This window comes from Nymphaea colorata, chromosome 5, assembly GCF_008831285.2.
Source record: "Nymphaea colorata isolate Beijing-Zhang1983 chromosome 5, ASM883128v2, whole genome shotgun sequence".
In the NCBI taxonomy this organism is placed as follows: Eukaryota; Viridiplantae; Streptophyta; class Magnoliopsida; order Nymphaeales; family Nymphaeaceae; genus Nymphaea; species Nymphaea colorata.
Window position 1 is genome coordinate 25,907,607 of NC_045142.1, and position 66,059 is coordinate 25,973,665.

At 38.7% G+C, this 66,059-nt stretch overlaps 3 protein-coding genes across 3 annotated transcripts; 1 reads left to right on the forward strand and 2 right to left on the reverse strand.

Moving 5' to 3' along the window:
- The first annotated feature begins 38,958 nt into the window (after positions 1–38,958).
- LOC116254717 (pectinesterase-like) lies at positions 38,959–41,813 on the forward strand. Its single transcript, XM_031630262.2, has 2 exons — positions 38,959–40,599; positions 40,853–41,813. The coding sequence occupies exons 1-2, from the start codon at positions 39,528–39,530 to the stop codon at positions 41,548–41,550; spliced, it is 1,770 nt and encodes a 589-aa protein (XP_031486122.1). The 5' UTR covers positions 38,959–39,527; the 3' UTR covers positions 41,551–41,813.
- Positions 41,814–42,014: 201 nt separating this feature from the next.
- On the reverse strand, positions 42,015–45,268 carry LOC116254718 (pectinesterase-like). Its single transcript, XM_031630263.2, has 2 exons — positions 44,279–45,268; positions 42,015–42,839 (listed from the first exon to the last, which is right to left on the reverse strand). The coding sequence occupies exons 1-2, from the start codon at positions 45,204–45,206 to the stop codon at positions 42,148–42,150; spliced, it is 1,620 nt and encodes a 539-aa protein (XP_031486123.1). The 5' UTR covers positions 45,207–45,268; the 3' UTR covers positions 42,015–42,147.
- Positions 45,269–57,026: 11,758 nt separating this feature from the next.
- Positions 57,027–60,902, reverse strand: LOC116253944 (pectinesterase-like). The gene is made up of 2 exons (XM_031628947.2): positions 59,598–60,902; positions 57,027–57,922 (listed from the first exon to the last, which is right to left on the reverse strand). Exons 1-2 carry the CDS (start codon positions 60,553–60,555, stop codon positions 57,249–57,251), a joined length of 1,632 nt encoding a protein of 543 aa, XP_031484807.1. The 5' UTR covers positions 60,556–60,902; the 3' UTR covers positions 57,027–57,248.
- Between the last annotated feature and the right edge of the window lie 5,157 nt (positions 60,903–66,059).

Sequence of the window (66,059 nt, forward strand, 5' to 3'; positions counted from 1 at the left end):
GTGAGTGAGTGAGCTAGATGATTTTCTCTTGGTAAAGAATGGGTGAGGAGACGAGGCTTATTTATAAGGAAGTTAACAGAGCAACTACATGGAAAACCAATGATCGCTGTGGGAAAACCACCGGCTGGTACTACTGCACAGGCATCAACCGTCCTGGTTGAAAGCTTTGTGGTATGAAGACCAACCAGTTAGGCTTCGACTTTAAGGTCGGTCAAGATTGGCAGGTGGGTAGTGGGTTCCACATAAGTGCTTGCTTTAATAAATACATATTCATCTGCATGGAGAAGCTTTGATTAAACAATGTTGTGGATAACGTGTGTGATATATATGAAAAATGATGATAATAGATTTGCAGGTAAAAGTTCCTTTAGGTTGTGCTTGATTCCTCACTGATCTTAGACCTCAGGAGATCTGAAATCCACGAAAGCTAGAACCCACAGTTTTATCAAACTGTGGATTTCAGCTTCTGCCGCCAATGTGGATCTGAAATCCATGCTATAGTGTAAAAGAACGTGGATTTAAGATCCAAAGTGAGCGGCAGTTCAGATTCTTCTTTGTAAGGAAAACACCGTTGGATATTTCAATTCGAGAGACTTGGATGCAGGCCAATACGTAAACAAGTAACTTTTTTGTGGGTCTGTGTGGGCAACTGCCCACACAAGCCCCAAAATGCTGCTCCGCTACTGTCCCTTCACATTTCCAATCGAATTACTTGGATAGCATAGGGAGAGCAAATGCAAAATTACAAAACCCAAATCTGATGAAGGCAAATAAATTCTTAAACTATATCTGGTTCATTTACGGTCTTATGGCTACTGTATGCATGGCTACCATGCATATTTTGTTATCGTGATTCCAAAATCTTAAGTGTAAAACCCTAAGGACTGCTCTGATCTTTGTCCGCTATAAAAGTTGTCTGCGGCGAGGCCGGCATGTCCTGTTTACACCGTTTCCCAAACAAACTCATTCGCACTCTGTTTGTGATTTGAGAGCTGCCCTGCTTTCTTCTTTCTGTTTAACATAGAGGAACAAAAAGGGAAATTGAATTGACCCGCCGTGGATAATCTATTATCTTGTCTCTCAGTAATGGACATAGCCCACAAAACTAGTTAAAATTTAGAATTTTGCTATTAAAAAAATCAGTATTTGGGAATTAGCAACAATTTATAGTTAGTACGGTGATGACTTATGGTGGCTTTAGCGAGACAATGTATGGTTTTTCAATTTAGCAACTAACTTTTTTAAGATTTTAGCCCATCTAACAACCGGCAACAGTGAGTTTCCTTATATATACGTATATATACGCAGAGACACTTTTTTATGCTAACTATAACTGTAAGAAAGTTAAAATTGAGCTTAAAAAGTTAAAAGATGAATAATTCTCGAAAAGCGACAACATGTTTTGGTTCGTAAACTGTGTCCATGAGACATTTACGAACAAGTTATTCCACCCACAGCGACCGAATTTGACCTTTAAATTTCAGATATGAAATTCACCCCTCACGATTGGGGATTTGGGGAACTGAGATGCATGGGCAATTTTCAGAAATGAAATTATGCACTTGTCGTTTTAATATAAAGAAAGATATTTGTCGACCCCAAAATTAAACTCTTTTGTGGCCGGTCCTATGGCCGGTCAGAGCATCTATATATATAATATCAAAGAAAGGTGTTTAATTGGGCCGGCCCTTTTTCCGTTTGGAGTTACTTTTCAACACGTCCGGATTCGGTCAAAAACTGGAGCCAATCAAATCTAGGACCTGAAGCGATCTGCTTAACGGAGTTGAATTTATTTCGATATGTCAAGTAGTTGGAGTTAAGCATATTCCTACCAGTTTATGTGAATATTCAATTCAGCCATATTATGAAGCTTCTCTTCAAATGCAAACCTTTTAGGCAGGTGAACCAAGCTTCTGTTTGGCTTTATGGAATATATTCCAAGACTTGTTTCAGTCAATTATCAATGCTCGTAAGCTTCAATTAATAGCTTACAACGTACGCATATTAATTCTAGCTAAAAGTTATATTTTTTCTTAAAAGAAATAAATACGTATAATACAACGAAAGTGTTCACATGGCAAAAAGGATCTTTCTGTATTATTGTTGGTTTAAACTTCGCATTGGTGCCGATTTATCAGTAATTTAAAGCATCAATACGAAATAAAGTTTTTTTGGTGGAGCTGGTGAAGGTAACTGTCTGCACCTGCTGGCAAGTGCTCTGGCCCCCCCATTAGTTTTTTTTTTTTTAAATTTACATATAAATTTTTTATTTTTCTTATATACAAATTTTGAAAAATGATATTTTGATTATTGTCAAAATTTTGAAACCATATTTCGCCCTGCTCAAGAAAAATTCAGGGAGCCTGATCTATATCTTATAAGCTTCCCGAATTTCCTGCATTTGCCCTAATCTCCGTGTTTAACAGGGGGCAGTTATTTCTGTTTGTATTCTTGATCTTTCTATGGCGGTGAAATTTTTTATATTGGTTAAACTAAAATTTTTAAATTTTACATCTAAAATTTTGAATTTTAAAAAATCTGAGGAAGCGGCCATGGCTCCTGCCTGCCCCCCCTCCCCCTATGCTTCTACCGCTGATTCCTCCTACATACAGTATATATATGCATGGGCTAGCTGCTGTGGTTTTCTTACCATGTTTCATATATGAATGATCTAGTAATGGAATTCTAAATCACATTCATATGGTCAAATTTTAACAAAAAACCATATAAACAAGAAAAGCTCGAAACTAGACGGCCATATCCTCCTGTGTGATGATTTATACTGTGTGAACTCTTTAATCCGGTTTACATTAGAGCTCCAGTTTGCTGGTCCAATTCAAGAGGCGGATATCATGTATTATATATGTCACATAAATATATATATATACACACACACAGACACACACAACTATTACATTTTGGCACCTGGAAAATCCAACTTTTTTGCATGTTTCTTCATCGATTCGCCTATACAAAAAAATATCTTCATGTTGTTTGGAAACCTAACTGTGATGATTCTTATTGCCTAAAGGATATTTTGAAGATTTGATTACATTTTTGGAGTATCTATGGGCCCCAACTTGCTTTGGCATCCTCTTTTAGGCATTCTTGCACTTTTTGCTTTTTCATGTATAGCCACAGTGGGATTCTGCGGAATATTAAGTTCGCAAGCATAGCAGGGCAGGCTTCAAACTAATGCACTAGCTAGCGAGTGCAATTTTATTTTACCCTCACAATGATAAGAAACAAATGTTCTTAGATATCTGGAGTTGTTCTAGATAGACAAAGAGCTTGAGTAGAAAGCTGCCGTATATGGTGATCGAGAAGCATCTATTATAGCAGCAGGTGAGTATATATATACACACAAAAGTACCTTAAATAAACTTTTTTTGCTTGAATGAATGACTAAGAACTATTTACTTGAATGTAAAGGTAATAAGAATGATGATTAAAAGGTCAGTTTAAACATGTAACTCTCTAAAATAGCTAACCAACTAATTGCATAAATGAGAGAGAGGGTAAGGTTTACAAACTTATGGATTAAGTAATTATAAGACTATGTGGGAATATTTGATCATGTGCTAGTGGCAGTATGACGTTCATTTCTTCTACAAAACTGAGTCATGAGAGACTTCCAACAATTTGATTGGTAGGATTCTGCCTAATCCAAGCCTACCCAAAAAGAAAAAAGGTGGCAACAACACATTGGCAAAAAAATGTTCACTAGGATGATAAACTTTAAGATTGGTTATTGCCGCGTCTGCTTTTATTGTAAAACAACTCACCAAACTTACATAATTAGTATTAACTACTTTCATCCCCTATGACAACACTATATATTGGGAAGTACAACAGCACTTGGGGAGGCACCATATACGTAACCTTTCTTTCTTTCATATATACTATCTAAGATATAATGAATTTCAAAAGCTTTAGAATAAAAACAATTAATAATAGCGTGCTTGCATTCCCACTGCTCCCATTCTCGTGGTCTCATGCAAATTGCGATGTTGCGGAGGAGATAGGGATCTCCTCATCTCTCTATAATCAAGTTGGCAAGTTCTTATTTTTTCAAGCTCATACTTATGCCTTGTGTTAAGCAAATCAGAACGCATGTGTCGGCGAAAAAAAAAAAAAACTCCTTCACTAATTAGTTTTGCTACTGCAAACTGAAAAGGCTTTCCAGGCATATGAACCAGTTGAGCTCCGATATATACTTTTTTCGGTGCCATGAAACTAGCAAGGACAGTGAATCATTTGGTTAAAGAATGTTCAAGGATACTTCAGTTATGGAGTTTTAAGTTTTCAACTACCAAGATATGTGTCAAACTTGTGCCTCAAATTCCTTTGTGGACGATGAATAGTTAGTACAAAGGGAGAGTGAGAGAAAGACAGAAACAGAGAGAAAAGGAGCCCAACCCTCAATGCCACTCATCTGAATCAAACGGAAGAACCACTTAAATATGCGCGCTATCTGCCGAACCAGCTATGATACATACCATTTGGCGAGAATGATAGAAGGAAAATTAAAGGATACTTTATAACAAAAAAAGAAGACACATTTTTATAAGCACTAGCTTGTTAATACATACATAAACTCGAAGCAGACACTCTTGTTATCAACTTGTCCTACATGTTGCTATAAGAAGCGACAGTTACAATCTGCTCAAACCAGAAAGAGCAAAATATGAAACATGACACTTGTTTTTGTTACGACCGTCATCGTCGCCGGAGGCAGGTCTCAGGTACCCTTCTTGACTATGCACATGTAGAAGCCGCGGTAGGTCAGCGCGGCTTCTATGGCATCCATGACTGGCACATCCTGATTGTTCGTCCCAGCAGGGGCCGGGGCGGGGGAATTAATGGTGACGGCCTGGTGCATGGCCGGCATCATGGGTGGCCATGAGTCGGTCATCCTAGTGTGTGCTTTGCTATTCGGAGTTCTTGGTCCCGAGAACTTGTGCAGCTGACCCCGGTCAGCCGACGGATCCCGAACCCACTTGGTCTCTGAAGATTTCCTGCACTGAAACATGAGGGCCATTCCTCCTCCTCTTCTTCTTTTACTTTCTGAACCGACGTGTAATCTCTCTGGCAACGAGAGTCTGAGGGATCGAAATGCTACTGCTGTGAGTGAGCTAGCCAGATGGTTTTCTCTTGGTAAGAAAAGGGTGAGGCGTTGAGGCTTATTTATAGGGAAGTTAATAGAGCATCTACATGGAAAACCAGCGGTCGCTGTGGGAAAACCACCGGTTGGTGCTACTGTGTAGAAATCAACGGGGTTCCAAGCTTTGTTATATGAAGAGCAACAGGTTAGTTTTCGATTTGAAAGTCAGTCAAGATTGGTAAGTGGATAATGGGTTCCACATAAGTGCTAGCTTTAATAAATGCATGTTCATCTGCATGGAGAACCTTTGATTAAATAATATTGTGGATAATATATTAAGAAGGATGATGATAGATTTGTATGCCAGGAACAAAAACCTTTAAAAAGTTTCGAAAGTGTTTGTTTCCTCATGGGTCTTAGATGTAAGGGAATCTAAAATCCATGCTATAGTGTAAAAAACATGGATTTAGGTCGGACCTCGAAACCACGAGACCTCAGTGACCAAAGTGAGCGCCACTTCAGATTCTTTCTTATAAAAGAAAACACTGTTGGGTATCTCAACTCGGGTTTAGGGTTTAAGAGACTTGGTTGCATCGTCGGGGATGTTCCTAAGGATGTCCATACAGTCGATCTAGATTCGATATCCGACCGAACAAGATAAAAAAAATAAGTCATGAAACAAATTTTGAGGTCCAATTGAGAATTCAGATTTGACATTCGATCGGATTTGGAGTTAAGTAAATCTTGACCCGAGATATGAACAAACAAATGGTAGTTGGAGACGGCTAATATGTACACAGATAACCACTGTTGGTCTATGTGGGCAGTTGCCCACACAAGTTCGCAAATGCGGCTCCGCCACTGCCTCCGGACACCCTTCACAATTCCAATTGAACTACGTGGGTTGCAAAGCGGGCGAGCCAATACAAAATTACAAAACCAAATTCCAATAAAGGCAAAAAGAAAATCTTAAAGTAGTATATATGGTCCACTTATAATCTTACGACTGCTATATGCATGGGTACTATACTATAGTTGTGCTTCAAGTGTAAAACCCCAAGAACTCTCATCTTTACAAAAGTTCATTGCGGCGAGGCCGGCATGTCGTTTCATACCGTTTTCTAAACTTAGGACTCTGGTTGTGATTTGAGAGCTGCCCTGTTTCTGCTTTCAGACTAACTTAAAAGGAACAAAAAGGGAACATTGAATTGACCACCGTCAATTCTAACATCTACTATCTTGTTTCTTAGCAATGGACATTTTATATATATATATATATATATATATATATATATATATATGACAATTCAATTTTTCAAAATGTTGGATATCACCAGGTGGTTAAAATTTTAAAATTTGTTACTAAAAAAAATTACTATATTTTGCATTAGCGACAATTTATAGTGTGGGGATGGTTTTCAGTGATTTTAGGAACAATTTATGATTCTTTTCCCCAATGACAAAGCCAGAATTTTTTTTTTAATTTATTCTTCACAGATTTTTGAAGGACACTCAAATACATAACATAGCAAATATTTTAAAATATTCATTTGAAAATGAAGAAGCCTTAAAAGGGCCAACAAACACCAGCTATTATGCTTCTGCTTTTGGCAACAAACTTTTAGAGTCTGAGTCTCCAAATACAGCAACATGTTTTGGTTGGTAGACTGGGTCTATGAGACATCTACGGACAAGTTTTTCCACCCTTAAAGATCGAATTTGATGTTTAATTTTCAGATATGAAATTCAACCTTATGAGTGGGAATTGGGGAACTGAGGTGCATGCGGAAATGAAATTACGCAAGATATTGTCGATGTAGACCCCAAAATTGAACTCCTTTTGTGGCCGGTCCTATGGCCGAACGGAGCATCTGCATATGGCCGGCCTTTTCTTTTCCCTTTTGGGGTTGCTTTTCAACTGGTCCGGATTCGGTCGAAAACCGGAGCCAATCAAATCTAGCGCCTGAAGCGATCTGCTTAACGGAGTCGAATTTCTTTTTAAGTAGTTGGAGTTAGGCATATTCCTACCAGTTTATGTCAAAAGAAGCCATCCCCTGGATATTCAATTCAACCATATTATGAAACTTCTCTTCAAGTGCAAACCTTTCAGTCAGGTGAACCAAGCTTTTGTTTGGCTTTATGGAATATATTCCAAGACTTGCTTCATTCAATTATCAATGGTTGTAAGTTTCAATTAATAGCTTACAACGTACGCATATTAATTCTAGCTAAAAGTTATATTTTTTCTTGAAACAGATAAATACATATAATACAATGAAAATGTTCACATGTCCATTTGGTTACAAAATATGATCCAAACATTGAGCTTTTAAACTTAGGCATGCATGTCATTCGCCTTCCCAAGGACACAAAAACATAAGCTGTGAGAAGCAATTTTAAGCCAAGGCACCTAGGTCCCAATGCAGTCCTGAACTCCAAACGCAGGGAGAATTTGTTAGTGAAGGGGCCGTTGGGTCTCTTCCAAAAAGTGGATTAAGAAGTCTTAAGAATGTAGTGATCACTAGCGCGCATTTTTTTTTCATGGTTAATTAAGAATATTTATGGATATCCTATCGAGATTTGCAATAAAGTACTTGACCAAATCAAGGCTTTTGTCTTTTAAAGAGGCTACTATTTTTGTTAGTTATCCACACCCATATGGCCCGAACACAACACACAATCACACACACATGCACATGATAGTTTGTGAAATAAGTAAATCAGGTAAATGTAAATTGATTATGAGTTGTTTCGTTAGCTTGCATGTATAATAAAAATAGTGACTGGTATTTTGATTTTGCAAAAGTAATATCACGTATGCTTCTTTGTAAGCATTCAATCCAGTTGATTGAACTAGTCATTATTAGTAAATATAACTAACAAATACAAAAAGAAAAAAAAACTAAACTGCATAGTACTGGTAATCACACTTCTCTATCTCTTATTCGATGGCTGTTTTCCTATAAAACAAAGCACGATTACTTACTATCACGAACAAAACCAAACTCGTTACACATATTTATGATCACACTGGGATTGCTCCTACTTGGTGCAAAACTGACCCTCTTCACGCTCTAGTGCTTAGCAGAGACATGTAGATAAACCTAAACATGTACTATTCAGACTGTGCTTATAAGCCTAATGCTCATTTTGATGCACGCCATTAATCCTCACAGACAGCAGAAATGAGTCTCAGGTGCGGTTTCTAATGGCGCAGATGCGGCAGCCGCGACGTCCCAGCACCGTGTCGACGGCATCGATAACCGGCAGCTTGGCATGACGCCTACCAGGAGGTGGGGCGTGGCAGCCATGAGTGGAGCACTGTTGCCTGATCAGTGTGGCCAGTGGATGCGTCATAGTTTTGTTAGCGACGGGCTCGCAATTTGGAGTCAGAGACAGGAGCTGCTGAGCCCAGTCAACTGGTCGCCGTCGAACCCAGTTGGACTTGGTCTGGGAGGACTTCCTGCCCTCCGATCCAAATAGCATCCTGGTGGAATTTTGGAGCTATGAACAAACTGCAAGAGTTTGGTGAACTGAGATGCTTGAACTCGTTTATATAGATATGTCGTAGAGTTCATGCCTAAGGAGTGATAACTGATCATGACGACCGTCCATCTTGTGGAACGGACGGCCTCAATAAAAGTTGCACAATTTAACTGCAATTGAAGATCTAGACTTTTCTTCTACAATAGAATATTCCCCCCACCTTTGTTTACTTTTTAAAAGTTGAGCTATGATTTGTTACTTATCCAAATGTTAATTATGCACTATTATGTACATTTTTCTAATTCCTTTATTTAAAGAGCATCCAAGCTTGTTTAAACATAGTGTCTTTATTTAGATACTCAAAAATCAGTCCTGAAATGGCAGAGACCTGGATGCTTTTTTTGTTTTTTTAAACTTGAAAATGCATTTATAAGAGAATAAGGCTCCAAGGAGGCATTTGATAGTCTTGAATTTGAGATCTACAGAATTTGAGAACTGTGGATTTAAGATCCGACCCCCCAATTTTCAATGTGATCTTGTCTCTAAGCAAAGAAGTAAAATAAAAATTTTAAGTGTGGATTTAAGTCTGATTTTAAGGTCCTTACTTATAAACCTAATGCTCATTTTGTTCGTTCTTGTACATATTTGACTGTTTTTTTTTTGTGTATCAGCTTTAATAAATTTTGGAGTCATCTCCAGAGGTTTGATGCGGAAATAGACCAATGTCATCCGATTAGTGGTCTGATTTCGTACAGGTCTAATTCATTTTGTTTTTTCTCGTACCTGATATTTGAATTATGGTCACAAATAACTTTTTGGAGTTTTAAACGGTGAGGTTTTTCTCGGGTGTAACACGCGAACTTAAAAAATTGAGATAAAATGAAAAAAAATACGGCAAATTTTTAAAAATTTAAAAAACTAAAAATTTGGAAAAAATAAAATAGGTGAGAAAATAATAACACAAATATCAAAATATAAGAAAATTTGCAAAAAAAAAAATAGAAAATGAAAAAAAAAAACTATTTGGCATTAAAAAAATAAAAAAAGGCTCAAAAAACACACACGTTTTTTCATTTTTAATGTTTTTTAAAAAAAAAACATGTTTTTTTTTAAGTTTAAACGGCATTTAATTTACTCGTGTTTTTTTTCGAAAATAATTTTGTGACAATGATTTGAACCAATCCATAAACAAGTAAAGATTCAATCCAATTCAGTATACTTATTACTCTGGTCTTTGAAAAAGGTTTGCATTTGTGCATGAATTCGAATCTGGCTAAGATCCGGAAGAAGCTGAGCGGCTTGCATATCAAGGTCACCGACTCACCGCCCTTCTCGGCATCGTCTACAGATATGCTTACTCACTGTTGCTTATTCTCGCAAACCTTACATCAGAGCTACCATTAAACATTATCCTCGAGCTTATATATTATTGAAGTGTCAATATCTACGGCCCTGGCAATATACTGCGCAGATTTGCAAAACTTGATAAATCAAACATGAATTTGGAAATAAGTATATATATATATATATATATGACATAGAAAAATTGCAATCAGCGGCAACCTTTGTGGTTGGATGGTCTTTTTTTTTTAAAAAAAATAGATTACTAAAAAAAAGTTACAAAAGGTGCATTCCATCACTAAAAACTTTAGTCAAGCAAATATTGCTATACATGCAGCTTTTGTGATCATTTTTAGCAATACAAACTAAAAAAAAACACCCGACTTCAGAGATAGACGACGGTTTTCAATTTCTCTCTCTCTCTCTCTCTCTCTCTCTCTCTCTCTCTCTCTCTCTCTCTCTCTCTCTCTCTCTATATATATATATATATATATATATATATATATATATATATATATATATATATATATATATATATATATATATATATATTATAAAATCACTTTATCCACAAGCAAATCTGAGCTGATATTGTAAATCAGGTTCCGAAAGTGCATAAGATATTGCAATAAGATAGCCGGCATGAGATTCCCTGACTAGAAATTCGCACAGCCTTAGAAAGCTTAATAATGGAGGAACTTGAGGATGCTTGAACCGCTTTTTCTGTCTCCTAATAAATTAGCATAATCCCTTGTCTCCTTATTAGAAGCCCTTCTCTTAAATAGTTAAAGTAAGTGCTTTTAAGAATAAAAATATGTTAAAAAGAATTGTTTATTTTCCGGTCTCAAGTTCATATTTTTCCCATTTAATAGGCGGAAATTAGATGACAGAATTTAACATCATTAAATGGTTGAACAGTTTATTAGAAACGATATATTCAGTAGATCATTTTCTAGTGAGTTCTACTGTGGGGGAGATTGAATAGGCAAAAAATAGACTTGCTTTTTAACAATTAATCTCTTTCTCTAAAAAAGAAAAAGAAAAAAAATAAAGATGGTTGAATGTGACTTATGCCCACCAGTAGACCCATTTGGTCTTCTGCATTCTGATCATATCAATTCTTTGGAATAATTTTTTTAAGAAGATTCGCACCGCAAACCTTGATCAACTCTTGACTTCTTTAGTGAGAAGTTCTTAACTTGGGCTGGGCAGGTGGAGGGAATAACTCTGCTTGGTTGCTGAGACGCGATCTTTCTTTTTTGTAGGTTCTGTTGTATTTTCAGGGAACTAAAGACCACAAGAAGAAGGAAAGTTAAAACTAATCCTGCTTTTGATTAGAAAGACCAAAAAAAGTGTAGGCTGTGTAGCTTCATTAAATTTGGAAGAATTATTATAAACTATCCATGATATGTCACTGACTTCATTGACTTGGATTGGTTGACAGAGTTGGCAAACTCGCCAATTCGAATCATGAGCGGCGCTGCCGCGCCCGAGTCGATTAGGATCATCTATTTACTGGGTCACGGGTCAGGGCTCGCTGAGTTAGCTGAGATCCTCAATGAATTACATGTTCTTTTGGTCATGCGCTGCTGAATACTAAAGTTTTTTTTTTAATTTTTTTTTGAATTATGAAATACCACAAACTTTACTAAGGATACATGAGTACTCATACTACATGTCATTCGGTTTTGGTTCATGAAAAAATCAAATATGAAATCCGAACAGACTTACCTTTTTCATCTATTTATAAAAAAAAATGCATTATTAAAATTTATGATTTAACCCAATGGAGTCGCTGAATCAATTCACTGATCTGGTAACCCAGTCTTCAGTCGAATTGACTCTAAGTCATGAGTTTGCCAACTATGTTGCTGGATATTGACTCCTCAAGCCACTTTCTGATATAAATGTAAGATTTGGTCCACTGGATCATGAAAGTCGAACCTTGGACATCTGGATCTGATCTGAGCTGCTTGAATTCCATATTCATCATTCAACTCTGGGTTTTTAGTTACAGTTTTGATACATAAGAAACTATCAGATCCATCTTCATTCTACAAGTAGATTTAGAGCTTTGGTTTTTTGCTAATTAAACTAATTTCAGTGCCCGCCTTAAATGACCGTACAGATATGACCCGAAATTTCAAAAGCCCATATATAAGTTCACATATTTATTATTAATACTCTTCTTAATAAAAATTTATATACTAGTGCCCTCCTCAGCTCCTTCAGAACAGTTTGAAAGATTGAAACGGATTCATGAATTACTACAATTATATGTCTAAATTAGGGTAGATTTATAAAATACTCACAAAATATTCCATTTGTCGATAAAAAAACTCTCGGAGTATTTCATGAGTCTGCCTCCAAAATAATAGGGACACCAATTTTATTGTTTTATGAATCTACGTCATTTTTTTAGCACGATCAGCTGCCAAATGACGTCGAAGAGGATTTCTATTGTTTGGACCTCTCAATATGCATGACATGTTTGGAGCCCATCGAACATATAAGTGCTACGGCCCCAATAAATAAAATTTCTCCTACCACCAATGCTTTCATGTATGCAATGCTTTCTACACATATAATATACATATAAAAAACGCAATGTATTTATGACATTCATAAGCCTACATCTGGACATAGTGGACAGGCCACATTGATATTGCCTATCCATGGAAGACTAACTCACCAACTTAGCCACAAGTGCAGGAATACAAACAACTCTATCATCTCACTTACTTTTACTTAATACGTATAATACAAGCTAGCTCTCGATCTTTAAGGCACAGCAGGAAAGGAAGTCTCAAACGCGCTTCTTTTTGGTGCAAACATAGTAGCCGCAGTACCTCAGCGCCGCTTCCCGGGCATCCATGGCCGGCATTTCCGCACCAGGCGTAGCCGCGACCGGTGCCTGGAAGCTGCTGGTGCCGCCCTGTTGCCTCATGAGCATGGCTGGTGGGAACGCCTCCAGCCTTCTAATGGGAGGTTGGCCATAGGTAGCCGGAGTTGGTGCCACGAAATCATGCACCTGAGCCCAGTTTACCGATGGACCCTGAACCCACATGGTCTTGGCGGGCTTCCTACCTTGGAACAGAAACGCCATTCTCTCTGTTGGCTATGGAAACACTCTACAGATCTAATTGATATGTTCTGTAGGTTTGGTCTTGATGAGGAAGCTCGCCGGATTGAAGATTTATATAAGGAGGGATGTATGAGTGCACTGCCAAGAGTGATCAAGGCCGTCCATCATGAAAAATCAACGCTGCAGATTAAAAGTTCTTTAGTTTCGCCCTTTATCTTGGATGTCGCCGGAGCACTTGATGTGACAAAACGCAAGCCGCTTGCATCTTTAGGACCACCGTCCATATGGCTCCACCACCACCGGCTGTCCTGAAAAAAAAAAAAGAGAAGGGTCTACCTGCTTTATATGCTCGGCGGCTTTAATGGATGCTGTTCCATGTTATCAACATCCGTGCTTATCATGTTGAATTGATCTCTCATGGAAGTGACGGATCGATGTTAGCCTGTTAGGGTTTAGCTAAACGGTTCGGATTCACGATTTGCTTAAGTCTCATTGAAGATCCATCGCATCAAATTCTTTGTTATCAGATCTTATGAGTTCGAACTCGGGTTTAATATAAATATATTTTTTTCTAATGCCAAATTTAGATTCGAATAGTGTGACAAAAATTTAAAAATTTATACGTAATGGGGTTTGAGCTTTATTAGATCTCCATAACAAATTTGACTCGACTTCTGTTTAAATAGTCGTGAAACCATTAAGAAACTTTGTTTGATTTTGCAAACGCTTGCATGAAGCAGCAGATAATGAAAAAAGTTTGTCATGTTGATGTCCCTAGCTAAATGATGTTTCAATATAAAAGAAGTCTTCTATTATATTTGAGAACTTAATCTTCTTTACTTTGTCTTAAAAGGCCAATCCTCTATAGCAGCTTTTGTTAGTTACTGTTAGTAAAAAAAAGAAACTTTGAACAAAGTATTGGCGGTTTGCAACTCTTTATCCCTATTCTTGGAGGACCAAGATTGCTTTGGAATTTAGATGGTAGGCAGAAGCAGAAGCAGAATTTTTTATATATGAAACATTAAATATATATATGTATCAAATTTTCAATTGGCCTTAAAGCAGTGACTCGGGTTTCGTAGAGCTAATCCATATAATTAAACCCAAATCTATTCAAATCCAATTATTAAAAACAATGATTTTGAATGGGCTATATGAGGTATACCAGAGGCGAAGCCAAGATTTTCTTTAGGGGCTGGACGACAGTCCAACCTTTGAATCCGGGTAAGACCAAACTGAATTCAAATCCAAAAAATACATAGAACAATTAAAAAATTTTAATTTTTTTCAATGTATTTTTTTTTCATTAGCCGAGGTGAGGCCATGACCTAAACGGCCCCCCTCCCTCTGCCCCTACGGCACACACTTACTTTGCCCCTGGTAGTAAGGAGTATACCCTTCAAGCTTGGTCACATTCTTAATTACCAGTATCACACACTTTAGGGCGTTAGGCCCCACATAATTTGGTTTCTTATGGGCAGGGACCAGGGTGGAAGATATTTTTTGGAAAGTTTAGAAACTGAAGAATATAAGCTTTTGTACTAATATTATCATTTCCGAGGGGGCCTCTGAAACATAACGATTGTGGTAATCTATGTAGTCTGTGTTGGTTTAGAAAGTCTGTGTGCTTCGGCCACCCTCTTGATGGAATAAAGTGTGATGATAACTTCCCGCACCATTAAATCCAGATTATTATTTTTTGAAATTTTTAAAAGCTTTCTGGAAACATGTTGTGGGGACTTTCCTGAATGATTTTATGAGTTTTAAACTTTGCGTATTTTTCTTTTGTGTTTATCTCATAGTTTTGAAGTTTTAAATGGTGAAGTTTTTTTCGGGTATAATACAATGAGTTTAAAAAAATACCAAAAATATGAAAAAAGTAATTAAATGAAAAATTAATAATACAAACATCACAGTATAAGTAGATTTACAATAAATAAAAAATACAAAATAAAAAAATTGTTTGGCATTACAAAAATAGAAAAAAATGGAAAAAGTGAAAAAAAACACGTTGGTTTTTAACTTTTTTTTTCCAAAAAAAAAACTCGTTTTTTTTAGTTTTAAAAGGTCATTTAATTTATCACGTTTTTTTCGAGTTTCTTTAAAAAAAAAACAAGTTTTCTATGACTATCGTTAATCTACTTAAAAGAGAGATTATGTTTTATGTTTAGTTTGAGATGGTTTTGTTAATAGGAATTTAAGTTCAAAACTTGAGTCGCTTAAAAATGAGGACTGTTTTAAATTTATCTACTTACGACCGAGGAATACATCTGCAAAGGGGTTGGGGCAACAATCAGACCTGTGGCTGTTAGGCAGCCTATTTAGAAACATATAGATGTGAATTCTTTGTGTTGTAAATGGGCCTGTAAAGTATGATAAATATTCCTCCTGCTCACCAAAACTTACAATGAGAATCAACCAGAAAGCAGCTCTTCTCTTTGGTGAGGTAGAGGCCAAGCGATTAACACTTGGAAATGAATATTGTTGTATGTGAGCATCAATTGAAAAGGAAGCACAACACCCATTTGGATAAGTTTCAGAGATGCAATCTGACTCAATGCTAGGAAAAGATATTTTCTCTTCATTCTTTTCACAACATGACAAGGCAATACTCTCCAAAAGTAGAAGATTGAATCTAGGAGTCATGTCATTCTGGTTCTTTGAGTGAGTTGACGGGTGAACGACTTAAAAAGGAGTTGGAAGTGAGTTGACGGGTGAACGACTTAAAAAGGAGTTGGGTGAAGGCTTCAGCTCTCTACTAGGTGGTGGGTCTCTCTTGCTCGCCCAAAAATACTCAAAAATGAGTCCATGAGATACTTTCTACGTGAATTCAGTATAAAATATGAATCTGATCCATGATTTGGATCTCTTTTGATTATAGGAACAAATTAAAGAAAAATCTATCAGTGGGTCAGCCAAAATATTGATCTCTACAATGATTAATTTCCACCAAAACACAAGATCTGCCGAGCAGTAGGGAAATTTATTTCATTATTAGTAACATGAAGTAAAAAGCATCCTTTAACTTTTTTCGGAATAGAACTCGCTGGCTCTAGGACCTTGCCTTTTATTAATATAGGCAAAATAATGGCAAAGATTAATGGGCCTTATTCAAAAAGTTGGTGGCTGTAAGGAAAAAATTTCAGAAAATCACTTACATTTTTACAATGATACGACCTAATTATATTCACAACAGAACTTGAGAGGAGCATCATATCTCAGAACCAAGCTCGTGATCTGATTTCCGAACTCCTGTGAAATCCATTGTTTAAAACATTCAACCAGCAGTAAATTTTAGTATATAATGGATTTCATTAGGCATACAGTTGAACACAAAAAACGGTCCATTTGTGTGAAAACAACATAGTCTGAATCAAAATCTGATTAAATAGGGTCTGATCAAATCAAATTCAGAAAAGAGTGTATCCAAGCCGTTGACATCCCTATTTAAAGGTCCAGATTTGCCATTCCCTGTTTCAATTCTTTCTTGATAGTTAATATGAAGAAAATCCCCTCATTGCTTTAAACCATAAACTTAATTAAGAACTGTTCAGATTGGTCAATTCTTTTAGTTAAAGTGACCTTCTGAAGCAGCTCTTACTATGTCTAGAAAGGACCATATAAATATTTATTTTTTTGTCGTAAATAACAATAATGAACAAAACAATAATGATTCGTTCACTGCCAAGGGCAGTCTAGAAAATTCATATAGAAGTTATGGTTTTTTTCTGCTCGCTGTCCTGCCCTCTTCACTTCATTGAGAGTTTTCTTTGGCCTTACTTATGTAGATTAGCCACATCCAAAGGAACAGATTGTTTCATGTCTCCTTTACCATGCTCTTGGGGCATCTAATCTTCGACTTTATGTAAAAGTTACCTTTAATATACTGAAGAAAATCAAACACATGGCCTTCATATTCGAAGAACATGTTCTTACAAGTGAACTAGTCTTTGAACTTTGGTGTTACCGTTTTCAGGAACTGTTTTATTGTGTAAAGGTAAACCCAGCAGCTGGTATACAATCAGTCCCTGGTTCGATTCTCCTGGCATCAACTCTCTGCATAAGCACAGGCTCCTTGGGAGAGGGGTACTGCTCTCGACGACGTCTATCCTGCTGGTTAAGCGACAAAGTATTTCGATCAAGTGCGATTTCCTCGAGACCGGAACAAGAACAACAGCAATACAGCCATGTGCTGGTGAGCTTTCCTAGATGATGGGTGGCACTGGCACCAGCCTCCTTCTCGAGTTTCTGCAGAGAAAGAGTACCTGGGTACTTGACCTGACTAATGAATTCCTTCTCTTATCAAAGCCAGTGTTAGTTAGAGAGGCAACTGTACTTTCTCCGATTTTTTTTGATGAAAATATCTAGCCTAAGATGGCAAGATAAAAAATCAGCTGCAACTTCTCATATATATTAGAGGTAATCAAACACCCCTTCAAGGAATGAAATCCAAACCCAAGAAAAAAGGGAAGAGCCTTCATTACCTAAACCCTGTATATTTCTTTTCATTGGCTTATACATGATTATGCATGTGACATGTACATGTACATGTACATATACACATGTCTGTCTATACATATATGTATATATATATATATATGTATATATATATATATATATATATATATGCTTGAAGCTCCTGTCAACCCTTTGGACAATCCTCGGGGGACCCATTTATCATGGTTTAAAGGTTTTACCAAGAGCTAGTTATCGCATATCAGTAAAAAGCACTAGATAACAGCTTGATGATATACTGAAAACTCGGAAAAACTTAGCCAAATGAAAATATCACACACTTCTTATTCACAGCCATAAGCACCGTGCAGACACCTCGTCATGCTTGTTATACTGCCTGCACGCTTGTGATAACAAGCAGAAGGACATCAGCACACACACACACACAGCTATTTCTGGGCACAACCATCATGGATGATTATAACCATTACGCCTCATGAAACAGCTGACACACATGAACCCACATATAATTAGCATTATAGTTACACATAGACTCTTATACAAGCCGGTGATAGTCTAACAGAGAGCCTGAGAACCGGGCCAGTCTAACCGGTGCGGGAAATATAGATAGCCCCACGGTACCTTAGCGCAGCTTCCATGGCGTCGATGGCAGGCATGTCTGTGCCCGACCTGACAGGCCAAGGGACTTGGAAGTGGCCGGGAGCAGACTGTTGCTTGGCCAGCATGGTGGGTGGCCAAGTCTCCGCTTTCCTACTGAAAGGCTGGTTGTTTGCAGTTCCTGCCAAGAATTTGGCCACCTGGGCTCCGTCTACAGAGGAGCCCTGAATCCACATGGTCTGAGAAGATTTCCTGCCTTGGGACACAAATGCCATTCGCTCTTGGCAATGGAGCTCTAAGGAGTGAAGGAGCCTGGTGAATGAGAAGATCAGAAGGCTTTTGCTTGGTGTGTGATGCTAAGCAGCCAACATTTATATAGAAGGGGGGTGGCAGAGGGGAGTAGTAGTAGCTAACTGACTTGTATCCAATTGATCTACACCATCTGTTATGAAAGTGATGAATGGCCTAGATTAACTCAGCTTCTTCTTTGGCTGGGGCTTCACTACCAGTCAGGCAGGGTCCAATTCACAGTCAATCATGAAGGGAATGGATGACTTTTGTTTGTTCGTTTTTGTGTGTTTGCTACAGGAAAGGCCAGGCTCTCATTCACATGACATGTTCTGATGGTATTATTCCTTGGGATTTCTGATAACTATTGCCATTGCCAATGCCATTGAAAATGGATGGTTTTCCCTTTCGGCGACGGATCATTCACATGCATAGTTGCTGATCTTCCTTAGGAATCTTAAATTCCAGCGTGAGGATTGAGAAAGATTTGAGAGTCAATTTTCTTCCTTTTTTCTTTGAAAAAGAGAGAACCATGTTATGTGGTCAAGGTGGTTCCACATGCATTCTGCTGATAAGTTTAAGACTTCATGCATTTTAGCTGACAGTGTTGCAGATATTTCTGTTTTTTCTTCCAGGGCCCTAACTTCCTAGAGATATACCAAACATGTCTGCCTAGTTACGTATAGAATTGGGTGTTTATTTGTTTATGTCAGCCGCCTTAGATACTTAACACTTCAGCTTCTTCTGTAACATGTGAGAAAGGACTAGAGATTGGTCACATATTGAATACTTTTAGAAGGCTTTAGAACATTATACAGCTATGTATCATACTATCAGTTGTCTTAGTGGCTTTTCTGGGCATATGCCCAAGTCAACAATGAGACAGGTTAGGATTCAATCAGACCAGTGCTCACAGTCAGTTTGGACTGGGTCATTGCTTTGTGGATGCACTGTAAGGATCTGAATATGGTCCTACGAAGAAATATTTTGGGAAATTTTGGGGGATTTATATGTATGTGTGCCATATTAACTGGCAATCAGGTGAGTTAAATCCTGGTGAGTCTCAGTCTTCCTCTTAAACTGAGTGGACAAAAGATCATGTACGCAGAAAAGGGTTTAATGGTACCAGGAGTTGGAAGTGGACAATAATATGTTAACTGTAAGAGGCTTGAATGATCATTGTGGACCATATATTTCCCTTTTGTTGGCACTGATTGCAGAACGGAATATGTTCTTGCAATTTCGTGTCGAGTTTTGCAGAATATAGAAGAAGATGCGGGTATCTGGTGCAGTTTGACAATACAATTATTGCAGCGTAATCGCATTCAAAGGTCCTAGCACTTGGCAGACATGAAAGAGCTTGAGAGCCAAGTGTAACAATGTTACTCTGCAACTTTCACCTGCCCCTGTGGAAGATACTGGCCAACACAAACACATACAGAAAAAAGCAAAAATACGAAGTTGGAAAGAAGAAAAAAAGGAGGGAAAAGAACCTACAATACTTGAGATAAAAATGTTTCCCTTGTTTCCTTGTAAATTACCTTAGTAACTCTACATTGGGTATTAAAAAGGATCAAAATCCAACACTAAAAACATTTGATTGGTTGATGTCTCCCTTTTTCTTTGAGCACTGAGAAGAAGAAAAAGGAGGAAAAGAAGAAAGTGCACTTCCAATGAAAATCAAGTTCTTTATGTCTTAGTGGTCCCGTTCCAAATAAGAAGAATAAAATAAAGAAAAACATTCTTGTCTGCAACCAAATGCATTCCCAATAAAAATGAAGACTTACCAACAAAAAAGTGTAGGTAGAAGCGTCAAGGAGGAACAAGAAAAACTTTATCCACATAGAGAGAGATGGAGAGAGAAAGGAAAAAAGTCATGTCGGGACAATTGAGCTCTACCCTGTTGTCATTCCATTTATAGTGGAAAAGGAAGGGGAGAAAAGGCATTTGGGAAAGGCATCACGCATATGCAAAAGCTTAATGGGCCATCCACAAAAAGATGGGATTTCCAGGCAATTGAACTCACGATTCCGTATATATATATATACCCTTTGTGTGTACGATCTACGATGATGATCTACTATGATCCCTTAGATGGGATTTCCTAGCTTTTGGATCGCTTGCTGCATTAGGGCGTTTTTTTGGCGATGCAGTAATCAATGGCTTTTCATAAATCCAAATTTTTATCCTAAAGAAACTGATTTTCGCCTAAAAATGTAAATAAACGAATGACCTGTATGTTTTTTTATTATGTATCCGATTAAGTCAAAACTGCTTGAATAAGCTCCAACCTGTGTGGGCAATGTATTGAATATTTAATGGGTAGTTTGGTATCCGGTCCGTAATGAACCGGACTGATAATTTGGCACATAGGTCGGCCCGATTAAAAAAATTCGCTGGCCGAGCTAGCTGAGTCGGTTATTATTGGCCAATTCGGTCTACCAATGACTTAAAAACTGTTCATTTATTACTGACAACTAAGCTTGGCAGCCTCTACCACGAGCTTGTTAAGACCAACTATCCAGCCGTTGATGTTAATTATGCCAAGACCTGCTGTCCACCTGTTGCAAATCATCCAGCAGTTGACGAGACCTACTGTTCAGGAGTTGCAAATGAAATGCCAGCTCCATATCGACTGCCAGCCTTCTCAAAACGTAATCACATAGATACAATGTCTGCAGTTACATGACGGTCTTTCCAAATTGAATCATTTCCAATTTATACTCTCAAGTCTCATGTTACAATACTCCTTGCTCTCTCATGTTACAATCTTCTTCCTGCTGAGCCCCCCTTTCTCATCGGTTCACAGAGACAAAATGTAGGACTGGTGCCAACAGTTCATCACGGAAGAAAGGACTCACTGAGCCGGGATCACTAACTAATACTAAGATAATAGAAAAGAACTCTTTTCTGTATACTTTCCCCGGTTCCGTTGCTACCGCGGGCCTTGCGCAATCGATCGGATCATATAGATATCTTTTTCAGCATAGGTCATCGAAACCCACCAAAGCACAAAAGCCAGGATCTTTCAGAAAATTGATTCATATTCGAAGAGTGCATAACTGCATGGATAAGCTCACACCAACCCGTCAATTTGGGATCCAATTCGAGATTTTCCTTGGGTGGTATCGGGAAAGAATTAGAATGTAATAATATCGATTCATACAGAAGAAAATGGATTCAAACGCTGTACCTATGGGATAGAGATAGAGGGAGAGGAAAGAAACCGAAGATTTAACATAGTACTTTTGATCAAAAAATCAATCTAATTGATTTTGTACACTTCGTTCGATGAGAAAATGGATCAGATTCTACAGGATCAAACCCATGGGACTTAAGGAATGATGGAAGGGAATAAAAGAAAAAGGTAAATCCTTAACCCTTCCTCCTCTTACTAATACTACAGAATGTTCTTGTAAATTATGGTCAATACCAGGTATATAAGCAGTGATTTCAAATCCAGAGGTTAATCGTACTCTGGCAACTTTACGTAAGGCAGAGTTTGGTTTTTTGGGGGTGATTGTGGAAAAGTTGACAGATAAGTCTCCCTTACTATCACTCTACAGAACCGTACATGAGATTTTCACTTTATACGACTCATTCAATTCTTTTGAAGGAATTGGATCCTTTTCCTTGTTTCGATGAATGTATATACATCAAGTATATCTTTGTTACCATAACATACACTTGTAACATACAAATGATTGTTAATACAAATTGATACTAGCCCCACACGTTAAACGTGTGGAAAGAGGTTTATTTTCTCCATTTACTGAGTTCCTAATATGGTATCAGAGCCATTTCTTTAAGAGAGCCTGAGAAACAATCATTGGTTTTCTTCCTCTCTACAATTCCTCTTTGATTTAGTCTGGTTCATGATTGAAATCTGGCATATTGTTGCGAACTTCCAAAGTATGCCCGAGAAGTGTCCAAAATTGCTGAACAGAGCAAATATCGGTTGTCCAGGGGCTCTTTAATCCACTGGCGTTATCAAATCCAACCACAGGAGCCGTCGAACAAGAGCTCATCCAATTTCCAGGTGTCTGGAGATCATTTTGCCCATTTTTAGAATTTTTGAAGGTCGCTCAAGTGAGCGCTCGATTTTTGAAGGACTGTTTGTTGTTCTTAGGTCCTCTGTCTATCAATAGAGGAATTGCCATAGAAATATCGACTGTCCAACAGCTCTTCGATCCACCTTCATTATCAAATCCGACTACCAGAACCGTCAAGCAGGAGATCATTCTTGCCTATTTTCAAAATTTTTAAAGGTCACTCAAGTAAACACTTGATTTTTGAAGGTTTGCTTGCTGTTATGGAGGTTCTGCGACAGTTAGCAGAGGATCGCCATAACATCCTATTTTCTCCTTTTCTGATATAGAACTCTGGTTTCCAAAGTTTCCAGTAAATTGGTCTCCCTCTGATTTTCCATTTTGATATGCTATTCTCCTGCCTGCAAAAACCTGAAACAGAGGAGTGCGACTGAGACGTCGAACAACAATTTGCCTTTTGCTGAGTATTACCTTTCTCTTTCTATCACTCATCTATGGCCTCACCAACTACCTCCAGCTTGGTGTCTATGAAGCTAAACAAAGATAACTATCTTCTTTGGCGAGGTTGGATCCAAATGGGAATGTGCTCCCAAGGATTCATGAAATACGTCGATGGATTACTGTGAAGAAAATCCAGCATACGAATCTTGCCATCGCTCAGATCAGCTAGCCTTGAGTTGGATAATGGCGACGGTTTCTGAACATGTGCTTGGTCAAATTCTTCATGTTGAGACTGGTCACCAAGCTTGGGTCGAATTAGAATGATCTTATGGTACAGACACTCATCTCCGTATCATGATGCAAAAAAAGGAGTTGAATTTTATCAAAAAGGACGGTGGTGACATGGTTTCTTACTTGAATCTTGTAAAATCCCTTGCCAATACTCTTGTCGTTGTTGGTCATCCAATATCGACACTAGATTTAATAAAATTACGTTGAATGGGCTTCCAAAAGAATATGAGAGCCTAATCACATCTATAACCACCAGTGCCACCATTAACAAGCTCACTTTCAATGGTTTATACGATTTGCTGCTCAACCAAGAAAAGAAAATTCAGATTTTCAAGTAAAAAAGGTCCATATTCTCTACATCCGAAAGTACACATGTTGCTTTTATGTCCTACAGGGGACGAGGGAGAAGTACTTATTGTGGAAGAAGAGGAGGTCATTTCGCAAGACGATCAATCCATCCTCCGAATGTTGATCGCTTCCAAAACCAAGGACGATCAATCCAATTTATCCTCCTAATGTTGATTCCAATAATAATAGTGGACAAAACAAAACAAAATGAAGCGTTGAATGTCAATACTGTGGAAGAAAAGGACACAATGCAAGGAATTGCTGAGATATTCTTAAAGCGTTTTCCGCCATGATGCTTGAAGAAGCCAAAGACTAAGCATGGCATCTCGACACCAGAGCAACAAACCATGTCACCATGGATGACTCCCAGATGACTGAAAAACAAGTCTACCAAGGAGGCAAAGGTATAATTGTAGGAAATGGTTCCTCTATTCCAGTTTCTTATGTTGGGAATATGGTGATTCAATCTAATGGTCGAGATCTTAAACTCCGACGAGTCCTTCATCCACCTCATATTACCAAAAACTTACTATCAGTAAGTCAATTTACATTAGAAAACAACTGTACTTTTGAGTTCATTCTGTTTGGATTCTATGTGAAGGATCTTCAGACAGGCGATGTACTAGTTCAAGGGTTGAGGACACGGGCAGGACTATATGAGATTAAGCCACCAAGAAAGAAAGTGTTATTAGCCAACAAAAGCCAGCGACCCGCATCGTTTGACATATGGCACCAAAGACTAGGACACACAGACAAAGGATCAGTAGGAATTCTCCGTTCAAAGGGATTGATTTATTTTTCAAATAAGGAAGATGGAGTCTGTGAATGATGTGTTATTGGAAAAGCTCACAAGTTGCCTTTCAAACCAGCCTTGCACAAGTCAACTCGTCCTCTTGAGCTACTTCATGCTGACGTCTGGGTTCATCTTTATGTGAGTTAAGGGAAAACTTTAGTTATTTTTTGCTTTTGGTAGATGATTTCAAAATGTTTGTTGACTTCAAATCTATTGTTGAGAACCAGTTGCAAGAAAAAATCAAAATTCTCCAATCGGATAATTGAGGAGAATTCATTAGTACCCAATTTAAATCTTTTCTAACTGAACATGGTATTTTCCATCAATTTTCCTGCCCATACACACCCGAACAAAACATATTAGTCGAAAGGAAACATAGACATGTTGTGTAAATGAGACTTTGTATGCTTAACTGGTCCAAGATGTCATATCAGTTTTGGATAGATGCTTTCCAAACAACAATATTCATTATAAACAGGCTCCCCAAAAAACATGACAGTCAACAGACACAATAGGAAATCTTGTTCAAACACAGACCTGACTACTCTCTGTTTCAAATTTTTGGTGCTACATGCTACCCTGTGTTAACAGCTTATCCTCAAGACAAGTTGGAACCCAAGACTAAGGCATGCGCCCTAATTGGATATGGTATCAAACACAAGGGGTATATGTGTTTTGTTCCTAAAAAGAAGAAGACTTACATTAGTCGACATGTCATAGACCTACCAACATCAATTTATGACAACCTTTTTTCCATGAACCTAGACCACCAAAACCAAAATCCACCCAACATCACCCAATGATAATACCAAAATGAACTGGTCCCATTGCAGCAACTGAACACCTTAATCCAAGTGACCCATTGGTTCCAAGTGTTAACCACCCGTTAGAACTCACTTCACCTCACCTACGTCCCTTCCCTTCGTTACCACTGTCCACTATTCCATCTATTACAACCATCATCCCTTCAACCTCCCTCAATGAACAACCATCCCCAAGCTCTCCCAACTTACAACCCATTATACCATCTGTTCCCCTACCTTCTCACATACACCCCATGATCACCACATCAATGACAGGTCACCTCAAACCTAAAACCTATGTCACCATTCAGCGCCATACCACAAAAAGTCACTATGAATCTGCTACTTATACGGACGCCTCTCAATCTACTGCTTGACGATGTGCCGTGGATGCTGAATTTTTGTGCTTTGTAGCAAAATCACACATGAGAATTAGTACCTCGTCTAGATCATTTTCATGTTATTAGATCCAAGTGGGTTTATAAGCTGAAATATAATCCTGACAACACAATTGCTCGACATAAATGTAGGCTCGTGGCCAAGGGTTATCTTCAAGAAGCTGGTGTGGATTTTAATGAGACATTTAATCTAGTCATTAAGCTAACCTCTGTATGCATGCTTCTCTCTTTGGTAGCTCAATTCAAATGGGACATTCGGTAGCTCAACTTTGATAATGCCTTCTTGAATGACATTCTCACAGAGGAAGTTTATATATTGCAGTCTCAAGGCTATGAAGACCCCAAGAAACCCAATCATGTGTGTCGACTTAAAAAGGCCCTATATGGCCTAAAACAAGCACCACGTGCCTGGTACATGCGCCTCAATAACTTTCTCCAAGAGCTGGAATTTCATATTTCCAACTCGGATCCCTCTCTAGTCTCTATTCATTTCTCAAGGATGCCAAGCCTTCGTTCTTGGATAATTTAAGAGCTCAAACAACACTTTTCCATAAAGATATGGGTCGACTGTCATATTTTTTAGGCATTGAGGTTTTCCATCAAGATGATTGTATTTATCTATTATCTAATTAATATCCTTAAACAAACCCACATGGAAAAACCCAAGGCATCTACTACACCCATGAGTACCACTCACAAGCTACACAAGGTTGGAATTCCAAATGACAATGATACAATCTACCAAAGCATTGTTGGTGCAGTTCAATATGCCTGCTTGACCATACCCGATCTTTCATTTTCAGTCAACAAAGTATGCCAATACATGCATCAGCCTACCATTGATCATTGGAAAGCAGTAAAAAGAATCTTGTGATATGTTCAAGGTACTCTCAACTATGACTTGTGTTTCAAATCGACCACATATCCACTCACTTTTCAAGCCAATGTCGATGCCGACTAGAGAGGTTGTTTGGATGACCAGAAGTCAACCGGAGGATGCATGATATTTCTTGGAGGAAATGTCATCTCGTTCTCAAGAAAACAACAGACAGTAACACTATCTAGCACTGAGGTTGAATATAAGTCTCTAGGAGGAGGCATTGCAGAATTACTTTGGAATCAGTCCTTACTACAAGAATTCAGCTTCAAACCAATCATGGCCCCCATACTATGGTGTGATAATATTCGAGTGCTTTATTTGGCCACCAATCCAATCTTTCATGCTCGTACCAAACATGTGGAAATCGACTTTCATTTTGTTCGATATCATGTCAACAAAGGTCACATCAATGTTCAATTCCTGCGATCAAAAGAACAAGTTGCTGATGGTTTAACAAAACCATTGAATGTTACTCTACATCATCAATTTACAAACAATTTGAATGTGGTTGATTACATGCTCAAATTGAGGGGGCATGTTAAGACTAACTATCCAGCCGTTGATGTTAATTATGCCAAGACCTGCTATCCAACCATTGCAAATCATCCAGCCATTGACGAAACCTGTTGTTCAGGCGTTGCAAATGAAACATCAGCTCCAGTTCGACAGCTAGCCTTCTCAAAACGTAATCACATGGATACAACGTCTGCAGTTACACGATAGTCTTTTTAGATTGAATAATTTTCAATTTATACTCTTGAATGTATATACAACAAGTATATTCTTGTTACCATAACATACACTTGTAACATACAAATGATTGTTAATATAAATTGGTACCCACACGTAGGTGTGGAAAGAGGTTTATTTCCTCCATTTACTAATTTCCTAATAGTGCTTTGGGTTAGCCCAAGCCTAACTTTGTCGAGCTTTGGGCCAGCCCAACTCGACCTCATGCCTAGCCTTAACATAGATCATGTGCACAAACAGTTGGAGCAATTATATATCGTCTCTCTATATGCATGTGCATATTTTTGTACGTGTAAGAACATACGTATAAGTGTAATAACATGTTACATGTATTCATCACACATCTCTCGTGTCACAAACTCTATGTGGTGGCGCACTTGGGAATCTCTAACAGTCAAGAGCGCACCACAGTTGGTGTGGTGGGCTAGGAAGGGCTTCAATATGAATTTTTGACGTATTTGCCGCACATTGTCGCTGATGTCGCATTAGTTCTATGATATAACATGTCAAAGTAGACACAAGACACAATCTTAGTCGTTTATGAAGATAATGTTATTAGTTGTTTATGAAGATAATGTTACAAAGTCCTTCTCTAACGCAATTCTACTTTGTGTTACTAAAAGTACCTCTTCCTTACCATAAAGTTAAGTAGTGCTACCTATAACAATTTTATAGCTAAAACACTTGCGCACCTCTCTTGTATTAAGAGAAGCGAAGACTCTGCTTTCTTCCGTCTCGAGGGTCTCAAGTTGCTTCAAGGCTTGCGTGATCCTTTTATCTTACCATCATTTGCAGGTCTTAAGAGAAAGACACTAGAGCGTGACAGGATACATCTTGAAACATATATATTAAGTCTGAAAATTAGACATTGACGTCTACTACATGCAAAATGCATACAAAATACATACTATAAGCACTCATGCAACATAAACAAAGATACACTTGCAAAGGCTTACTCCGAACTTGGTAACATCATGAGTTTCTATAGAGTCAGACTTGGCAAAGCCTTGGTCTGAACCTCGTCTGAGCAGTTCACATCCCCAGCCCGACTGCTGTATGCTAAAATTACATAGTAGCTTTACGGTCACACACAACACACAAGCAACACAACCCAACCAACTTTAATGACGGCCCTTGTTGCCGCCTTTGCGAATTAATATGAACCCATTAAATCTAAATGCGGCTTCCATCGCATCCATGACCGGCGGTTCAGGACCAGCGCTAGCTGGTGGCTGAGCTTGGAACCCAGCAGCGTCGTGTTGCTTAGCCAGCGCATCAACTTTCTGACCATCTGGAGGCACCGCCGGCAGGTTAATTGGTGCTGCCAAGAACTTCCTTGCCTGAGAACAGTCAGCATATGCCATTCTATCTCTTAGAGCTGAAGCACCGGTTTGCTTCTACTGGGTGAGTTAGAAACTTAGAAGAGAAGGTCTTTGTGGCTTGGTAAGAAATGATGAGGAACTAGTCGGCTTATATAGTGGGGGTGGCACGGTGCACTCTGCCTGTGTGACCATCGAGTTACAATTGCATGAAGCTGAGTGGTTCAGGCCGTCCACTTGTTGGAAACCAATTGCATGATCTGATTGGTTATGAATCCCTTTCGAATTCTTGAGTTCTTGAGCTTGTTTGACTTGAAGATCTTAAGTCCAATTCCTTGCCAAGTGGGCAGAGTTTCTTACTAGAAATATTGAACATATTTTCGTTTGCTTGAGAATGATGTTGAGTCTCAAATCTTCCTTAAACAGTACATACCGATTTGCATGATTAGGGGCACATATTATAAACAAGATATACAGTTCCTTATATAGTAATGTTGGGTTGGGTCCAGCCTCAAGGGACCCGACCCGATCCGACCCGTCACTTAAGTGACGGGCGGAGGAAAAGGGAGGGCACCCGATGGTGCCCCTCCCTCTCATGTTTCTCTCTCTCGTGTTTTTTTTTGGGAAAAAGAAGAGGGTATCCCTCTTGTGGCTGCACACGGTAAGAGAAGGAGAAGGAGAAGGAGAAGAGGAAGGCAAGGAAGAGAAGAAGGAGAAATCGCAACAAGGTGCGTGGGTTGATCGGCACGCCAAGAATAGAGAGGAAAGACAAAGAAGAAAGAAAAAATGAAGGGAGTCTTCATTAGGTGATTTCTTTCTTGAATCTTTGGGGCTCTTTCTTTCATTCGTATAAGAGAGTCTTATTGTTCTCTTGAGTTCACTGTTTTTCTTAAAACAGTAGGGATATTGCTGCTCCTGTATTTGGCTCCCTTTCTTGATATATAGAAAGTCTCTCTTGCCCGTGGTTTTTTACCTCATTATTGGGGGGTTTTCTACGTAAATTGGTGTCTCATATTTTTCTGCATTTTTAGCATATACCTTGACGTATATTGCTGCAATAGTGGTGTTGGAAACTCGTTCTTATGCTCGCAGCCCTGTGATTCCGTTTTTAGCAGTTTTGTGGTGGTTTGCCCTCTTTTATTGTTGTTGAAGCATTCTTTTGGGGGAATACGACTATAACAAGTAGCTCATAATTTTCCATGCATTTCAGAATACGCGGTTCTATCCAGATAGCTGTTGGGTAGTGGCCCTGTGCCCTATCCCTTTCACTCTGTAACAGCAAAGAAGATCCTGTAGTTATGGAATTAAAACAGGAAATAAATCACAATATTATGTTTTCGTTTTATTTCTTACCTTACCTTGCCATAACCGTAGTTGGGTAATTGGGGAAATCCTGAGAGGCGCTCTATAAAACCCAGCGTCTATACCTTAATAGAGCATGGTTGAGAAATCAACTGTGCGCCTCTTAAAAGCAAACCCCAAAAATCAATTTACCTCTTGCTTCTTCCTTTTTCTCTTCTATTTTGTCGCAGGTGCTGTTGCTGCATTGTGGCTGAAGAATCACTGAAAGCTTCCACTGCTTTAGTTCTTCTCTGTTTCCATCAGTGGTATCAGAGCCAGGTTTTGTCGAATTCCAAGTAAGTGAACTCGACCGTAGTAATGCCTGTGATATAGAGATATATATATGTTGCATGATATAATGATGGATGTATGTGTGTGCACGCCTAAATCTGAATCCCTGCGTGAAAAGTTATATGCTAGAATGGTGATACAGTATTCTTATTACTGGGCCCTTTTTGATTTCATAGAAAGAGGAAATGAAGCATGTTAGTCTTGGGTTTTGAATCTCTCTGATGTTCGTACTATGTTGTTTCTCCTTGTTGTCTTTTGTTATTCCATTCGTAAGAAACTGAGAGTGGAGTCGACTTTAGAACAGAGTATGCATATCTGCTATCCAAAACAACATCGATAGAGGACAAGGCCTGCTCTGCTCGACTATGGGTAGACCCAAAAACAGTAAACAAGAAAAAAGAACCTCATGCTCTAAGGACTAATAGAACATTCGTCCGACTGACTGAAATTCTGCCGCCTTCCTTGCAGTGATAGCAGAGGGGATTTGGGAAAATGGGGGACACGGCAGGGGAGTGCAGGCTTCCTCCTGTCATTCCTCTGTGAATGCCAATTCACCCCCATCGCTCTTCCTTGCTGTCGGTTCATTATCCTCGCAAGGAAGGGGGAGCAGAGAGAGACACCTGGTTTGGGGAGATCGTCTCCCTCACGGTGGCAAAGCGAAGAAAAAAAAAAGGAGCAATAGAGGAGGCAGTGGTGGCTGCGGCTGTGAGTGTCAGTCGCTCGGTCGGGGCTCCTTCTGTTCGCCTTGCTGCACGCAGAGGAAAGACCACAGAGGAAGACGGGTCCCTCTCTGGTTCAGTCCTCCTTTGGAGATCGATGGATGCTCCATCGTCAAACGTGAAGAAGAGGAGGCGCTCTCGAGAAGAGAGAGAAAGCCCAATGAGAAAATGAGAAAGGGGTTTGGGCTCGAAGGATTTGTGTTATTTTTGAAATTTTCAAAACCAGTCCATCATTTTCGTTAGTTTTTCAAAAAGGCTGTTATACTTCTTGAAAATTAAAGCCGCAACACTTTTGCTGAGAAGTTTTTCAGAAAGAGGCTTGCGAAAGATATTTTCAATAAAAACCAGAAGCTTCATACGAAATTGCGATTTGGTACCCTCTAAGTTATTCAAAATTTACGAAAGAGGGTTTTTCGTATATTTGTCGGCAATTTCATTGGAAAAACGCAACGTTATGCATTATTGCTTTATGGTACCCTTAGTTTTATTTAAATTTCAGAAAAAGGGTGCCGACTCACTTGTTTCTAAATGGTGATTATTGCGTTAATATGAGATGTTATTTGCCTATTGGTGCTTTTAGTCATGTTTAGAATTGCAGTTAAATTTATTGAATATAAACTCAAAAATACAAGAGGAAATTCACATTGTGTTGCTTCCTAATATGCCTTAGACTTCTACTGGGAATTTTCTAACATGATATTTCATTGTTTGCTTCATATTTATTGTACAATTGTACTTTGCTTGCCATTACAAATTAATTTAGAAATGACTTCAAGAGTGGGAGCCTCTGAACTGGCCAAGACTGAAAAACTCAGTGGAAATAATTTTTATGCATGGAAACGTAGGATCATGTTGGCTCTAACTCTAGAAAGACTGATTTATGTGATCAACAAGTCCTTTCCCACTTTAAGAGACAAAATCAGAGTGTTTGAAGATTGTTCAATAGCAAAAGATATGTTAGATAGTATTTCATCCAAATTCAACACCACTACTACTATGCATGTTTAATTATTGCTAGAACAGTATACCTCGTATAAAATGAAGGAATCAGATAGAGTTGTTGACCATGTTAACAAAATGTTGGTCATGGCTAAAGACCTAGCAGTAGTGGGAAATGTAATATCTGATAATATGCAAATATGCACCACTCTGAATAGTCTACCACCTTCTTGGGATATGACTGTCACAGCGTTGAGTCTTCAGTTTGACACTTTGACTCTAGAGAAACTCCCCACACAATTAGCTATTCAACAAGAACGTTTGATCAAGAAAAATGATGCAGAACTTATGAATGTTCAAGAAAAACCAACAAATCTAGCGCCTATAAGGTCTAAAGATTTTAAAAAGAAAAGCGATGGCAAGTTCAAAGGCAATTTTTGCAGGAACTCCAAGAACTCAATGAACTGTAGTGAAATGCTACAGATGTGGGAAGCTTGGACATATAAAAAAGAACTGCAGGACAAAATTCTCGAACAAGAAGGACAACAAGAGTCAGAACAACAAAAACAAAGGAAAAGATCATGAGGACTACAATGAAGAAGTCATTTGTGTTGTGTCAGAGTGCTTGTTTGTAGATGGAGATCTATCTGGTTGGTGGGTTGATTCGGGGGCTACTCGTCACATTGCAAAGACAAAAGAAGGCATTATTTGTATGGAAAACCTGAGTCCAGGAATGCAAAAAGTTTATACGGGTAACAACTCATACTGTGATGTAATGGGTGTTGGGACATATCGACTGAATGTTGGATGTACAAGTGTCATTTTTACTGAAGTCTTGCATGTTCCCTCCACGCGGAGGAACTTAGTGTCAGTCCCGGCTTTGACTGAAAAAGGTTTTGAAGTTCGTTTTGTTCCAGGGAAAGTTACAGTGGAAAAACATGGGAGGACCATGTTCGATGGAAAATATGTTAAGGAACATGGTATGTTCAAACTCAATGAAATGAATAAATCTTCCAGTTCTGCTTATATTAATTGTGCAATGAAAGTGAGTACAAATATATGACATGAAAGATTAGGTCATGTAAGCATCAATAAGATGAAGACTCTAGCACAACAAGGTATTATACCTGACATTAAAGCAAATGATTTCATGAAATGTGAGGTGTGTTTATATGAAAAGATGACAAGAAAACTCTTTCTATCTGAAGTAATTCGGGCCACTGATCTATTGGAAATAATCCACACTGACATTTGTAGACCTTTTTAGAGTCCAAACACATAGTGGAAAGTTATACTTTATAACTTTTATTGATGACTTCTCAAGATTTGGTTATATTTACCTTATTAAATATAAGTCAGAAGCACTTGAAAAATTCAATGAATATAAATCTGAAGTCGAGAGACAACTTGAGAAAAACATCAAGGTTATAAGGTCTGATCAAGGAGGTGAATATACATCAAATGAATTCCTCGAACACTGCAAAGACCTTGGAATTAATAGGCAAAGAATAATGCCTAAGACACCACAGCAAAATGGTGTCGCTGAGAGGTCTAACAGAACCCTTTTGAACATGGTGAGATCCTTGTTGGCAGATGCACAATTACCCAAAGTTTTTGAGGGAGAAGCTGTGTTAACAACCATGTATACTATAAATTGAGTGCTCTACAAGACGGTCCCAACTACTCCTTATGAAAGATGGACTGGTGTGAAACCAAACTTATACATCTTAAGAGATGGGGATCTGTAGCACATGTAAAAGTTTTTGATCCAAAAATGGATAAACTGGATAGCATATCAGTAAGATGTGTATTTATTGGATATCCAAAAGGATCCAAAGGCTACAGATTATATCACTCTACTATGGGGCTCATAGAAAGTAGAGATGTAGAGTTCCTTGAAGAACTCAATAACATTGATAATAATCCAGTGAAAGATCATAATGATCTATTGGAGGATCTAATTTATTCAGATGATCAGTCTAGCAAAGAACCGACTGGAGTACAGTCTGGTAATGAATCGACTGTGGATCAGTCTGACAATGAACCGACTGGGGATCAGTTTGGTAACGAATCAACTGAGCATGAAATTTCTGGAATACAGTCTGGTAATGAACCGACTAGAGATCAGTTTGGTAATGAACTAACTGAGCATGAAATGTCTAGTATACAGTCTGGTAAGGAACCGACTGGAAAACTGTTAGGCAATGAACCAACTGATCCAAATACCTTATAAAAGGAACTAAAGGACTGAAATTGTCTTATCAAGCGAATGAGCTTACTGTAGTTGGCTATACCGATGCAGATTTTGCTGGTTGTAAAGATGACAGTAAATCCACATCTGGATATGTATTTCTCTTTGGAGGTGGAGCAATAGCCTGGTCCTGTAAGAAACAAAGATGTGTTGTTCAACACACACAAGAAGCAGAACATGTAGCATGTAATGTTGTCACCACATTTGCTGTCTGAATAAATCGGTTCTTGAAAGACTTGAAATTAGATCTTGATCATGAACCAGCTCAACTATATTGTGATAATCAGGCAGCGATATCACTTATGAAAAATGGAGCTATGAGCTCAAAGAGTAAACATATAATGGTGAAATACCATTATATTCAAGAAATGATTGAGAAAAATGAAATCTCAGTCGAATACATGCCTACCAATGACATGGTAGCAGATCCCCTTACCAAGGGAATCAGAAGACTTGTTTACCAAGCATGTAGCCCATATGGGGCTGAGATATATTTGAAAGGTTGCGATGGAATAACCTTGAATGGAAAACCTCGCTACAAACCTTGAAAGAAAATTCAAGTTACAAAGGTCAAACCAATGATGGAAAACTTCGTAACTCAGAAACAGGAAACCCACATAAAGTGGAAACAAACCGACGGTCTCATGGCCAAGTGGGAGATGTTGGGTAGTGGCCTTGAGCCCTATCCCTTTCACTCTGTAACTACAAAGAAGATCCTGCAGTTATGGAATTAAAATAGGAAATAAATCACAATATTATGTTTCCGTTTTATTTCTTACCTTGAATCTCCTTGCCACAACCATAGCTGGGTAATTGGGGAAATCCTGAGAGGCGGTCTATAAAACCCAACGTCTATACCTTAATAGAGCATGGTTGAGAAATCAATTGTGCACCTCTCAGAAGCAAACCCCAAAAATCAATTTACCTCTTGCTTCTTCCTTTTTCTCTTCTATTTTGTCGCTGAATCGTGGCTGAAGAATCACCGAAAGCTTTCGCTGCTTTAGTTCTTCTCTGTTTCCATCAATAGCAACACCTCTTGAAGTGAATTTTGTAAGTATATAATGATACTCTTGTTTGACATTTGAATGGGGTTTAAATGTTCGGCCCCATGCACTCCTTCATGTGCGCCACCCGTTTCGTAAATTTCAGTCTCTTCTCTGGTAGACTTGCTTCACTTAAACATACCTAACAGAGGGGTAGATACCCAAAAATGCCTAATCTCTCTTCCTTTCCCACTACTTCTAGGGTTCAGGGAAATGGAGAGTGATATACTCATCATCTAAGTATCACATATTCACTGTCTACGGTTCACAAGAATAATGCCCATGAAAATAGAACTCATACACTACGCCCCCTCCTGCTCTCTCTTTCTCTCTCTCAATAAGTGTTTTACTGTTCCAGCCGTGAACATAAGATCTGCTAATAGATTTTTGGGGCCACCCCGTACGTATATACTTCGCCTTTTAGTGACAGGTCGAATTGAAGAAATGACATCCTCTTCGGAATCGATACACTTTGGAATTTCCAGCAATTCTTTAAGAATCCTGCTGCAACTTGTCTGAGCATCTGTTGTAAGTTGTAACAGTTACTAAAGCTACTTCAAATTCCTTACAGACAGTTAGGCTGCTACAATTTCCTCCAGTTTTGTGGAAGGTGACAGATCTTGATGACGGCATGGAGTTATGGGTGGACTTTGGAGATTGAACTCAAGAGATTAATTAAGTTTGGAATCGGTTCTGATCTGTGGCAGATCTTTTAGCGAATCTTTTTGAGGGAGGACTAGTACATGACGACATTGATGAACCTGCTATGATGGTTATAAGCTCTGATAGCATCATAGGAAAAGGAAAACTGATGGTGCAAAAAAGAGGGAAGTGGAATTTTACCACGCCAATGGCAAGTTGAATGCTATATGCTCATGGCTCGGTACATATTTATGTAAGAATGGCATTCACCACTGTTCTGTTTCACAGATTCACGATGACCCGATCTCTTGTCCTTATCGATTGGCCAACTTGGACTGAGTTACAGAAGTGTAGTCTGAATTGGAGTATGAATAATAACCTTATTTATTTTCTTAATGAGATCTGACTATAATTCAAGCCTAAGTTATGAGACCTGTTGACAACCCTAAACTCATGCCACCGACTCTGCAAGCATCCTCTGTTCATGTCTACATGAGGAACAAATTAACACTATGTGTTAGGATGCGAACGATTTGGATTTGGATTTCTCTGATACTGATATTCAAATTAGAGACTGTTTAGCTGGTTTTACAATTTAGATTCAGATTCAGTAGATAATTTCAGAACAGAATCTAAATTGAAGTCTAATGAAATATTAACCAAATTATGTATAAGTGTTGGATCTTATGCTAATACCAACCAAATTCACTTCGAAAAATTAAAATATGTAATTAAGTCTGAATAAAATTACGTAGTCATATCATGTCAAAATTTTCAAAAGCAAGACCGCGACTCAAATTCAAAACATTTACATCCCAACTGCTGATATGGCGTCCCCTCGTTATAAAATCAAAACATCTCTGGCATTCCAGTGGTATTGGAGGTGAAAGTACTTAAACTACCCGGTTATCCAAGTCTAGAAAGATGAGGTAGGAGGATCCTTGGGATGATCAATGATGCCAAAACTTTAGTTGATTTCACATCAAGGGGAGCAGAAGGAATTGGAGAGCCTTGTTGGATGATTTTCCTCCGCATATAAACAAACATATTCTTGGAAGAAAGTTGACCATATTGATATACATTTCCAGATTGTCCAAGACAAGCTGAAGTGATGTTTTTAATTAACATCTATGATGAAACGGTGGACAAGATTGTCGGAATTCTGGCTTTAATTATTGAGGTTTTTCAAAAAAAAGTCCTCACCTCACCTTGTTAGATTTTTCTAAATTTAGTCTTTTTCTTTTCCAGTTTGCCTAATACAATCAGTAGTTTTCGAATTGTCGGCACCTTCATCTTTCAGTCTCCTAAGTACTACCATTCGAGTGACGTATCATTATAAACTTAACTTATGATAGCTAATGGGAAAAAAGATCAATTTACACTGAAGTCCACTCTAATACATGAACAATGATAAATTTTTAGTATTTACACGCAATTATCGAGAAGCTAGATGTAATTTTCATGCCCAAAAACCTTTAAAATGATATAAAAACAACTTTTTATAGGTAATCAGGATTGTAAACTTAAAAATGTGGACCGTTGATTTTAAAATGTGGACCGTTGATTTTAAATTTCCAATAACATGTTACGTATTCATTAGGAAAACATGATTCTTGTTGATTGTTAGCTTGTTTTAACATAAATATCATATTTGTGTACTTAAAAGACATTCATAAAATTCTTTTATTGTTTAGTTTTCAAAACCATCCGTCGTTTTTCATTTTATATGTAAAATCATTCCCAAGTCGTAAGCAAAACAATCTTTTTAGCATGATTGGCAGTTTCCGTTTGTCACTTCATCAGTTCATAAACCTTAGACGATGGATAGGTCTTCTCAAAAGAAGAATTTCCAAAACCTGGAAAGTGATTATCGAAGCAGAATTCCTGCGGCTGGGTTTTGCCAAGCAATCCTCCAGCCTCTCACAGCACGTCCTTTGATGCACGTATTGAGGTGTGCGTGTGATTAAAGGCCGGAATTTGCTTGCCTCAAGCGGCTTTGATGCGAGTAGAATCAGTAACTTATATATATATATATATATATATATATATATATATATATGTATATATATATATATCCAGACACTTAGGTTAGAGATGAAAATCAGACACTTTCATTTTTTGTTAAAAAATTATTGTAAATAAAATATAAATATCTTAAAATATGTATGAAAACTATTTTAATATAAAACATGCTTTGATTCAAATTGTTTTTATGAAAAATTTAGATTTTTTTATTATCAAAATATTGATGCTATGGGGGCCATTCATTTTTTCTTATTATAAAAACACTATTAAAGTGTAACAAATAATCAACTTAATATAGGTTTTGCATCAACCCATTCTTAAGATCATATCAATATAAGGTTAAATTGCAAAAAAAGTCATTTTAAACATGAATACCAAAGCATCTAGCTTTTTTTCCTGACCTAGGCGTAAGATTTCTACTATATATATATATATATATATATATATATATATATATATATATATATATATATATATGTTGAGAGAGAGAGAGAGATTCCTTTCCAAAGTCCTATGTTTGATAGATGTGTGTGTGTCTATATATAAGAACACATCAGACCCCTTAAAATTATCAAAACTACTTTTTTGTGAAATAAAATCTTATAGGCACGATCTTAATATTGACTTCATAATAAACATAGATTTATGTTAGTATTTTTTAGCTTAAATGTACTTTTTGACAGTAAAGAAAATTAATGGCTGTCAGTATGAAGATTTTAATAGTAGAAAAGAAAAAAATTTTTATCAAATAAACTTGAATAAAAATTTTGTTTATATTGAATATTTAGGGTTCATCAATACATTAGGATCTTCATATTCAGTCTAATTTTTTCTTTTTCAAACAAAAAGTTGGAAAAATCCGGTACAAATAGGCACTCTAGGAGTTTATGCCGTGTGCATTTAAGTCTATTTCCTAAATTATATAATAAAAATTAATTGATTTCAGCGTAAAAATGCCATTTTACATTTTACAAAGAGGCCAAGTAAGGCTCAGTAACCATGCATTATATATATAGTCATGAAATTAAGAAGATTAATTGCTTTTACAAACCGATTCATTGAAGTCATATAATCTGCTCACTTGCAATATACTGAGCTGATCAATCAGTTGAATCACTTGTAAATCAATAAAAATTTATTATTTCATTCAATCTGGAGAATGAAAACCAGTAGAAAAACACATTAAAAAATGAAAACCTTTTAAATTGTTTAAAACAATAATAGAACAGCAACTTACGCGCTTCCGCGTAGCCCACAATTAAAACAGTCAGTCTGGAGCCTTTCGATATGAATGCCGTCGAACCAGAAGCCGGGAGTTACGGCAGCGGCGGACGGCTCTCCTCCATTGCCGGAGATGCCGCTGTAACAGCACTTTTTCACCGCCTTCTCTGCACATCCCAACTGATCTAAACGCGTATCTCTGAATCATCTTCTCTACTCATTTCGGGAATGCCGTCACTAGACATTCCTGTCAAAGTCTATCTATCTCTCGTCTTTTAGACCATCCATGTCACGTAATATCTCCAACCACACAGGGCGGGCGTGCTTCGACCGTGTCATTACCAGAGAGAGAAAGCGAGAGAGGATTCTCCTTCTACTGAAAAGAAACAGAACTTCCTTCTTGTTTTGCTTAGTTCACGCGAAGCAAGAAGCCAAGCACCGGAATTACTCGGTCATGTGATTGGATCAACTTTCGTTCACTCTGTAATTCCAGTTGTAGCTCAAGAAGAAGAGGCGTAAGAGAGAGATTCAGATTGGGGATTCGAAATCACCGAGTTTTTTTCATCGTATCTGCTATTACTTCAGGCAAAACCAGGACGCAATAGCATGGAGGAAATGGACATTGCGTTCAAGAGGAAGACAAAGTGGAAGAGAATTTTTTTTGGTTGCTTCTCCGTTATATTCATCATGGCAGCCGGAATTGGTATTTTCTCGGCAGTCGTGCATGCAAACAGAAGCGGCAACGACGAATTCGACGGAGAGGTAGACAGCCTTTCATCAGTGAGCTCCATTTCTGCAATATGTGGGCGGACAGATTACAGAGATGTATGCGTCTCCGGTCTATCTTCTGCAACAGGTCCTGAGCCTGCTGGCAGCCGCACAAAACAGTTGATCAGGAAGGCGATCGTGCTCACCATTGTTGAAGTCGCCAGGGTTTTGAATCTCACAGCTAACATTGCTTCAGCCCATCAGAATTTCTCTGATTTCAGGCAGTTTGAAGCTCTTGCTGATTGCCAAGAGCTCCTGCAGAATGAAATCGACGAGCTAAGTAATTGTCTGTCTGATGTTTCTGGCAATAGCTTGAGGGAACTTCCAAACAGAGTTGATGAACTGAGAAATCGGTTGGGAGCTGCTATGTCATATCAAAGCTCATGTATCGACGGCCTGACCGATACCCAAGTAAGATCAATGATGGAGAATGAACTGGTGAATGCAACCAAATTGACAAGCAACGCTCTCGCTATAGTTACAGGGGTTGCCTCCATTCTCACTGATCTTCAAGTCGATGCCAAATCCAGTCGCTTACTTGCAGAGGAAGCCATAGAAAAACTCCAATATGATGGCAAGAAGGCAAGTACAGAATACCCATGTTGGTTTGAGTTGAAGGACAGGAAACTCTTGAGCCTTCATGATTCTGGAAAAGTGACACCAAATGCAATTGTAGCCAAGGATGGCAGTGGGCAATTCAAGGCGATATCTGCAGCACTAGCAGCAATGCCTGCGGATTACAATGGCAGATATGTCATATATGTCAAAGAGGGCATATATGAAGAGCAAGTCATTGTGACAAAGAAGATGAAAAACGTCTTGATGTATGGTGATGGGCCAAGAAAGACGATAGTCACAGGTCGAAAAAATTACGTCGACGGGACGACGACTTACAGAACGGCAACTTTTGGTGAGTATTAAGAATTAATTTTGGTCATGATTATAGAAGCAATGCTGACGTGCTATGAATTCAAAACCAATTTAATAAACAACCTTTGATGAGTATCTAAAGATTTTCAGTAGCATATCAACTAGGATCTCCGATTAATTGGAAGTACCACATTGAATTGCCAAGCAACTTTAAGTGTTTTACTAGGTTGGATTGAATCAATAAGTCCTTAAAAAGGAACTGAACAACAACTAACTCTTGAACCTGTTTACAGCCGTGAATGGCGACGGCTTTCTCGCGAAATCGATGGGATTCCAGAACACAGCAGGAGCTGCAAAGAACCAGGCAGTTGCGCTCAGGGTGCAATCAGACCGGTCTGCCTTCTTGAATTGCCAAGTAGAAGGATTCCAAAACACCCTCTATGTGCAAGCACATCGCCAATTTTACAGAGACTGTGTCATCTCTGGTACCATCGACTTCATCTTTGGAGACGCTGCTGTAGTCCTGCAGAACTGCTCCATGTTTGTAAGAAGACCACTTGACCATCAACACAACACAGTCACTGCCCAGGGAAGAACTGACAAGAGGAGTCCAACAGGGATAGTTATTCAGAATTGCCAAATCATGCCGGATGCGGAGCTCTCCCCTGTTATGTGGAGGATCCGGAGCTATCTCGGACGGCCTTTAAAGAAGTACGCGAGGACTGTGATCATGGAGTCTACAATTGGGAAGGTGATCCGGCCACAGGGATGGACTCCCTTGGATGGTAGCTTTGCTTTGGCTACTCTGTTGTTTGCAGAGTATGAGAACAGGGGACCTGGTGCAAACACTACTGGGAGGGTGAAATGGAAAGGGCACAGACTGATCACTAGCAGAACAGAAGCACTTAAATACACAGCCATTAATTTCATTCAAGGTAGGCTCTGGCTCAGGAGAACTCACATTCCTTATGCACTCGGCTTACTGAACTGAGATTGATTCAGACTGTAAAATATGTCGGTTGTTTCTCATAAAACTAGGACATGTTCCAATATGGTAGAATACATCATGTTAAATTGAGGCAGATTTATGCAATATAGAGGTCCCGTTTGCAAATATCCACATCATAAGAGAGAGACAGAGAGAGAATTGAATGGGAATTCGTTGACAAAATTAGGCATTGAGGTGCTCTCAGTAATTAGAATAGAGCAACTTGATCTTAGATCACTGAGATAGCGAGGTTCTAAGATCCATGAATTTAAGGTTGGAACCCCCCGACATACAATCTAGCCTTAAACCAATGGTTTTTTTTACATGAAATGTGGATTTAAGATCCACTTATTGAGATCCTCAATTTGTTTAAAAATGAGGATCATACAATACACCTTTTGATGCAGCTTAGAACCTTAGATTTGAAGCTATCAAACACAACCTTAACTAATTTTCATGACAAAAAATGCTTAAAATCATATAACATTTGCTTTGATCTTAAACATCTCATCATTGAGAGTTTCTTATTTCAAATAGCAACATGATGCATCTTAGAATAAAAAGCCACGAATTTATATACCCACACACATAGTAGCGTGCTCACAGCCCAGCCGAAAATGGTACACCGGTTGCACCTAGCCAAGCACTCCCAACAATGAAGTTCTGGACCGTGAATTGGCTAGCGACGGATGCGCTGGTAATGACCCTATATCCAGGCCAAGTTACCCGCTTCGCCGTACCTGCACCCGCACCCCGGTTCAAGTACTCCCCGTAAAACAAGGTGCTGAGCGCGAAACTTCCAGACCATGGAAGCCACCCGGCTGGGTCCACTAAGCCGTCGATCTCGGACTGCATGACCACGGTCCGGGAGTATGCCTGCCATGGCCGGCCAAGGTAGGTCTTGAAGTTCGACTGGACCTGGGCCAGGTCCGACGCAGCTGCCAACTTACAGTTTTGGATCGAGATCCCGGTGTTCTGGTTCGGGTCCTGCCTCCCTTGAGCGGTGAACGTGTTGCTTTGGCTCGGGTTCGGTCTCCGGGCATAGATGCTGCATCCCTGGAAGACGACGGCCGCGTTGCCGAAGATGAAGTCGACGGTCCCGTAGATCTCACATTCCCGGTAGAATTGCCGGAGAGAGTGCACGTAGAGCGTGTCTTGGTAGCCGACGAAGCTGCAGCGGTAGAAGGCCGAGAGATCGGACCCGACCCGGAGGGCCACGGCCTGGTGCTTGCTCGGACCTGCTGTGTTTTGGAATGTGATGTCCCTCGCAACGAACCCGTTCCCCGCAACACCTGCGTTTGATATGAGAAGCAACTAGTTCAGGTCTACCCTTTACCAAATTCGACTTGATCAAATCAAGACTTGAATTCAAAAGATCAGATTAGAATCCGAATAGAATAAGGCCTGGCGAACGTGAAAGATTTGGAATGCAATGGAACTACAAACGAATTTCGGATTCAATTATTAATACGATTCGAACTCTTTGCAAGGTTCGATAAATCGGTTCAAATTGGAGACATAATTATGTAACATTGGATCAAAAACCACAAACAGACGCAAGTTCTTTCAATAGAGACAAGAAACGGTGAATGACAAATTATTGCACTTTGAAAGGAACCCGAATTTCTAGAGTTATTTTTCTTTAATTACAAGGAAAATTAAATTAAATTCTTGACAAAGGCCCCTTTTTCATCCAGCATTTCATGTCGGGCTTTACTTTTTCTTTGTAAATTTCTTAATCAACTCACAAGTTGCAATTACCAAGTGTAGATCTAGAGCTGATAAAGCACCGAAAGGCCAAAAAAGTGGGTGATATCATTAATGTGTTGAAAAGCAACGTTTACGCGACTTTATGTCGTGAAGTTGTACTAAAAAGAAAAAAGAATCACTTAAAAACTTGTCATTAGTTGTTTTAGAAAATGTTATAAAAATGCAGAAAAACTTACGCGATGGAGATGTGATGGGACGATACAGAAATAAAGTACATGTGGAAATGTCAAACAAAAAAATGGGTAATATCATTAATGGTTGAAAAGCAACCTTCGGCAACTTGATATCGTGAAGTTGTACTAAAAAGAAAGAAAAACTTGTTATTAGTTGTTTTTTTGAGAAAATGTTATAGGGTGTAGAAAAGTAAGCAATGGAGATGTGATGGGATGATACAAAAAATAAAGTATACGTGGAAATGTCAGTGAAATCGATGAGAAACCAAGAAAAGGCTCATGTTATATGTAGAAATACCATTGAACTTAAACAGTCTTAGTTGCATTAGTTAAATTTAATAAGAATTAACATGGAAATACTGTTTTTATATAAAAACGCATTTTATAGAAGAATATATTTTCTCAAATAATGAAATTTTGACTTTTTTCTTTATCAGTAGCAACTTTTGAATTGCCAACTATACAAATCCTTTATATATCTGTGGTTTCAATCTTATTAAATATATTGAAGCACAGAATTTCATATAGGGGTGTTAAAAAAGAACAAAAATTTCTTCACTGAAGATTAAAAAACAAATTATTAATAACGGTAGGGCTACCTCCCCAGCATCCGTTCATGAGAAGGTAAAAAAATAAAACTATTTCGTTAAAGACACATTAGTAAAGACAAAAAGAACATACAAACATCATCCTCATCAAACAAGAACAGTTTGTCGGGCATAGTCCCCGAATTATTCAAGTCCAACGTACAGAGAGAGAGAGAGAGAGAGAGAGAGAGAGAGACTCACCGACAGTGGCTGACCTAAAGGTGGTCCAGCCGTCCTGGACATTCCGGCTGCCGGTGATCACGGTCTGTCCGATGCCGTCCCCTACGAACATCAGGTTCGTCTTCCCCCTAGGCACGTTCACGGCTTCCTGGTACGTCCCGGCCTTGATGTATATCACATACTTGCCCTTACTCCCACTGGGCGCCGCCGCAACGGCGGCCGACACCGTCGTGAACTGCCCGCTCCCATCCTTAGCCACCACCACATTGGCCTTGATCCCACCGGCCGACGCCTGCAACAACTTCCGGTCGCCGGCCGACAACCAGCTGGGGAACCCATCCTTGTCCTGGGTATAGACCGACGTGGTAGCACCTGGCTGGCCGGGTTTGACCTTGGTGGTCAGAGAGAGAGAGTTGCTTACCAACTTCGTGACGTTATACAGCTTGTTCTGTATGGCATTTCTGACGGAGCCACTGCTGTAATCGAACCCCTCAAGACAAGTGTACTGGTTGGTCATGGCCGCACTCAGGAGGGCCATGGTTTCCTCGGACCGGTTCGAGCTCAGAGCCGAGCGCAGGTCGGCGACGCTCAGGGTCAGCTGGCTGAGTGTGTCCGAGAAGAGCTCTTGACAGTCTTGGAGGGCGGTCTTCTGCCGGAAGTCGAGGCCGGATTTAGCCTTGAAGATGGAGGCGCAGTTGGAGGAAGAGTCCTCGACGTCCTTCTCGGCGTGCTCGATGATATGGCAGATCATATCCTGGAGGGACCTCTTGGAGAGGCCGGGGAGGGTGGAGAGGGTGGACAGGCAGAGGTCGGGGTAGAGGGTGCCGTCGCAGGCGGAGCTCGCAGCCTTAACGTCTTCCTCCTCCAGGTGCAAGGACCTGGCAGGGAGGAAGAGCCAGACTGAGGCCGCCATTAGAACCAAGAAGAGAAGGTTGGTGGTTCTGACCATCGTTGTATAGCTTTCTTCTGTGTCGTGTGTGTGGTTAACCACTGGGTGTGCTCTAGCGAAGTTTGGCTGGCCCCTTTATATAGGGAAGTCGAAGGCAGTGTTTTCATAATTTATCGATGGAAAAACTTTTCTAAATTTTCATTTTTAAATGATTTTTTTTTGTAAAATTTTATTGATTTTAATGACTTTTTAACATTTTTGACTAAGTTGCATGTGGAATCACTAGACTTACCCAACCGACAGCCTCGCTGATTTGCTTTAGAAACTCATTTTCATGACATTGGTTGAATGTTATCATAACTTTAGAAACTCATTTTCACAAATCAACCTAACATAAGGTTGACGATGGTTGAAGCTCAATATATCAATATAAAGGTGTAACAGGCGAAATGAAAGTGAGTCGAGAGTGCACATATCATGCACATGCACGTAACTATCATATGCACAAAAAATGGATAAAATCTTCAAACATTTGGATCACTAGTGATCTTAATTAATTAATGGCGTCCATCAACACCTTTTGAAGATTTAAAGTCGTCGTCGGGATCGGTGGGTCCCACAAAGACTTTACCCACCGTCAGATCTATACGGTCTTTAGATGAAAGGCATCTAACCTTTTAAAGATGGACGGCTGAAGACCATTCCTCCAAATTTGCTTTTGCCTTTTTAGATGTTTGGCGCAGCCGGCTGAAAAAAGATGCCTTGGATGGTCTTCCATCTAAGGCACCATTGAATCGCGTCGCTCAAGTGGCACCGACAATATATATATATATATATATATATATATATATATATATATATGTGTTCAATGACGTGTTTCATGGCACATAAAATTCAAATTGAGCAATGATAACACCTAATTACAATTGGGACTAGACATTACATATGTCAAGGGGCGGAGCCAAGGAGAGCGGACAGGGCGGAGCGAAGCCAAGGAGGGCGGACAGGGCGGAGCCAAGTTGGGCTGACCGGGGCCACCAAGATTGTTGTGTATCATCTTCATATAGTGCATAGGAATCCCACTACCATAAATACTATGTGCGCCTGCCACCTGCCACGCTAAGGGAGAGCCCATGATAGGGCAGCATAGAGGTGGGTTTGGGCAATCGCCCTCACCAGCTCCCTAAAATCTCTTTATTTTCATATAGATATTATAAAAAATATGCTTATTTATATATACCACTATGTTTGGAGACTGTTTGGAAATAGTAACATTATATTATTGTCACACACATATATATATATATATATATATATATATATATATATATATATATATATATATATATATAACTCAATAATTGATAGATTTATAATTATTTTTTTAAAAATATTTTATGAATCTGCTCCACTTTTTTGGGGCATATGCATGAACCAGTAACAGCCCAAAGAACCCCTTAAAGTGTGAAGGCCTTATAATTAGTGCCCTTTCAACTCAAAATTCTTGGTTCTCTGGCGGAACTCAGCCAACTTGAGGATGCCAGTTGGGCAGGTACCAAACAAGAATTGAAGGAAATCAGAACCACTATGGAGAGTTAGGGCCCAATTCCCTTTTATTTTTAGATTGGGACCAAAAAGATGGGCGAAGTTTCAACAACTATTGCGACTGGAATCTACTTCCATTAAAGTACATCTACCCAAGCTCGACGATAATGTGAAGCAGATGTGAGTGGCTGATGTATAAGATTGCTAACCACTTAAACTCGAATTCAAGTCATTATACTATGCAAATCGAGCTCGAGCCTAAGAGTGAAATCGCCGTCTAGTTAAACAAACAGTGCTCGAGATAAAATAAGTTTGGCTCCCTTAAGTTTAAGTAAGCTCATTGGATGTTAGTGTTGCCAAAACAGCCAGACAATTTGGTCGTGGCCATCTACCACATTGTCGGTCACATAAATTGGCTTGGCCAAGATTTGACTCCCAAAGTGTTCTAACGAGTGCTTGCTTTTAATGCATTTTGGACTTAACTGGACTTGATAAGACTCATAATATCCAAAAGTAGGGCCCCTTATGGGCTAGGCATGGACTTAATACTTTTTTTTTAACATGTAAACAAATATATCATTATTATTATACATTTTTTTGACAATATAACTAGTTCATCGAAATTGATAGGGACATCAATGGATTGGATTCGGATTGAACTGCCAACTGAAGTGTTTTAAATAAGTTGAATATAAAAACAATTTAACATCCAATTAAAAATTGGAAGTGGATTAGAATTTAAGACATGTCATTTGATCTGATGTTAGATCGGATATATTTTTGAATAAATGTTTGATTGGATAATAAGCATCAACTTTAGTCAGTTAAATTTTGAAATGAAGAATATCTATACATTTTGTTGTGTGAGTTGGAGGAGAGTTTTATGCTACCCTCCAACAAGAGGGCCAAAGCTCTCATCCTTTCCTTCATCTCCACATGATACCAAGTGTACTTTCATTGCATTCGGTGGTACCCCGCTATGATTCAACTTATATATATGTGGCACCTTTTGCAGCACAAGAAGTTTATGCTTCAAAACCTTGAAATGAAAACTAGCCGCCTACCAGCCCTTGCCCTTCACAGTCTCTGCCTTTTTTATTCGGGGATAATATCTAATACATATATTTTAAAAGTCGATCCTTAACATATCACAATGCAAATTATATACAGTTGTAAATTTATAATTTAGATTCGGATATTGTAAGTTTAAAGTTCGCACCCGATTATGATATAGACTTTCATTGTCTACACCTTAAATGTGAAAGTCCAATAAAGAAGAAACGCTAAAAGGAACGTCTAATTTGTCCGTTATGATACAGTTTTCATTGTCTATGCCCAAAATATGAAAATCCAATAAATTAGGTATGGTAAAAAAAAAAAAAAGAATCCAATGGAACATCCCCATGAATTTGGTTTGATCGAACAGGTTAGGAGTTATAAATGGATCTTGTTGTTTAGCCCGGGTTCGATCGTAGACATTTGACGTGTTTGTGTCTTAATTTTTATATAAGGAGATTCAAGGGTGGAGTCAGAAATTTTTCACGAGGACGCTTGAATTAAAGTTTTTAAAATTTGGATTATGACCCAAATATCGTTTTCAAAATTTTCATATACAACAAATGAAATTTTCTAAAATTTAAATGTAATTTTTTTTAGAATTTTTTTTGATGTGGGTTAGGGCCCATGTGGGCCCTACTTTGGATTCGCCTCTAAGGAGATCAGGTGAGGTAGTGATGGTCCTGATGGATACATCCCAACCCAAGGCTCACAACAACTTTAGCAAAAGTGCAATAATTGAAAAAAAAAAAACTTCTTTTCAACATGTTAATGTGATTTATGAACCGACACTAATAAGGTAGAAATAAGGTAGAGTTTGAATGATACATTGAAAAAATGATTTTTCATAAAACTTGGTTTTGTAAAAAATATTTTTCTAATAAGTTTTGAAAAACATGTTTTTCATGTTTGGGTGAGCAGGCAGAAACTGGTTTTTAAAAGAATAACATGAGGCGGGTAGTTTTTTCACTCTATTCTGAAAATGTTGTTTTCAGAATCTGCAAACTTTGATTTGAAACCATCCAAACAAATCAAAAAAGGCATTTTGGAAGCAAAACAGTGTTTTGCCTCCAAAGCGCCGCCTTTTCGGGTGTATGTCTATGCATGCCCTAAGATGTTTGCTTTTTAAATTCTTGTGAAAATTTAACTTTGAGAAACAATAATAACATGTTTTACTCTCACAGTTTTGGGTATATAACATCATTTTCAAAATAAATAATTTAGCCTCGAGGGGCATAAAATAGTGGTCAGATTGGTGTGCTGATAAAAGTCTAGTCGTCAGTTTGCTTTCTATGAGTGTTACTCCTTTGAGCTATAAATAGTGGATGCCACAACACTAATTGACGTGTCGGGCTCCCTACCCAAGTTCTCAAGTTTTCCTGCACTCTTAGGGCAGAGAAAAAAAAAAAAAAAAGGGAAAAGGGACTTCAGTCTCTCCGGGTTACCTGCATGCCTCCATCTACAAAAATAATTTATGAAAATTATATTTATACAATTTAACTTATATTAATCAGGCTATACAAAATTGGCTGAGAGAGCTGGTTCATAGGTCTGCTCTACTAATCTAAAACCGTCAATTATTTGCCTGTCCTAATTAAGGATTTGGAGATATACACAACTTTCTTGAACTCTATAGATATACCTCTTATTTCCCTAAACCATGGGTGGAGCCAAGGTAGGCCCCGCATGGGCTCAAATCCCACCTCAATTTTTTTGAAATTTACATGTAAATTTTAAAAAATATCACTTGTTTTCTATAAAAATTTTGAAAAAATGGTATTTCAGCCCTAATCAAAATTTAAAAACTTTAATTTGGCTCTCTTCATGAAAAATTGCTCCTGCCCTAAACCAAACTTCAACCTCACCGACGAAAGGTGACAGGTACAATCAACAGTTAGTGCATTGTCTGGAGCTTTTTCTTGAGTCAAGTTCTTGTTTTCCCCTTGCTTTTTCCTTTTTGGATCTTCACTTTATGGTACAATAGCAGATCCAATAAATCATTATCAATGTGTCCAAATTTTTGGCGGGGGTCTGCTGCCTTTCTTTATATTGTACTTTTTATCCAAAGAAATATACAACCAAAATGCCTGATTATAACCGACTCGGTGAGAAAATTAAGCATCAATATGTGACCTTTTAGTTGAGAAGCGACACTATTAAGGTACATACATGCTGTTGTTATAGCACAAGATGTGGACACTAATAAGAAAATATATGCCTTGTTACATCATATCTAATTACATCTAGTAAGATTGGTCGTCGGAATCAAGATTTCTTTTTCAGGCGGCATCACATCTAACTACATCCTTATGAAAAAGGACAATCAGTACCATTAGAAGATTTATTCATCCAATATGAATGCTCCGGCATGGGCATTTGTTAGGGTTTGACAAAGCAGCAAAAACCCCACATGTTAGAAGCCACTGTTTTTGGACTCTTTTTTTTTTTTTTCAATTTTTAGATGTCCAGGCAAAGAGCTTTCGGGGTCATGCCATTAACATGGAAAGACATGTTTCCACGTTTTACCAGAGCATTTTGATAATTGTACAGAGTATATATATATATATATATATTCATTTAACTCAAAAAAGGAAGCTGCTTTTGATCACCTTCGATTTAAGATTCAAGATAACGTGATATTTTTTCCAATTTAAGAACAGTGGATTTCAGATCAGACCCTCCTCTGTTTGACAGTAGTGTGCGGTTGTTTACATGAGAGCAAGCAGTCATTTTGAGTAGTTGAACTTGCAGGTGGAGATTTGAGATTGGAGGCTATTAAACACTCATTTAACTTGAAAAAACGAGAATCTAAGCCTAACGTTCAAAGAAAAATTGTAACTGTAAAGTACTTTTTATTTGTTTGGTGAACAAAATTGAATTTAAGGGTTTTTTTTTTTTTATATCCGAGAAACAAATATAACATAAAACTCTCCCTCTCTCTCTCTCTCTCTCTCTCTCTCTCTCTTCAGTATAAGAGTGCAAGCAGTAGCAGAGTTATATTTGTATATATAACTCAAAAAGAAGGCTGCTTTGATCACCTTCGATTCAAGATTCAAGATAACGCAAATTTTTTTCCAATTTAAGAACAGTGGATTTCAGATCAGACCCTCCTCTATTGGATGGTTGTTTACCTGGTAGCAAACACTCAATTTGAATAGTTGAACTTGCAGGTGGAGATTTGAGATTGGAGGCTATCAAACACTCGTTTAAATTGAAAAAACAAGAATCTAAGCCTAACATTCAAAGAAAAATTGTATCTGTAAAGTATTTTTTATTTGTTTGGTGAACAAAATTGAATCTAAGGGGTTTTTTTCTTTTATATCCGAGAAACAAATATAACATAAAACTCTCTCTCTCTCTCTCTCTCTCTCTCTCTCTTTCTTGCAAGCTGTAGCAGAGTTATATATATATATATATATATATATATTGATCACCTTCTATTTAAGATTGAAGATAACGTAATATTTTTTCAAATTTAAGAACAGTGGATTTCAGATCAGACCCTCTTCTATCGGATTTTAGTGTATGGTTGTTTACCTGGGAGCAAACATTAAATTTGAGTAGTTGAACTTGCAGGTGGAGATTTGAGATTGGAGGCTATGAAACAGTCAATTAAGTTGAAAAGACAAGAATCTAAGCCTAACATTCAAAGAAAAATTGTGTTTGTATAGTAGGCCTGGGCAATGGGCCGGGCTGCCGCCGGACCTGCCCGATTGGGCCCGGGCTTGGGCCGGGAATTTCCTGGCCCGAGCCCGATAGGTCGGCCCGGCGGCAGCCCGGCCCGGTGGCGGCCGGCTCGGCCCGTTTACATTAAAAATTTATCATTTATTTTTTTTTAAATTTTTTTTGTTTTAAAAATATATATTTAGTATTACTAAATACATTTTACATTTTAAAAAAATATTTTATAATTAAAAAAATTAATTTTTAATTTCAAATAGGCCGGGCCGGGCCCGGGCCAGGCTCACCGGCCCGATGCCCACCCTTACTGTATAGTATGTTTATTTGTTTGATGAACAAAATTGAATCAAATGTTTCTTTTAAGATCTGAGAAATAGCAGAATATATATATATATATATATATATATATATATATATATATATATAAAACTCAAAACGGAAGCTGCTTTTGATCACCTTCGATTTAAGATTCAAGATAACGTAATATTTTTTCCAATTTAAGAACAGTGGCTTTCAGATCAGACCCTCCTCTATTGGTTTTTAGTGTACCGTTGTTTACTTGGAAGCAAACACTCATTTTGAGTAGTTGAACTTTCAGGTGGAGATTTGAGATTTAAGGCTATCAAACACTCCTTTAACTTGAAAAGCCTAACATTCAAAGAAAAATTGTGTCTGTGACGTATTTTTATTTGTTTGATGAAGAAAATTGAATCTAAGGACTTTTTTAGATCGGAAAAACAAATATAACATAAAACACACTCTCTCTCTCTTTAGTATAAGAGTGCAAGCAGTAGCAGAGTTATATATATATATATATATACATATATATATATATCTCAAAAAGAAAGCTTCTTTTGATCACCTTCGATTTAAGATTAAAGATAACGTAATATTTTTTCCAATTTAAGAACAGTGGATTTCAGATCAGAGTCATCAGACCCTTCTCCATCGGATTTTAGTGTACGGTTTTTTACTTGGGAGCAAACACTCAATTTGAGTAGTTGACCTTGCAGGTGGAAATTCAGATTTGAGATTGGAGGCAATCAAACACTCATTTAAGTTGAAAAAACAAGAATCTAAGCCTAACGTTCAAAGAAAATTTGTATCTGCAACGTATTTTTTATTTGTTTGATGAAGAAAATTGAATCTAAGGTTTTTTTTTAGATCTGGGAAACAAATATAACATAGAACTCTCTCTCTCTCTCTCTCTCTCTCTCTCTCTCTTGAGTTTAACTTTGATAACAACAACCCAACCTACGTTACTTTGCACGTCGAAGAAGATTTTATAGATTGCCCATTAAAGTTCCGGTCATATTTTACTAATTCTGAGAACTTGTTTTCGTCGTCTGTGCTGGTTGAGCTTTACTGTTAACTGGTATATATTAAATCGATAATCATTCTTCCTTTGTTATAATACTATTGCACTGAAAACGATGGCGGCTATAAAGAAACCATACGCATGCATCTTTCTGATAGAAATGGTACCCAATAATGTGACATCAAGTTATTAATTTGTGGCATATATAAATCAGTTAAAAGCCACCAAAATTTCCACATGATGACATGTCCTGACCAAATAAAGGTATCAAGAGCCCATTTGATTATAATGTTTTGGAAAACCTGCAGTCTTTTTCTAACAAAGCCTGGTGGTTTCAACTATGACTCATACATTGGAATAAAATAACGAACACTGATGACAAATGAGTGCGAACAAATGAGAGGACAAGTCTACTCCACGATGGAAAAGATGAGCACTGCAGGAAGTAAACGAAATGGGAATCTTGAGAGAGTTTAAGTAAAATATAGACCTTAGAAGACGCTTGATGTGAACATTATATTCTCGGAGTGCATGTTCTTAAAACACATGGTGCATGAAAACTACATTTTTTATGAATACCAAAGTTGGTGTGATTATGCATCTCAATTTTCAGTCGAACAATCAAATGCTCCACCATGTTTTCTGGAATATTAGTTCTACGAATATAATATTTTTCTTACGAAATGCTGTCGGATAGAGCTGCTGGCGCGGCAGAGATCGCAGGCCCTTACGAGCATTGACAGGAACAGAAAATTGCATGGAGTCAGCGTTATATATATATATATATATATAATATAAACTTCATGCATGTAAGTTTAGATTAAGGCGAAAATCGTGTATTATTGCAGAACTTGTCTATTTTGATTCAGACATTTTGCCAATAATATCGGGGAATGAAAAGCCTAATCTTTCGGAACGATGTGGAATAAAGACGACGACAATTGCACCCTTGTCTTTCATCGTTGGCATCCTCATCCATGAAGCAAGGGATAGCGATGAAGTGAGGGAAAGAGATCAAGGAATATTACTAATGAAAAACATGTATCTTAATTTCCCCTCTTTTTTAATTAAATTCATGGTGCTTGCATGCTTTTTGCATTTGTCTGCGGTGATTTGTCAATATCTGCGTCTTATTTGATTTCTAAAAGTTTTCAACCTTATTCTTTTTAAAGGAAAAAGTAATTAGCTTCCATTAAAACTTATAGAAAATTAATATGAACAATTAATTTCCCTCTACATTAGTACAAAAATAAGTAGGCCTTACCCTTTCAACCTCGTCATATATATATATATATATAATTCCAAAACTACTGAATAGATAGGTTTAGAGATATAAGAAGGGACACCCTAAAGCTGGTGAGATGTTTGTCTCCAATAACTGGGCAATAGGCAAAGCTGTCAGTGGGTAGTACCCGATACCCAACCCAACTAGGGTCCAGGCCCAAAAAAAGGGCTTTGCTGGCCCAAAATGTTATCGGGCTGGTTCAGGTTGGCCTGATAAACCAGAGTGAAAAACTGATAACAGTTTTTTAGTATATATTTTATTATATATATATCTAATTATAATATTTTATTATAATTATTAATATATATATTATTTTATATAAATTAATAATTTAATTAGGCGGACCCGGGGCTAGAGCCCCAGTTTTGGGTATCAGGCGGCGGTTTGGGCCGGTCCAATGCCCTGGCTTAAAAAAGTACCCTAAAAAATAATTAAAAAACCTTCTTGAAAAAACAAAATTGTAAAAAAAAAAGGCTGTTTTAATAAATATGGTGCCCTCTCAACACGCACCACACATAAAGGAATGCCTTATTCTAAGACCAACATTGCTAAAGGTAACTCAAACTTCATGCACAAATATGTATTGATGGGAATAAAAAGGGGAGTTGGGATATTTTCAAAATTTTTTATAAAAAATATATATTTTTTGGACTTTTTAATTGTTTCGATAACCACTTTTTGCCTTTTAATAATTTTTTTTTTAAATTCCACATAACCCAACCGATTTTGATCGAGAGAGAAAAATAGCATATAATATGGAAATTTATTAACAAAATTGGGTGACTAATAATGACCAAGAAAACACAAAGTCAGCAAAAAAAAAAAAAAAGAGAAAAGAAAAATGTGAACAAAGAAGCCACCGCAAAAGAAGAAGTTGCAGAGAAAAAGATAAATATAGAGAAAGAAAAAGAGTTGTGGAGCATAAAGCTGGCGTGCCCATGCAGATTAAGGAGACGCATTACACGTTGTTCTTCCTTGGCCACTCCCAACAATGAGAAAGACTCCAAATCCACCAATTTCTTGACCCAACTGACCAATCTAAGCCACAAGAAACTGGCGTTTCCTCCCTATTTAAGCAAACAAGACTACTTGGACTTCCACTACCCATCACAAAAGAGGAGGCGATTAAGGAAAAAGCTGAACTCTTGAAGAAAAAAGGCACAAAGAAATTCAAACAGAAATGGAGGCAAAGCTCTACGGCACGCTGGGAATCAGGCCATGCTTCTTCTTCTTCCTGTGTCTCTCCATCATCTTCACGTTCTTTACTCCGGCCATCTCCGGCGCGAGAGCGCGCTCCGCATATAATCAAAACGCCACCGGTCCGAACGATAAGCTCATCGCCCATGTCTGCAAACCGGCTCCATACTACAAGCTCTGTGTGGACGTCCTGAAGGCTGGAGCTCCGCACGAAATCGTCGACGAGGCGGGGCTGGTGCGGATAGCCATTGGGTCTACTGTCCGGATGGCCATGCAAACGTCGCTCTACGTTGGTAGGCTCTCTAAGAACACCAACAACGAACCCAGGTACCAAACGGCCTATACTGCCTGCCGGATTCGATACGCCGATGTGGTGGGGAAGCTCGCCGACTGGCTTCATCATGTTGGCAAGGGCTCCAACGTCTTGGCCAAGAGATGGGTCGAGTCCGCCATAGATGACATTATCACCTGTGACAAGCTCTTTAACCAGAGGGGTATGGTCAACACGCTCTCGGCTGGAAACATCCAGCTCCTGCAGATGTGCAGGAATGATGTGGAGATCTTGGAGCACCTCAGTTCCCACAATCATTAATTAAAGCCAAATTTTGTGCTTATTGTAAGAGAGAGAGAGAGAGAGAGAGAGGTTTTGGTGGAGCAATGCAGACTCTTAGGATGTGAAAGAAGAGTGTGAATGAATATTTTATTGGCAATAAATTATTAAAGAAGCTTTTACATTGAAATGCAGTCGATTCTTGTCAAAATGGATTATAGTTATTTCCAGCGATCATGAAATTCGAGAACGCCCCGTATTAGGCGAGAAAAATCTTAAAAGAGCGCCTTTCTAAAAATGGAGGAAAAAAGAACGGATCTAAAAGTTTGCATGGCCGGAGGATTGCACCGTCCGTGATTGGATTGGTATGCATGGCCGGAGGATTGCACCGTCCGTGATTGGATTGGTATGCATGGCCGGAGGATTGCAGCAACTGCGTTAACGTTATTTTTTTAGGAAACCTTTTATTTTAGGGCACATCTTTTGCTTATAATCTAAAGATAAAAGAAACAAAGCATATTTTTTATTTTGATAAGAAGGGTTGCAGAAAATTGTAACTAAGGGTTTTAAGGGCGAAACTGGTTGTATGTAAAGCACTTGTACACGATGTAAAGGTGTAGAGAACTATGTGTATGACAGGTATGTATAACGCCTTGTTTGGTTGGAGGGAAAGAGAATGATTGAGCACTTCTTTGTTTAGTTGACTAATTAGAAAGAATGAAATAGAAGAAAATTTGTTTGGCTGTGAGGGGAGGAAAATGAAAGAAGAGTATAGTGTAAATCTAATCCCTCCAAAATTGGAGGGATTGAGAATGAAAGAAAAGAAAAGTGAAAGATTGAACATTCCATTCTTTTCCCTTTTTTTTCTCTTATATTTCCTTTCCTTTCCCTTCCTCTCTTTTCTTTCCTTTCCCTCCAACCAAACTGGGCATAAGAGTGAGAAGATATACCATTAAAGTGGTTTAAAGGTCCACATGTCATGTACAGTGACACTCCTGCCTTAGACTATTGTATTTTACAAGATTAAACTATACAAATGCAATATCCATGTTGAGAAAGCTATGAATCAACATCAAATTTTTCAACATGCCTGATTTTAAAACATGATCCGTGTAAGTGGATCTGAAAGCAACTTAATGTTTATTCTATCTTTTGGACGTGAAAATCACATCTGCATGGTTGGTTTTGCCAAACTAAAGTATGTTCCAACAGTTAAAAAAAGAAACAGAACGAACTTAGTCTATAAATATAGAGTGCACAAGAAGGGAAGATAAAAAAATGGGGGAAGCACACTTGCAGCAAACTACTAGTTTACATGAAACACTAAAACGTTTTCATATGCAAAAACTCATAATACAACTAATACTAGTCGTTACAATTACTTAAATACATCACTGAGAAAGCCACCTAGAAAACGACTAAATAGTACTCTTATAATATGATTTCTCATATCATCTTCCAATTGATCAATCATCCAAATGGCACCCCGGTCTTCGGCAGCCAGTTACTTCCTTGTATGAAATTGGACACAGTGAATCGGCCAGCATCACTTGAACTCATCAGATGGAACCCTTCCCACTTGACTCTCCCGCCGGTGGCTGCACCCGGGCCACGGTTGTTGTACTCACCATAGTATATGGTGCTTGGAGCTGAGCTACCAGACCAAGGCATCCAACCAGCAGGGTCGATCAAGCTGCCAAGATTTGACTCCATGAACACCGTTCTGGAGTACTCCTTCCAGGGCCTGCCGAGGTACGTCTTGATTCCAGAGCGGCCGGCAAGGTCGGAAGCTGCGGCGACGTTGCAGCCGATGAAGGAGGTGCCGGTGTTTTGAAACTGGCTGGTTCTGCCTTGAGCGGTCACGGTGTTGACCTTTCCACCGGGGACACGGGCATAGATGTTGCAGCTTTGAAAGACGGCGGCCGCGTTGCCGAAGATGAAGTCGACCGTGCCATAGATGTTGCAGTTGCGGTAAAACTGGCGGAGTGAGTAGGCGTAAAGAGTGTCTTGGTATCCCTCAAAGCTACAGCGGAAGAAGACCGACAGGTCGGCGCCGTTCCGGACAGCTACTGCTTGGTGGTTCCCTGTTCCGGCCGTGTTCCGGACGGTGATGTCCATTGCTAGAAAGCCAGTCCCAAGCACGGCTGCATCATGCAAAATTTTTGTTTGGTTATTTCAAATTAATCGCGAGGGGTCAGTCTTGTCTAAGGGGTTATTTGCCCCACTTATGTAATTTAGTTATTTTAGAAACCCTTCACTTTTTGCCTGCTTGGAAAGCATATTTAACCATAAAACTCATCAATTTTAGTATATATCTACTATTGAAACAAATATAATATTATGTCTATAGAGCTTTCCCAATTTAAAAACAATCAAAAGTGTGAAGTAATATTTGAGATTTCGTGACTCTCTATACATACATACATAGACTCCAAAGTTTAATTAGAGGGTTTGGTTAGACACAAGGGGGGAGCCAAGGTAGGGTCTCCATGGTCCTGGGCCCACCTTAATTTAAAAAAAAAATACATGTAAATTTAAAAAAAATTGACTTATTTTTATATGAAAATTTTGAAAAATGGTATTTCAGTGTTAATCGAAATTTTAAAACTTTAACAAAAGGCTCATTGACTTGACGAAGCAGTTGGACCCGGCTGGCCGGAGCAGTTGAAGGGCTTCTTACGCTGCTTCGGTGACGGTTCTTTGACATCAATAAAGCTTATTCTATTAATGCAAAGAGAGCGTCAGAATTGTCTTATATGATTAGATTTATATGGTATTGCGTACTCAAGATGGATTATATATAAGGTTCATGTAACTTAATTGAAGCTTGTCTTAGGTGCAGTCCTTATAAACCACACTCGACAGCATGTAGTTCTCACATCTTGAATTGAATGAACGAACTGGAACATGGAACCTGATTGTGACGTATATCGTGATGAATTCACGAACTTAGTCAGTCAATTTGATTATAAAGCATGTGGACTAAGAAAGGCGATTATTAAATAATTAAATCATTCAATCAACTTGATTGAAATTAAAGAAATACGTCATGTGTTAAATAAGTAACTTTTCACGTTGCTTTTCAAATTGTGATAGATCATCTACTTTTTTGTGGAAAAACAGTCGTAAATACTTATCTAAGGTAACCAAACTGGTCGTCATATATCAATATAATATACATATTCCATGCATTATGCATGTAGTGCGGATGCTAAGCTTTACTTTTGAGTTAATATGTTCTCCTACCGAGTTTTTATTTATGATGTAACTCTGATAGCCTCCCTAACCTCATCACATGTTCAAAACCCCAATATGTGGTGCGAAGCGAAGCCCATCCGACCTAACATCTAAATTTAGGTTCCTCCAAGTCACCAAAGCTCTTTTTTTTTCCCTCTTACTCTTGGTTCAACGCTGCTTTGAGACTTGGGTGGATAGCTGGATACACAAATTAAGATATGTTTATCCATTATTCATAATGAAAAGAACTGTTTAACGGAGTCAATAGGGCTAGTTTCTTGAGCTTTTCAATTTCAATGATAGAGTTACATGGTCATTTATAAAAGTTGTATTTTCCATTTTTTTTACCTTAAACGAATTATTTTTTTTTTGGTAGAGCAGAGACTTTTTTGTCATTTCCAATCCCAACAGGCCCTAAGCCAAAATATGCGTGTATTGATTTTACCTGCTTTTTGGCAGGTTTTTAATATTCATTAATATTGGCTTTTTCTCTATATAATAGCTTTGGATAGTGTTTTTCTTTTCTCACGCCCCGAACCACAGAAGTAAACTTGAGAAACCTGAAGGGTCGGTCGAGCTCACCTAGAGTTGCAGAGCCGAAAGTGGTGGAGCCGCCACCTCCCACGCTCCGGTCGCCGGTGATGACGGTCTTGCCCATTCCGTCTCCTACCATCATTATGTACTTCTTGGACTTAGGTATGGTGACGTATTCCTCGTACACTCCCGCTTTCACGTTGATCACGTAGTACCCCTTACTCCCGTCGTTGGCCGGAGCCGCAGAAATGGCTTCACGGATAGTGCGGTAATGGCCACTGCCATCCAGAGCCACAACCACGCTGCCCACGCTCTGTAGAGCCATCCTTCCTCCACCGGCGAAGTGGAAGATGTTCCTATTCACCCAGAGAGGCGCACCATCGCCGCCTACTCTCAGGTCGTCCAGAAGCCTCCTGTCGGGATGCACCAGCTTCTTGGGCTTGAAGGCCCAGGAGTGGGTGAGCATGGCGAGAGACAAGCTGTACAGCTGAGACCCATTCACCAGCGGAGCATAGAGCTTGTGGCCGCGGTGCAGGAAGGACGCCAGCGTGAGCTCATCCAAGCAAGTGTGCTGGTTAGTGACGATGCCGCTCAAGAGGGTATGGACCAGGTCCGCCTTGTCTCGGGCGAGGGTTGTTGTGTTGCCGGAGTCGAGGGTCGCCAGTGAGGAGACCAAGAAGTCGGTGGTGAGTTGGGAGAGCAGCAGGCAGTCGTTGAGGGCAGCTGCTGCTCGAGGGGTGAGGGTGGCGTGATCTCTTATGGTCTCGTTGATGAGGGAAGAGAAGGAGGCGGACCGCTCTAAGGACTTCTTGACAAGGTACTGGCCGTAGCTGTAGAAGTTTGAGAGGGAGTCGGTGGGCAGGAGGGACTTGCAGAAAGAAGGGTTGGTGGTAACGTTGCAGGCCTTGTCTGGGGTGAGCATCTGCGGGAAAGAGAAGGAGATGGGAAAGAGGAGCGTGAGGAGGAAGAAGAAGGAGGTCATGGTGGCGGCGAAAGATCGAATCATCTTGGCGTCCTCTCTTGGTACCACTTACGATGTACGTTGCTTGGTATGAAGGGAGTGAGGATGGTTATATATAATATTGCAAGTGCCTCGAATAAAGCGTTGGCAATGGGCTCAGTACCCGACGGTACCGGTAGTATGCTCGATCAGGCTGCGCTTAGGTCCGGAAAAGCCAGCCCGATAATATATGGGGTTCGACTGTTATCATGCATGACAACCATCCTTGTCATTTGCCAAGTGAAAGGTGGAGAATGATTTTCTCTGTTCAGACGGCTTGGAGACCAGCGAGTAGGAGTCAAACACGAGATGAGTCGAGTACAACTGCTTCACTTTGCTCGAGCTTGAGAATAGCTTGATGGAAGCAACTCGACCTCGATTCCACAGCTCAATTCCAGTTATTGATATTCATCCTTACGTTTTAAGCTCAAGTTCAACTCAATTAAGACTCAACAAAATCTTTTGAATAGCCTTGATATTTATCATTACTTGTTGAGTTTAAACTCGACTCCATTAAGACTCAACAAACTCGTTTGAATATATCGACTTGATTAAGGTTCGAGAAACTTGATAAAGGCTGAAACTCGATTCGGCAGTTATGAGTTGAGCTTGAACTTAACTTGATTATTTAAACAAGTCGACTTATGAACTCGAGTTAGATTCATTAAGCAAGTGATTAAGTTCGAACTTGTTCAGGAGCCGATCTCATTGTGCACCCCTACCAGCGAAGGGGCAGGAGAATGGTTATCGTGCTACACAAAAGTGGACGCACGTATTCCTTTTTCTTTTCTTCCCAACATTCAAATCAAATTTAACGCTTGTGAATCCGCTTGCTCATGCATCGGTTGAATGCATAGCATAACTTTGTAAAAATGTGAAATTTATGCCCTAAGTTTGTGGAAAGCTACATTTTGAAGAATGTATCCGTTATTATATTAAACTGCGAAACTTCTATCACCAAGTTGTTTGCCAGTTACACATAACACCTTACTTTTCTTGCTCAAATTTACTGATCCACGCGATATATATATATATATATATATATATATATATATATATATATATATATATATATATATATATATATATATATATATATATTTGGCTAAGATCAAGTTTGCAGTTCGGTTCTCTTCAAAGTGTATTAATAAGGTAACCCCAAATCGATTGCTATCATCTCAAGGTTTCGCAGGAAGGGCCAAATGAAATGAAAAGTTCTATTTTTCCCGACTAAATTTAGAAAAACTAGCTCCACAGATCACGTACTGGTGGCCGCCGATTCGTAAACCGATCGAAATTTGTCGCCGTCCGACGACACTTCGACCTTCTACCGATCGATAGTGACTCGTAGGCGCGTTTGGTTGGTGGCGATCACTTTCTTCGGCGAACGCTTTTTACGCGATGCTTATCTCGACCATGACCATACAGGCTGTAATCTGACATTGCTGGAAAAAAAATATCTGAATATATATATATATATATACTCTGACCCGATCATTTAATCAGGACGTTAATAAAAAAAACAAAGGAAAAAAGTGACTGATGTGTATATATATGATATATCTCCATCAACTTTAATAATGCTATTTAATGATGGCTAAGTAGCGGGCATCACATCGTTGAACTTTCCTTCGAACCTGCACATCAAAGTTGGAAGTCGAGCCCAGGGTCCTAGTTCACACTTCATGACATTGGATCCAAAATGATTTGGATTTGGAATCCAGTCTTTGTTATGGTCAATACTGTAGGTTCATGCTAATTATTTTTCAAGTACAATTTTTAAGAGTTTATGTATAAGCCTGGCATTAACCGCTTTCTTGATCATGTCAAGAAATTAACTCAATTCGAACTTGGGTTTATTTGGTTCAGTGGACACTTTCTTGATCATGTCAAGGAATTAAGTAAACTCTTAACTTGGGCCGTCAACCAGCGGAGCCAGAAATTTTTAGCAAAAAAACAATTACAATAGTTTTTGGTATAGGTTGAGAGAGGATTCCACCTTCAGCTCAGCTAGATGATGAAAATGAGTCACACGCCCACACGCAGCTCCCCCATTGATTTTGTTTCAATTTTTGGAATGGTATTAGAAGGCTACAATTATATATGTGAACAGCAGGGCGCCTGATGCTATGACAATTTTCACTTGATCATGCACCCGATACCGTTCGCACCAAACAGGAAAAGTTCTCTCCTTTCTCCATGTTCGTGTAGTAACTGAAATTTAATGGGAAAAATAGTCACGTCTTTTCATGCCGTGAAATGACAAAGTTGGTTATGTAAACCATACTGGTGCGCTAAATTTTAGTGGGCAGTGAAAATAGTCTAAGAAAAACTTTTTTTTGTAAGGATACAAAAATTTGAAAAAAGTTAAAAAAAAAAAAGGTTAAAAAGAACATTTAAAAAAAAAAATTTCCAGAATATCCCCCTTCTTTTTTGGGTGTATACAGGCGCCCAACTTACTGTCATGAAATGGCCAAGGGATGGAGAACAAGTACACACACTTTTATATACAAAAAAGTACTTGAAGAGTTGCTTCTACAACTAATCACCTACCAATATCTTGTCATGAAAGATGTAGCTTCTGTTGGTGGTTCACAGAAAGCCAAACCTTCCCGTTTCAGGGCGTATATCTTTCAACTCGAGTGTTGGACCTATCACTAATTAAACTGAGGCAATAGCATGGCACTCACGCTAACCAGCTAGATTGATCACTATCAAGGCATCTTGAAAGAATTGGAAAAATAAGTAGGTGGGTGGATACACATGGATTGAACGACTATTGAATAGCATGCTTTTATTAGGTGATTTCGTTTCATCAAGCCCTCATTAGGCTTTTAAAATGGTTGTTGAAGTTTGAATAAATATTGCAAGACTTGTCGCAAAGATCTAGTACATGGTCATTATTGTATAAACTTCTAGAAAATTAGACTTGGGGGCAGGAAACAGTGCTTCTTGGGCCAATCGTAACATGTTTTACTTGGTGCAAATTTTGCTAGAGTATTTGGGGAGGAGACAATCAGATACAGCCTAAAGCAGAGTATGTTTGATTCGTTGTTCTGCGGCAAAAACGAATCACTTGTTGGTATCAGAGGAAGTCCTGTTCCGCTGATTTGAAGAATAATAGCAAATCAAACATGTGTTCATAGGTAAACCACTAGAATTTTGTACCCATCAACAAACCCATTTCTTCAATGGATCTGGATTTTAGACTTGGTTGAATCCAATAATGATATCAAGATCTAATTCAACCCAAATTGTTAAATGGCAATACAATCAAGAGTTGTCGATGGGCAGTGGCGGATATACATGGGTCCGGGCTGATGTGAGTATATACTACTTTGGCTTGACTTGAGTACCCTTTAGCTAGGGGTGAACACGAGCCGAGTCTAGCCCGAATTCAGACAGTTCGAGCTCTGCTTGACTAATGAAACCTCGGTTTTGAGCTCGAAAATAGCTTGACATAAGCAGATCGAGCTCGACTCGACAGTTACATGTTGAGCTCGAGCTTGACTCAATAAAGACTTGACAAACTCGTTTAAATATATGGATTATTACTTTGCCATAAATCGAGCTCAACTCGATTAAGACTCAACAAACTTGAATGATTTTTTTTTTTAAACTTACGTAATTAATTAACGTCAATATACTGGTTTTTTAATTAAGAAAATGAGAAAGATATTTACAAAGTTTCTACACATCATTTTTTAGGCAAGTCGAGCTTCGACAGTTCAAGTTCAGTGAACTTGAACTCAACTCTATTATTTGAACGAGTCGACTCATAAACTCGAGAACCAGCTGAGCTTTAACAAGTAGCTTGATTTGTTGTTCACCTCTACTCAGCCAAAAAAAAAACTCAGTATTCTACTGTGGTGGACTTTACCATTTATGGATTTAATTACCACGTCCAAATTTTACCCAACTTTTCCCCTATCAAAGGGTTTGAAAGCTTAAAAGGACTGCACAAAATGACAAAGAGTAGCCAAAGTTGGAGATATAAATCATATATATTATTTCTCGAAAGACATGAAGACTATATGAGAAAGCAGCGTCAAGAACGAATTGTAGAAAAGTCGCAAAGGAAGATACCCGTCTGGGTTCCATGCAGCTTATATATTTCGCAGGACGTGTAAGAAAACAAGGGCCTCATATAAATCATAAGTGGGTTCGTGGTCCCTGGCTCTTTCTCGGAACCTTCTCTTTGTCCCATATGACAGGAAACCGTCGTCCATCACTCCCTCAAAGCACGCAAAGTCCAGCTTCCACACTGAAGTGTTCCCCACCACTTTCTTACCAAACGTTGGGCATCGAGGGAAGCAGTTCGATGATAAAGGACTTGATTGAGATAGCGTTTGAATGATACTCAGCTTGCAAGATTCCAAGTCCTTTACTACAAGTCAGGTTTTATAAAAACTTTCTTATTTAATCAGTTTTTGAAACTTAGTTTGTGTCGTAATCCGTGGCCTTTATAGTCAGCTCCTCAATTGCTCACCAAGAAAATATTTCTGGCTCTGCTGCTGCTTGCATGCCATTGAATCACTTTGGTGGCAGTTGTGGTGGCGACCGTGGTGGTGGTGTTGTTGTCCATCCCTTTCTGTCCACATCAGAATTGTCCCGACCTTTTTGTCTGCCACTGTGGTGTCGAACTGGTTCCGCTCGTGATTGGACCGATTAAAAGTCCTAATGGAAGGGACCTGAATCGAGTCCAAAGCAGCCCAAGAAAATTCGAATACACCCAACCCAGATCCAATTGATTTGGGGTGGACAGGTCAAATTCGTCATCTTGAACTTAGCTCTAAACGAGGGGCGGAGCTAGAATTTTTTTATGAGAAGAGCTGAATTAAAGTTTTTAAATTTTGACTCGGGCTAAAATATAATTTTTTTTAAGTTTTATAATTGATAAGTAAAATTTTCTAAAATTTACATATATATATTTTTTATAATTTTTTTTGAGATGGGGTCAGGACCCATGCGGCCCTTCCTTGGCTCAACCCCTACTCTGAACCCAGCTGGCCAGAATTCTCAAGCCAACCCACCATGCATGGAAGACGTCGAGCTGACACAAGACTAAGTTCTTGCACCAGGTGCGGTTTGCTCAAGCAAAGATTGACTCCACAAGTGAGCCAAGTCAAACACACAGGCGACAATGGGAAGGTTTAGTGGAACAGATGGTTTTTGTAGTTGGTGATGCTCGCCTGTCCCCACCCCTTCCCAACCACATGAAAATGGTTCCGATCATTTTGTCCGGTACCGTAGTGTCCAACTGGTTCGGCTCGTGGATGAACCCAAATTGGTCTTAATCAAAGCGGCAAACCCTTGACTAGCTAGCCAAAAAAGTGGTCCAGAACATAGCTACGTACAACTTGTTCTCCAACCAAGATCAAGCCCAAAGAAGTTCCAAGACTTCGAACCACATCCAACCCATCTGCGTCGGCTCGAACTAACTTCACGGTGATATATTTCTCCACAAGTCACTACCATGATCCATGCTGTCACCCAGCTGGTTGGGATCA

Bases quoted from the DNA above. Each gene is read 5' to 3' on its own strand.
- LOC116254717 (XM_031630262.2), top strand. From the start codon at position 39,528: ATGGAGGAAATGGACATTGCGTTCAAGAGGAAGACAAAGTGGAAGAGA. The intron at 40,600-40,852 runs GTGAGTATTAAG...ACCTGTTTACAG, and splicing joins TTACAGAACGGCAACTTTTG to CCGTGAATGGCGACGGCTTT.
- LOC116254718 (XM_031630263.2), bottom strand. From the start codon at position 45,206: ATGGTCAGAACCACCAACCTTCTCTTCTTGGTTCTAATGGCGGCCTCA. The intron at 42,840-44,278 runs GTGAGTCTCTCT...TATCAAACGCAG, and splicing joins CTTTAGGTCAGCCACTGTCG to GTGTTGCGGGGAACGGGTTC.
- LOC116253944 (XM_031628947.2), bottom strand. From the start codon at position 60,555: ATGATTCGATCTTTCGCCGCCACCATGACCTCCTTCTTCTTCCTCCTC. The intron at 57,923-59,597 runs GTGAGCTCGACC...TGCATGATGCAG, and splicing joins TTTCGGCTCTGCAACTCTAG to CCGTGCTTGGGACTGGCTTT.